The 72,089-nt window shown below is 27.5% G+C and overlaps 2 protein-coding genes and 3 long non-coding RNA genes across 16 annotated transcripts in view; 1 reads left to right on the top strand and 4 right to left on the bottom strand.

Annotated features, from left to right (window-relative positions):
• Positions 1–13,343: 13,343 nt before the first annotated feature.
• On the bottom strand, positions 13,344–14,789 carry LOC105139478 (uncharacterized). Its single transcript, XR_844989.1, has 2 exons — positions 14,623–14,789; positions 13,344–13,632 (listed from the first exon to the last, which is right to left on the bottom strand). It is a non-coding gene; the product is annotated as an uncharacterized LOC105139478 (long non-coding RNA).
• A 17,951-nt stretch (positions 14,790–32,740) lies between these two features.
• On the bottom strand, positions 32,741–37,959 carry LOC105139477 (tubby-like F-box protein 8). 7 transcript variants are annotated; one of them, XM_011045922.1, is made up of 6 exons: positions 37,735–37,959; positions 37,282–37,375; positions 36,097–36,500; positions 35,805–35,892; positions 34,698–34,830; positions 32,741–33,770 (listed from the first exon to the last, which is right to left on the bottom strand). In XM_011045922.1, the coding sequence occupies exons 3-6, from the start codon at positions 36,226–36,228 to the stop codon at positions 33,065–33,067; spliced, it is 1,059 nt and encodes a 352-aa protein (XP_011044224.1). In that variant the 5' UTR covers positions 36,229–36,500; positions 37,282–37,375; positions 37,735–37,959; the 3' UTR covers positions 32,741–33,064. The 7 variants fall into 7 exon arrangements, with proteins under 7 accessions (XP_011044224.1, XP_011044219.1, XP_011044221.1 ...); XM_011045917.1 differs by having other exon boundaries at positions 36,102–36,462; positions 37,735–37,958; XM_011045919.1 differs by having other exon boundaries at positions 36,102–36,454; positions 37,735–37,958.
• Positions 37,960–43,059: 5,100 nt separating this feature from the next.
• LOC105139475 (tubby-like F-box protein 8) lies at positions 43,060–48,175 on the bottom strand. Of its 2 annotated transcripts, XM_011045913.1 has the most exons (6): positions 47,983–48,175; positions 46,290–46,752; positions 46,008–46,095; positions 45,262–45,394; positions 43,705–44,302; positions 43,060–43,203 (listed from the first exon to the last, which is right to left on the bottom strand). In XM_011045913.1, the coding sequence occupies exons 2-6, from the start codon at positions 46,635–46,637 to the stop codon at positions 43,075–43,077; spliced, it is 1,296 nt and encodes a 431-aa protein (XP_011044215.1). In that variant the 5' UTR covers positions 46,638–46,752; positions 47,983–48,175; the 3' UTR covers positions 43,060–43,074. The 2 variants fall into 2 exon arrangements, with proteins under 2 accessions (XP_011044215.1, XP_011044216.1); XM_011045914.1 differs by lacking the exon at positions 43,060–43,203 and having other exon boundaries at positions 43,283–44,302; positions 47,983–48,174.
• Positions 48,176–69,428: 21,253 nt separating this feature from the next.
• LOC105139474 (uncharacterized) overlaps positions 69,429–72,089 on the bottom strand; it is a 4,190-nt gene continuing 1,529 nt past the window's right edge. The window contains exons 2-5 of one of the 5 annotated variants that reach the window (XR_844987.1): positions 72,022–72,089; positions 71,844–71,882; positions 70,407–70,457; positions 69,836–70,055 (exon numbers count right to left, since the gene is read on the bottom strand). The exon at positions 72,022–72,089 is cut by the window's right edge and continues 153 nt beyond it. This is a non-coding gene — a long non-coding RNA (uncharacterized LOC105139474). Of the gene's footprint in view, positions 69,522–69,628; positions 70,056–70,406; positions 70,458–71,843; positions 71,883–72,021 lie in introns of those variants that run through there. The other 4 variants (XR_844984.1, XR_844985.1, XR_844986.1 and 1 more) reach the window with 4 other exon arrangements.
• LOC105139473 (uncharacterized) lies at positions 70,618–71,742 on the top strand. Its single transcript, XR_844983.1, has 2 exons — positions 70,618–71,032; positions 71,713–71,742. It is a non-coding gene; the product is annotated as an uncharacterized LOC105139473 (long non-coding RNA).

Genomic DNA, 72,089 nt, shown 5'->3' with positions numbered 1-72,089 from the left:
TGTAATGGATTTTGGTCTCCATTCAATTATGTTTTTTAAATATTTTAAATTCCTTAGTTTAAATTAATTTTTTTATATGCTGATGTTATAAATAAATTTTTAAAAAATATTATTTTAATATATTTTCAAACAAAAATATTTTAAAAATCATATTTTTAAACATCTTCTTATTTTATTTTACAGTTTTAATCACAGCTTCAAAAATCATTTGAATACCTTGAACTGAATCGTTTTAACTTATTATATGAAAGATTTTATATGTTATGCAGTTGTGATTTAGATACTAATTTATATTATTAAAGTGGTTATTTTATAAAGTATTTTTATTTAAAAATATATTTAAAAAATATTTTTTTATATTTTTAAATTTATTTTTAATATAATACATACAAAAACATAAAAAAATATTTTTAAATTAAAAAAATAAAAAAACACGTGGCTAGCAGCGGAACAAACCTAGCCTTGGAAAGGAGGAGATGAAGGGTGATGTCTGTCACGTTAATTTTTTTTTTTTCAATTCAGTTTTTATAAAAAGAATAATTAAATTAAAATTATTTTTTAAAACAAATCTAAACTGATTTAATTTTTTAAAATAAAAAATATTTCAAATTAATTTTATTTTATTTTTTTAATTTAACTAATTTTTTTAATTTTAATATAGTTTGGCTTGATATTTTTTTGATTTTGCTCGATTTAAGCTTGATTTGATTTATTTTTTTAATTTTAAATTTATAAAATCAAAATCTAATCTGTTAGTTTAAAAAAAAAAATTAATGAGTTTAATTATATTTTTTTATTGTTTAATTTTTTAATATATCTTTTTAATTTAATTATTTTTTTTGTCTTTTTTCCCTTCAGAAAGGGGGGAGCGTACACGTGGAAGATACAGCTGGGTCTTCGTTGGCGCGTAAGAGTGGAGAGCTAGAGAGAGGGCTTGGTCTACGACTGCATCTAGAAGAGAGTGACTGACGTGTATTTCTGAACTTATAGGACGAGATTACCCCTGCCTGTAAAAGCATGTCAATTGGCTTTTATTTCTTATTAAAAAAAAAAAAAACCCTATCGTTAATCCGTTATAAGCAAGTTTCTTATTCGTTGAAAACTGATTTTAAATAGTTTTAAGCTTAATAGATCCATTTACCTATCATATGGTATGCCAGTGAATTAACATAAAAAATGAAAAAAATAAAGGGACATGATATAGGCTGGACCGGCCTAGAATTAACACACACACACACACACACATATATATATATATATGGGATGGATGGATGTGAAAGATGGTTGGAAAAGGGAGACTTCCATTGAAAAGAAAGAATTAATATATATACAGTAGTGGAGGCGTTGTGTGCTGATAGTAGGAGAAAAGATCACACAGTACTGGTTTGTTTTCGGAGTAGAAATCGTGTTTGATAAAATTTTAAAAATAAAATTTTATTTGAAATTAATTTTTTGGGTTTTTTATGTATTAATGTTAAAAAAATTGTAAAAAATATTTTAAAAAATTATTATTATTATAATAATTAAAGAAACTAGATGGTAAGGTATTGAATTAATGCAAGATTAGCTCCTCCAGAACGAGAATCCCTTGTTTCGTACCTACATTTGATTTGTACTTGTATTCAACGTTTCTGGTGTCGTACCTAGTACAAAATTATTTTATTTGTTATTTTTATGTTTTAAAAATATTTTAAAAAAATATTTTTTTATTTATTTTAAATTAATATATTTTTTATATTTTTAAATTATTTTAATATGTTAATATTAAAATAATTTTTAAAAAATAAAAAAATTATTTTGATGTATTTCGGCATAAATTTTTTTAAAAAAACAACTATAAAAATACTCTTAAATAAAATACATATATAAAAATACATTCTATTATTTTAAATGTAAAATAATGAAAAAAAAAGATATAATGGGTGTTTTTTAAGGATATTAGATGTAGTGTTTGTTTTTATATTTTTAAATATTTGGTTTATTTGGGATACGTTGATGTGAAAATAAATTTAAAAAAATAAAAAAAATATATTTTAAAAATTATTATTATTATAATTTCAAATACTATTTTAATATTATAATTTATTTTTTATTTTTATTTACCTATGTTCAAAGAATTTTTTTTCTTTACAACTAGGATGGAGAGAAAAGATATATTTTGTCAGTTTCTTTTTTGTTTGATTTTTTTTAATTTCAGACTTATAAAATTAAAATCAAATCAAATTGGTTAATTTTTTCAAAATTTTAATCAGTTTTGGTTTTTTCACAATTCTATTTTTTCATTTTTTTTTCCAGTTTTCTCCATTTAATTAGTTTTTAAATTTTTTTACTTATTCTTATCAGACAACATTGTTTTTCTTTTTAAAATATTAAAACAATGATAAATCGAATCGACCTGGACTAATCTTGACTAACCTATTTTTTTTAATTTTTTTTTAACTTTTTTATCTTTTAAATTTGATTATAATTCTTTTGATTATTTTTTTATTTGAAATAATTTATAAAATAAGATTTTTATTTAATTCTATAACACTTCAATTTTTTTATTTGTTAGATTTAATCTTCTTTTTATGAACTTGAAAAAATAAATAAATATTAATTATTTATTTTTCAATTTATTTTTAATGGTATAGTCAAATATTAAAAATTATTTTTTAAATTAAAAAATATTTTATTTTTTAGAAATCTATTTTCTAGAAGAATTTACTTTCCACCCTACGGAGTCTAAATTACACGGGGCAAGAGAATCTCCCTTTCCTTAACAACAAGACCAGCCTGCTTCAGGTGTGGATTGCTGCTTTCTACAGGCATTGAACTGGATGAACATGAACGATGACAAGGTGAGCATCGCAGTGTGATTTTCCGAGATAGAGAACGAGTTAATTAATACGACTTAATTCTCTATTCCGTTTTTTTTAGTAACTCTTCTAATTTTGCACGTCAAGGGAAATATACGAGTCTTTCTCAACTGATTAATTTTAGCTTATCAACTTGATCGGTATGATTGAATTGGAAAGTTCATCCATTACACAACAAGAAAGAAACAAAAAAAATTCTTCATTTTATTTCTTAGAACAAGAACAATGAAAAATAAAAATTTAAATAGTTCATATTTTTACCTGCCTTGATGACATTTTTTTTTTATGTGCAGGCATTTTGATTTTGCACGGGTTTCAAAACTTAAATTGTATATTTTTATGGTTCTATTTAGTATTGTGGTAATGTTTATTTTTCAAATTATTTTTTATTTAAAATATATCAAAATAATATTTTTAAAATTATTTTTAATAGGAATATATTAAAATAATTTAAAAATACTAAAAAAATAATTTTTTATAAAAACACTTCCAAATTGCAAAAACAAACTCATCATAAATCCAGTGCAGCTGTAGAATTATTTTAATTTTGCTTATGTGAAAGAAAAATAAATTTTGATTTGCCTTTCTTTTGGAGGTTTCTAATTATTTGAGTAGGTGAACTGTTATTGTCAATAAAGTTCTGAATACATCTTCACCGTACAAAAAAGTTTTTAACCAGCGGAGAAATTTGACTGGTAGATTAAAGTCCTCTCCCTGTATGAACGCACACATAAGGCTGCATTTGTCTTGTAGAATATTTATTCATCGTAGTGATAAGCCAATAAATACATTTCTTTTGAACCACAACTAATAATGCATGCTAAAATGTGTACAAATAGTTTTTTCCTCCGATTTCTGTGCCGTTCTACAAATTGTATTCATCACAGGCCGCATGCCTACGTTGTGGAGTATAGTACTCTAATGACTCATCCTCTTGTTACTAATTATTTTGGATATTTTTTAAAATTGTCATAGTAAATATAAAAAATTAAAAAAATAATATGATTATTTTTTAAAATATAATTTTTTTTAAAAAAAATTGATAATTCATTGGACCGAATGTTATGATGAATGATAATAATGGTGTTGATGATAAAATTATACCTTGTGTTTCTAAATTTGAACTTGTTTTTAGGTTTAATTTTGTTAATTTTAATGATTTAGTACTTAATTATAAACATATCTTTAATATGAAGTTCGAGATTGAATAAACATTTGATAATAAAATAAATTGGTTAATACAATTAAATAATGACATATTACACATGTTATAGAAGGGTCAGGAGGTTGCATTTTATCTTCGTAATACTGACAAAGAAAGTGAAGTTCATGTAGATGCATCCCAATCATAGTTTTAAGACCCGACCCGGTCCAAGGCACGGGTTTTAGGTTTTGACCGGATCGGCCGGGTCAAATTTTATTTTTTAAAAAAAATAAAAATGACGTCGTTTTAACAAAAAAAATAAAAAAAGTCAACGAGTTTGCAGTCGGTTCTTGACCGGGTCAACTAGGTCGCCGGGTCACACCAGGTTTTTCCTTCCCCTATTTTTTCTTCAACTCGGCCCCGTTCCAACCTGGGTCGGCTAGGTCCCGGGTCAACCTGTCAAGCCGAGCCGGGTTTCAAAACTCTGATCCCAGTAGTTAAATGTTTGTTGCACTAGACTTAATATTTTTTAAGAGAGGTTAATTATTGATGATATTATGATAAAGAACAAGGCCACTTAAGTAAATACAAGAGCTAGATCTAGTTATGCTATTGTTGAGCCCAAATCATCTATTAGACAATATAAATATATATAGATAGATGAGTTATATTTATATATTTTTAGGGGTTACTTGAAAATTATACTATTGAATTATTTTTTATTTATTTTACATATATATATATATTTTTGTTTTGTATTTTTAGGGTTAGTTGTGATTATAAAATGTGAGAATTTGTTGAGTTTTGCTAAACTTTGTTGATTGGGGGTTATTATGTGTTTTTGCAAGTTTTTTAAAACGGAACAAAATTTTGAGTATAGTTTCTATACAAGGGAAGATCTGTCCAAGTTTTGTTAAAATTATAAAAATTTCAACTCTTTAAAATTATAAAGTAAATTAAATTTTCAATTAACAAAAATATGATTTTATAAACCTTTTCAGGCTCATATCATAAATTTTTTCTAAAATTGGACAGTAGTTAAAATGGTCCGACTATTTTGGATAATTTTCTACTGTTTTTTAAAATATCTAGTTGTTTTTCAAAATGGTGTACTAATTGATATCATGGTTTTCAACTACATTATGTTGGGTTTCAAGTATTCTGAGTAGCTGATTATATATATGAAAGTTGGGAAATTTAGAAATTTAGGTGAAATCTTATGAAATTATTTGTTAAATTGATGTTATTAAGCTTAATCTTATAAATTTATATTATAAGCATGTTTAAGAAAACTGATGCGCATGTTATATAAGTAAGGAAAAAACATATTAAAATAGTATTTACGAGAGATAATTAAGGTGCGTTTATGACACAAAATTTATAATTTCACCTTAATAAGGTTACAATACTTCCTATATTACATACATATGCATACGAATCTTTCCTAAATATTTTTTGGATAAATATAAAAACTCTTTCAACTTGAAAGGCTAGGTAGCTCGATAACTCTTTATAAAAAAAATTGAGATCCTTTAGAGATTTAGAGATTAATACTTGTAATACATATAGAATCATAAAAATCATAGTAAACATCTGCATCTTTATAAATACTATTATTTATCAAACTATATGAATAAAACCAATATAATTAACCTTTAGTATACAAAATAACTTTATGTTAGTTTTCAATTTAATATATTTTCACTAACCACTGATGAATCCTCTCCCTTTATTATTATTTTTATTCATAAAAGCTCTTAAATGAAAATAAATGCATTTTAAAGTTTGAGTTATTACAATTAAGTCTAGGGATTCATTACTTTATTTAATTGTTTGAAAAAAAAATTATAAATTTTGATTCTACACATATTTCACATTTATGATTTCTCTCCAAAATCATTATTAATAATAACTCGTGGTTTATTAAACTTTGTATAAATTATATTTTACATTATCTAACCTGTTATGCCACATATCACAAAACTCCAAAAAATAAAAAAATAAAAGGTAATTTTATTGTTATTCTCATCAATGATTATAATAGTCATTACATTCATTTTAAAGAGATCATCTCATCAAAGAGACACTATTTTCCTACAAATATACCACTCGCAATGAGTATAAATTTATCAATCTTAAAACCATTTTAAAATTATTTTTGCTTAACAATAAGTCAAACATTACGTTATTTTTAATGTTAGTAACATGCAATATATTATTGGGGGTATTGGGGGTAAGAAGCTTTTTAGATGATCTTTTTAGTATGATCTTTTCAACACCTAGTATTTTAGAGGTTAATTAGTTCGTCACATATGAATTTTCTCCATCCACTTCTTTGTAAGTGGAAAACATCCTTTTATCGACACATATATGTCTTTTAGCACCTATATCAACTCATGATTACTTAGGAGTGTTGATCAAGTTGACTTTATAAACAACAAAAGACATGTTTATTTTTTAAATTTAATTAGATACCATTTAGTAATGCAAATGCACCTATGGTGAAGGCAAGTCATAATTAAAATGTGTTTGGTTATGTTTCAAACATGGGTTGAATTTGGTGGGACCCACCATCACTTGTGGCTGAACCTATGGTCTACAAAAAATTAAAAAAATGCAGCTGCTAACAAGCAGCAGCCTCATTTCCATCATCCACTAACAGGCTCAGAGAAAAAAAGCAGTTGGATAATAAATATCACTCTCCCAGCCACATCGATTCAAACGTTCTCTCTTTTATTGTCAAAAATTGAATTGCACTCGATTCTTCTCACCTAGCAGATCCCTCATCCGTCACACATAAAAATTTAAGACCACAATCGAGGCAAAAAGTTCTCTCCTCTACTATAAAAAATAATTATGTGTCTTCTCTGAAGAAGGAAGATGGTTTTGGAGCTTGTATTGGGAAATGGGGAAAAAGTTTGCTCCTTTAACTGAGGTAGTAAAAGAGATTAATTTAATACTTCTACAGAGCAAAATTTTCATATTTATTCTTTTTTAAAAAATGGACTATAGCATAGGAAAAATAGAACACAGTTATGAATCAATAAGAACTCATACCATGGTTGAAATATGAAAATTCACTAGATTCATTTTTCCATTTCATTGTTGTGTATTTTATCTATTGAATGTCTAGTAACACAGATTTTCTTGTTTACATTTGGCAAAATTCATGAGTATAGTTTTTGGTTTTTATGGGAGAGCTCTGATATTTTATTTTAATTTTACAAGAAACATTTTGGTTTGATCATTGTTAGCTTTTTTCCTCCATTGACTAGGTGGGTCTGAGCTAAAGACTTCTTTAAGGGAGAGGGGTCTTACATGCCACCCGATAATTCTTGTTGAGTTGGTGCGTCTTAGGAAAATGAGCAAACCATTTTATTCTCTAATAGATAGCAAATATAATTCTGCTTTTGCATTTCTGTCTCCCCATTATTCTTCCAATTTTTCCTTAAGGGATTAAAGTGTAGATTCTATTAGTTAGGTATTCAATAGAAATCTACAAAAAGAAGATTTAAAATTAATTTTTTTCCTGAAAATAAAAAATTTCAACATTTTGGGAATGCAATTACCAAACACATTAAATTGCTTTTTGTTTAACCTTAATTTCAACAATAATTTTAACCAAACATATATTTTTTCAAACCAACCTCAAGTAAAAAATACTTTTTATAAAATGATTTTTTTAAAAAACTATAACCACAACAGCAACCTCAATACCAAACTCATCTAAGGTGATTAACCTCGATGACATTAGCTTGAGAAATATTTTTCTTAGGGTTTTCAAATTGATCTTTATTTCTGCCATATTTAGCCAAATACATAATCTTGTTATAGATAAAGGTTGTTATTGAACTTTTTAGCAATTCCTTTCCCTTTCATAATAAGCATTTACTTTTGATTTTTATTGTGAGACTTTACCATTTGTTCCATAAAATTTGCTTTCGGGGCACTAGAAAAGCTGGCTCTTGTTTTGGATAATTTATTATTCTTTTTTATCCTCAACTTTAAAATGAGATTTTCAATTCGTATCTTATTGTGCTTATGATTAATATAGTTTTTAAAGTCTTTCTAAATGGTGATAATTTTTCAATAATTATAGTTACTTAGAATGACTCACTTAGAATCATACTTTTAGTATGTATCATACAAGATGAGTTTAAAATCTTGAATCGGGCTCATTATGATTCTTGAATCAACCACATTAAAATCTAAAAATTTAATAAATATGAATTTCTTCATATTGATATCTTCAACTTTGTACTTTTTGTCTAAACATTCTTGTAATTTTTTTTCTTTTGTATTCTTGATTGAACTATACACGTAAAAGTACTTTTTATAAAATAGTTTTTTTAAAAAACTATAACCACAACAACAACCTCAATACCAAACTCATCTGAGGTGATTAACCTCGATGACATTAGCTTGGGAAATATTTTTCTTAGGGTTTTCAAATTGATCTTTATTTCTGCCATATTTAGCCAAATACATAATCTTGTTATAGATAAAGGTTGTTATTGAACTTTTTAGCAATTCCTTTCCCTTTCATAATAAGCATTTACTTTTGATTTTTATTGTGAGACTTTACCATTTGTTCCATAAAATTTGCTTTCGGGGCACTAGAAAAGCTGGCTCTTGTTTTGGATAATTTATTATTCTTTTTTATCCTCAACTTTAAAATGAGATTTTCAATTCGTATCTTATTGTGCTTATGATTAATATAGTTTTTAAAGTCTTTCTAAATGGTGATAATTTTTCAATAATTATAGTTACTTAGAATGACTCACTTAGAATCATACAAGATGAGTTTAAAATCTTGAACTAGGCTCATTATGATTCTTGAATTAACCACATTGAAATCTAAAAATTTAATAAATATGAATTTCTTCATATTGATATCTTCAACTTTGTACTTTTTGTCTAAACATTCTTATATTTTGTTTTTGTATTCTTGATTGAACTATACACATCATAAAGTGTATTATCTAACTCATTTAAGATGTAGTTCTTATGTGTGAAGTTAGTATGATTTCATGTATCTACAACTACCATGATGATAGAGTCAAATTTATTTTCTGATGATTTTAGTATTTTTTTTCAATCAAGAACTTTGTCAAATACAAGGTGGTTAGATAAAATAATATATTTTGCTACTATCTTTTAAAGTTTAATTCATTAAACTTTTTAGATTTCTCAATATGCATCAAAGAAAGTAATGATGGAATTATCACTACTGAAATAGTACTTGTTGAAGCAAGAGTGGTTGATACAACCAAATCTTAAGTAGAACTAAAAGATATGATACAATCTATACAAAAAAAAGTTAATAATATTTATAAATAAATATTTTGGCTCCACAAAAACAAGTAATAAAAAAACTATAATGAAGCAACTTAATAAATTAAAATATTTAAACTATCCGAGATAATATCAACATATATACCCTTTCTTTAGTTAAGAAGATGAGCTCTATTTTTTTTATTGTGACATATTTAATTATCACTATTTCATATGCAAATTCTACCATATACAACATTAATATTGTATAAATAATATTTTTATTAAATAAATTTCCAGAAAAGATTGAAGCGGTTACAAATAATCTAATTTAAAACTTAATCTTTCAATGCAAAGTTTTTTGGACCATATCTATTCACCACACTGATCTTTTATGCACATGAACAATAAGGTATATGAGAACAATAATCAACTACATAATTGTCAAAATATGAAAAAAAAAATTATAACATAAATTATAACTTTTAAAATAAAGTTATATAACAAACTTCTAAAATTAAAAAAAAAAGAGGAAAAAACCTAACAAATTTAAAGAATATATATTAAAACATATAGAATTAAAATTAAAATTATATGCGATAATATAAAATATTAAAAAAAAATTATAACTTAAATCTTAAAGATGCTAAAAGCTTCTTTCCCAAGTAATTTGTATTGTTGTTGTTGTTATTATTATTATTATTATTATTATTATTATTTTCTACAAGATTAACTAAACAAAGTCTAATATAAAAAATAAAATGAGAAAAAATGTGTAAAAATATATATAAAAAAAACATGTTAGAAACTCTAAATTCACCTTTTTTATAGTGATTTTTCAAGTTAAAATATTGAAAAATTAATTTTTATTATTAATAATTTCTGATTAAATATCATAAATTAAGAATTAAATTAAAAAACACTAAGATTTTTTGGTTAAAAAACTAAGAATTTTTTTAAATTAACTTATGACAAACATATAATTTATTTAAATCACATTAATTAAATAAATCTTCAGTACTTTATTGACGCTTGAGTAATTCACAAGTGCATAAGATAAACACCAAATAAAATTACATACATGAAAAACGCCTATGTGTGTGCGTGGCAACAAATAAACCGTCAGCATCGGACCTGTCGTCTGATGGCAGCCGAAGCTGTGACCCCCTTATATTTTATTGTTGGGGCCATCAAGTTGAGGTCCATAAAATAAAAGGGCCCATACGTGTCTTTCGCTCCCATCATCATGCGGATGACGTGTAGTGAAAAGAACAGAGTAGCCTCTCTCTGCACGTCTCTTGATAAATTTATTCAACAAGATCAGGGATATGTCCTTAGCGTAAGATACAAGGACCAACATTTATTATTGACATCCCAAATAAATTGCTGATATCAGTCTCTTCTAGCACATGTTGGTAATGATCACAGTATGAAACTCGAGGAGCCAGATTTTATCTCCTGTAGCCGCCGTTGTTTCTTAAAGTTTTTTTATTTATAAATATATTAAAATATTATTTTTTAAATATTATTCTCAGATTATTGCGTTAAAAAGATTTAAAAAATTAATTTATTTAAATACCACCTGGAAAAACAATTTAATACCGATGTGACTCTTTCTTTGTCCCCAAGATTGTAAAACTAGAAATATCCCGACACGTTAGATTTAAATGTCCCATCAATGATTCGGAAGGTCGGTATCGTCTCGACATAAAATAAGAGGCGCACATACGAGACGGGTTATTAATTTTTTTTATTTACGTGCGGTGTCCGGGTCAGCTTGCACGCACTACAATTAATCTCCACAGCTCATTGAATATCCTGCCAACCCACTAGACATGTAAGGTACCGCAGGGATGACAGACATACACGCTAGGGCTTGAATCCAGGTGCAGTGGAAGGAGACAAGCCCCTTCCACCGCTAGGCCAAGCCCTAGTTTACACGGGTTATTAATTATTGAGGATAGATGTTGTGGATGTCTGTATTTATGTTTTAAAAATATTTTTTATTTTATTTTAATATATTTTTAATTAAAAATTATTTTAAAAAACAACAATTAATTGACCATCTTAAACGATAACTCGGCAGTCTACATACATTAGAGTTAATTTTTTTAAAAAATAATTTTTAATATTTAGTTATGCTATAAAAAATAAATTAAAAAATAATTTATTAATAATTTATTTTTTTAAGTGTATTAAAATAATAAGGAACAAATTTTACAAATTAAATAGTTGAATGAGAATGAAATTGAAAAAAAATATAATTTCATAAATCATTTTAAATAAAATAAATAATAATCAAAATAATAGAGATCAAATCTGAAAAATTAAAAAAATAAAAGATAAAAAAATTAAAATAATAATAATCAACATTTCGTAAATTATTTCAAATAAAATAAGTAATAATAAAAAAAATAAGAATCAAATTTGATAGATAAAAATTTTTAATAAAAAAATAATAAGGAAAAAGCAAATAGCAATTATAAAAATAAGGATAAAAATTAATATAAAAATTAAATTTTAAGAGATGAAATTGAAAAATAAATATTCAAAACAAAATATATAAATAAATTAAAAGTTTAAAGATCAAATTTGATATAATTAATAAATAATGATATTTCTAAAATTTTTATAACTTTTAGAAAGTGTTTTTTATCCAAATTTTTCAGAAAAACACTTTTCTAAAAACCAAACTAAATTTTTTTTTAACTGAAAAATGTTTTTTGTTGACCAACTTTTCTAACAGCAAACAAACATAAGAAAGTTTGGAAAGTGATTTTCCGGAAATTACTTTTTAAAAAACAATCATAGTAAATAAAAATACTTTTCTGAAAATTAAGGTAAATTTTTTTTATTAAAAAATATTTTTTATTGACTAGAAAATATTTTTTATTGATTAAAAAATATTATTTTATTAATTAATAAATAAATAAATAAATTTAAAAAATAAATTTTCAGTATTTTTAAAAAACAAGATTGATCCTTAAAAAACCCACAAGGATTGCAGCCCACGAGAAGATAAAAGAGGTCCAGTGGTCCACCATACCTAGCCGGAAGGCTCTATCACACTGTGCACTGTCAGAAATGTTCAACGCCATGGATAGATTGATGCTTTGACAAGAAAACACATGGGAAAAAAGAGAGGCTTAGAATTCAGATACAAAAAATACGTTGAATATTTATTAGTTATGGATTTGCTATCTTGAGGAGAAGGCATGAGGCGGCAACGATAATTGACTTGCAGCCTCCGTTCCATCTCTATCTCAGGAATTTGGTTTTCGCCTTCTTCTCATTTGCTTCAATTTTTAAGAGACAATAAAGCCATTAATCTCGCAGGTTACAATAAATTTATCTCTATCTCAACTAAAAAACAAAAATATAAATATAAAATTATATAAAAAAAAATTTTAAAAAAGGAAAATTTACAAAATTTAGTCAAAAGCAGGCACAAAATTTTTAAAATCTAAAAATTTAATGGTTATATACAACACAAGGACTACAATAAAAAAACAATATCTAAGAATTCCTATAAAAATTTAAATATTATCTAATTATTAGATAAAAAATTATAATTCTTATTAATTGTTATTCTGACCTAACATGATCAAATTTCCTCTTGAATATTAATAAGGACATCAGTCCTGGTAGTCCATAGATATATTTACCCGATCATCCTTATTCTTGTAATATGTTTGAGATATATTTTTATTTAATTATAATATATTTCAACACCATATATTATTACAAGCTTGACTACTTCAATAATTTTGTTCAATGTTTTTTAATTTAATTCAGTTCGTTGAAGATTTAAAGAATGAAAAAAAATCAATTCAAACTAAATAAAAAAATCCAACTAACAAAACTCATTATTAAATCAAAATCTGTAAAAAATAACTCAATTAAATAATAATCAATTCAAATTCAAATTATTTGATTTTAACAATCATAATCATAAAATATAGAACCAAACAAAACCAAACTTAGCAATTTAATTATTTTATTCGGTCCAATTGAATTGAATTAAATCGTTTAACCTTTGGTGATAGGAGCTGATCATATATTTGTAACTTCTCGAAGAAGTCAATTGGTGCCTTGACTGGAGGATCAACGACTGCTTGACATAACTGCTAATAAGGATTGCTGCTTAAAAATCCTGATGCCTAAGCAGCAGCGTCCAATCCGAAAGATGAGAACATATCTGAACAACCTCTGAGGATATCCATTTTCAAGGATCTACCACCATGCTTATTCACTCCCTTTTTCAGGGTCTGCTATCATGTTTATTTCACTCTTTTTTTCAGCCAAGAAGATGCTACCAGAAGCACACCAACCGCCCATTACATCCTTGTTGGAGCACTGCAACAAGGATTGGCAAGTAAAAGAGTGAGATGGCTCGCTCATCCCATAATAAAACAGCATCAATGTTGTTGTGTTAGCTAACTAGAAAGGCAGCTTAGTTCAATGCAAGCCCAGCTCACAACGGCAAGGCTGGAATTACTTGGCTTGAGGCAGAAGACAATAAAGTTTATGAAAGTTGCCATCTGCTCAGGCCACACCATTTCAATAACTTGAGAAGTGCCAAATAATAACATTAGAGAAGCAAGACTTTCCAGAAACTTGTTATATCACACTGCTTTGATGGAACTACAAAATGGGCTGTGAGTTTTTGGTACAAGTTAAAGAGTTACCACACTCCTATTTTCTTCATGTGGGCATTTGGCAGCCTCATGGATCCAGTCTCATTTTCTGGGTCTATACTTCAAAGCTTTCTATCTACCATTTTCTATACCTGAAAGGTTTCTGAGAAAGCCTTTAGATTTCTCTACTTAAAGAAGTTTGGTCATAAGCAAGGAAAATTAAACATTTACCGTTTCACATTCTAGCAGTTTACAGATGATCAAACAAGGCGTTTATCTAGAACATATTCAGAAAGCAGGGAGAGTTTTGGTGTTTCAGCATCGTAACTTGCTGCGTGTTTCTGTGTTCAGGAGATTCCCCGTCCTCTTTGTACATTTTCTCCTTATTCTAACACAATTTCCTTCTCTATGCGCTACAAGAACATATATTTGGCAGTTTATAAATATCTTTCTTTCCATATGGCAACAAAGCAAAAGCAATTATAGTTTCAGTTGTATTTTGTTTTGTCGTCTTTCAAAGAGAGTGAAAAATGGCCCCAATTGAACAAGTGGGGATGGCCAAAAGACAACAGGGGGAAGCAGAAATTTTTTAAGGCAACTGAAATGGAAACTTAATATAGCGCTAGTCGATCTGGAACAAAAAGAATGCTGAACAAGAAAAGCAGTAAAACACAAGGAGATTAGCTCTCGTAGCTTCAAAAGCAATCACCTCATAATCAGCCCCTTGGATACAAATGTAATCGGGGTCAAGCAATGAGAGTGCAAGTCCGGTTATCTGCAGTTGTAGCAAAAGCAAAACAATTTAGGATGAAGCATTAAAACCAAGAAGACATGGAGCTTCAGAATAAAAATTGTAAATGCTAGCATATGTGGCCAGAAAACCCCGCTCTTAGAGCATCTGTAATAGAGAAGCTAAATGGATAGTTAAAAATAAAAAATTAATATTTTAATTTTTTTAGTTTGTTTTTCATATTTAAAGGGGAAAGTCAAATAAAATACTAAAATGTTTTTTTTTCTTTTATAAAAGCTATGGAAGATATTATTATGAAAAAATAAATTAATAAAATAGTATTTTGAATAATATAAATATAGCTTTTTTTACTGTGTATATTCCAAGAAAAAAAAACCATTTGAAAAGCCACTTTTATTAGAATGGAATAAGTAAGTGTTTTATTTTTTAAATGATTTTAATGTTATTTTTTTCCACATGACTAGATTTAATTGACTTATTTTTTTGTTGCCCTACATTGTTAGTTTTGACTCTTTTGAGAGATATATAGGAATAACATTAGTTAAAAATTAAAGGCATTTTAGCATTTTGTTTGGCTCTTTATTTAAAGAATGAGAGCAACTCCAATCTACGAGTTAAATGAGAAGACAAATGTACTTTAGCTTTTATTCTCACTTTTTACATTCCAACGAAGTACCTAAATAAATAGCCATTTTATCTATTTGTTTACCTAAGAGTCATTTCTACATGGTCAAAATAATAATTGTTGGCCAACTGCTATTTTTATAGTCGCTGGCCAATAATTCTTTTTTTTTTTCTTTAAATATAGAAGAAATTTTCTTTAAATGCATGAAGAAAAAACTTGTAATTTTAAAATTTTGTATTGTGCTTCACCTTTCACTCAAATTTAGAAAAACAAGAATCAATTATTCTTCGATTAATTATTAACATCGGTTGTATTAATTAGCTGAAATTAAAAGGTATGCTTGTTTAAAATCTTTTTCTATTTTCTCTTTTATATCTCTTGATTTTTTAGATCTTTTGTTGTTAATTTAATGTTTTTGTGCTGAATTTGAATTTACTTTTAAAAAATTAAATTTTTAACAATAACATATAAAACTTAAAATTAAAAATATTCATATAAATAAATTTTAAATTTAATTTTAAATAATATCTTTTAACTTTCATATTACTTCATTAATTTTATATTACTTTTATAAATTACTCATATTAATTATATAATTAATAACATCATAATTATATTATATATATAATATCTAAATTAGTTATATAATTATATTAAAACTAATTTAACATGAAATATATTAAAATATAAATGACTTTTCTAAATAGTTTTTTACCATTGTAATGCACATAATCAAAAAAGCAAATATTTACACTATTCAAAAAGCTAATTTTTCCATTTGGCTCTTCAATATAGCATTTTCCATTGGAAATGCTCTAAAAAACAAGTAAAAAAAAGCTAAAATAGTAATTTTTTATTGTTGGCTCCTCATTTAGCTTCTCTATTGGAGATGCTTACATATCTTGTAAAAGAACCAAAACTAACAAAGCGGGGCCAATAAAAAAATAAACCAATTAAATCTAGCCATGTAAAAAAAAAAACATTAAAACTATTAAAAAAATAAAATATTTATTTATTCTATTCTACTAAAATTGGCTTTTCAAATGATTTTTTTTCATTAAAACATGCATGGTAAAAAAAAACTATATTTATATTATTCAAAATACTATTTTATTAATTTATTTTTTTAAAATAGCATCTCCAATTAGAGATGCTCTTAGTCTTGAAAACCATTACATTTTTGTTTTAAAGAAAAACAATAAACCTCATGAATGAAGTAATTTATGAAATGAATTTGAACAAGGGAGATCCCTTTAAATGGAAAGTGAGAGAAGAGGATCTGTAAGGAGCAGACTTGCACTAGACACTCACTTGAGTTTCTTTTTAGCTTCAGGGTTTTCTCTTCTTTTGTCTAATCTCCAGTGAAACAATCAAATCATGAACATATATATATATTTTTTAATAAAGATACTAAATACGCAAAAAATCAATAAACAAATACTACAACAATGGTTTTTCTTTTTCCTTCCATTGCTGATACAACAGCCAAAACTATCGTTGGATGTCAAAACATGGAGAAGAGCCTGAAAAGACAAGAATTTCAGGGAAGAAATTGATCGGATAAAAACAGACCTCATATTTTGAGCAAGGTGCCCATCTGGAAATTGGCGACCATCGACGTTCAAGATGTAAACATTAATTAGGTCTCATTCTATTGACGGAGAAGACAACCAGAAATCAAGAGGACATTATAAATAATGAGTTGACCAGAAGAACAAATCTGCCTAAATCATTACCGTCGCATTTCACGAGAGAGTTCCTATATAATTTTTCAAGAGAAATGAATTTAAAGTCTTTAAAAGATAAAATTATACTTGATTGGTTGGAAATCTTAAAATCTAGATTGAAATGAAAAATCAAGTTATATAATAATTTTGATATCACTAAGTAATTATTATTTTTTATTTATTTTTATAATTAAAAAAATGCTATTTACAATGTAATAAAAATTGAGTTGAGTTTTTAATAATTTTCATATTTTTATACATAATGTGAAATATAACATAATATATTTAATGAAATAGCATTTATATGAATAAGAAATGTGATTATTTCTTTTATAATTTCAATAAATGTTAAATCTTTAAAATACAGATGATTCTAAAATTATTTAAAGTTAAAATAAATATAATAGTAAGAACAAGAGAAATTTTTTAGGTAAAAAACTATACAAGTATTATTGTCTTGATTTACATAAAATACTGAATAGTTCAAGACATCATATTTACTATTTAACCAAGTAAATCTGATAGTATTACATTAAAGAATGTTCAAAGTCAAAAGTTACATATCTTAATTTAATAATCTTCCAAATCAGTATCTCACAATAAATCTTTAAGTCATTTTCAAACTTGTGAAATAATTTTCATTTTCACGGAGGATTATTGAAAACTTGTTTTATTTTGAATGATTTAAGAATTTATTATTTTTTTTTAATATCAACCCCCTTAAATTTTATCAATGGTCATATTTCGTCCTCATTTCTTTTATTATTATTTTTTAGGATGGTTTTTAAAATTGAATGTTTTTTGTTTGCGTTTTCATCCTCTATTTTTTTCATGTCAGATTTGATCCGCATTCCTTCAATTATTTATTTTTTTGTTTAGGAAAATTTTTTATATTGATATTTTTTTATTTCATACTTCAATATTAAATTTATTTGGAATTGAGTTTTTTAATTGAGCTCGAATCTAGGAATCTAGATTTCATAGGTTACGAGTTTAAGAGTTTTTATTTACTTTCTATAGGACTTTCCACTAACTTTGATAATAACCCAAATTATCTTAGGTTTTTTTATTTTTTTAATTTAGTTTTTTAAAATATTTTTATTTTTGAATTAGATTAAATTAATTGATTAAATATAAACATGGGACGAGCTTAAGAGAGTAACCATGATTTAGGATATTTTTTCAATTGTACTTGGGTTTTTTTATACTAATTTTTTTTATTTCATCCCTCAATATTTATTCGATTAGAAGTTGGGCTTTGTTATTTTCTTTTATTTTTTCTCATTATATAATTTTTTACTAATTATGAGATTGACTCAAGTTATTTCAAGTCTTTTTAATTGTCATTTTTTATTTAGATTTTTAAAAATTAATTGTTTTAATTAGATTTAATTAATTGATTAAATATAAACATAGGATGAGCTTGGAGATTAACCCAAATTTAGGAATTTCGGTTTATCTTACTTAGTTTTTTCCTCTATTTTTAAGCTCATATATATATATATATATATATATATTATCCTTCAATATTTATTTGATTGAAGATTGGGTTTTCATCTTTTGTATTAATTTCTATAGGTTTTTCCACTAATTTTGAGAGAAAACAGGGTTATCTCATATCTTTCTTTTTTTAATTTAGCTTTTTTTTAAAGCATTTTTTTTGGAATTATATTAAAATAATTTATTAAATATAAATATAAGATGCACTTGGGAAATTTAACCTGAGTTTAGGAGATTCGTTCAAGTTTACTTGGTTTCCCCTCTCTTTTTTAAACTCATGTTTTTTTAATTTTATCTCTCAATATTTATTTAATTAGACATTACACTCTGTTATTTTATTTATTTTTTCTATAGAATTTTTCACTAATTTTGATAATGATCTTGGTTTTCTCAGGTTTTTTTTTATTGTTTTTCAAATTTAGAATAATTTTTATTTTTTATTTAGATTAAATTAATTAATTAAATATAAACATTGGACAAGCTTGAGAGATTTACTCAGTTTTAGAAGATCCACCTAAATTAATCTTTTTTTTACCAAGCTCGTGTTTTTTTTTTTGTTTATCCCTTAAGATTTATCCTATTAAAGGCTAGGCTCTGTTATTATTTTTATTTACATTCTATAGGACTTCTCACTAATTTTGAGAATGAATTGGGTTATCTTGACTCTTTTTATCTGTTAATTTAGATTTTTTAAAAAAATTATTTTAGAATTAGATTTAATTAATTAATTAGATATAAACATGAGATGTACTTGGAAAATTAAGCTAGATTTAGAGAATTTAGTCAGGTTTGCTCGGTTTTTTAATAAACTCATGTTTGTTTTTTATCCTCTAACATTTATTTGATTGGAAATTGAGCTTCATTATTTTTTGTATTTGCTTTTTATAGGATTTTTCTCAAATTTTGGGAAAATTTTAGGTTATCTCAAATATTTTTATTTGTTATTTTTTAATTTATCTTTTTTTCAATTGAATTTTGTTTTTTTGTATTAAATTAATTGATTAAATATAAACATGGGATGCATTTAGAAGATTTAACCCGGGTTTAGGAGATTCGCGACGTTCACTTGGTTCTGTTTTTTTTGTGAAGCTCGAGTATCTTTTCGTTTCATCCCTTAACATTTATTTGATTGGAGATTGAGTTTCATTATTATTTTTATTTGATTTCTATAAATTTTATTACTAATTTTAAGAATGACCCGAGTTATCTTAGATTTGTTTATATATTATTTTTTTCTTTCAATTTATTTTTTTTTCAAATGAATTTTGTTTTTGAATTAGATAAAATTAATTGATTCAATATAAATATAAAAAGCTCGCTTCACAGTAGTTTGTATTGTTTATTTTTTGAGTTGTCAATTTGGTGATGCATACAGCTTCTTTTGGTGTTATCATATAGTTTTTCACAATGACGTTATAACTATCTTGATGAGTTCTTTCTGGTGATGGGTGATGTCTACAATGAAACCAAAGTGAGTCTCGAATGGACTTTTTTTTCATCTTCTCTCGAGTATGGTATTGACATTTTATTTTTTTATGGTTGATTATTGCCTCTCTTATTTTTCCTTTATTTACTATCAATGTTTTTTTTTATTTGTATTGTTAATTTAACCAGACTTGTTAAATCTAATTAAGTCAATAATTTAGGTCATTAATCTTTCTTGCTTCTTTAAATACTCTAACATCGTCTAAGTATATTTGGTTTATGTTAGAAAAAAATTGATCCACCTCGTTACATAGCACAAACTGTCTACCTTGTTAACAAAAGCTAATCATGAGGAAACCACAATTCCCCTCCTCACATAGTATTGTGCAATGGAATAATATATATTTTTTTAAAAAATATTTTTTAACATTAGATTTATTATGGATTAAGTTTCATAATTTATTTAGATTTATTTTTTATAAGATTATCCTAATTTCATAACTCAAGTCCTAGATTTTGCTAGTAAATCTGTGTAACTCAAGTTTTCTTGGATCTTTTTTCTAATTGAGTTTTTTTTTTAAATTCATCTTTTAATATTATATTGATTGAGAATTAAACTTTATAATTTATTTTGATTTGCTTTTTATAAGGTTATCTTAGTCTCATGAACCAAATGTAGGGTTTGATGGGTTAACCTAAGTTGACTTGGTTTTTTTTTTATATCTTTTTTAATTGATTTTTTTAATTTTATCCTTCAATATTTGATTTATTGAAAATTGATCTTTTTACATTTTTTTCATTTTCTTTATATTGAGTTATTCTGATATCATGATCCAGGTTTGACAGGTTAATCCAAGTTGATTTGGATATTTTTTTTAATTCCATTCTTCAACAAAAACTAATCTAGGAGGGGAAATCATTCTTCAACAAAAAGGAATGTTCATTGGAATAATATTTTTTTTTAATTTTGTTTTGTCAATTTCATCTAACATTAGATTTACTGGAAATTAAGTTTTATAGTTTATTTTAGTTTGCTTTATATCCCAGCATCATAACCCGAGCCGCGGATTAACCTTTTTTACCTGAAATTTTTTTTTCGAGCCGCGGATTAACCTTTTTTACCTGAATTTTTTTTTTTTATCATTTTTTACAAATTTTATCCTTTAATATATGGGTTAATTGAGAATTAAGTTTCATAACTTATTTCGTCAAGGTCTTATGACTCGAGTCAAGGGTTTAATGGATTGACTCGGATTTTTTTGTCATTTTTATTTGATTTTTTTTCAATTTCACCTTTTAATATTAAATTTTAATTGAAAATTAAAATTTATAATTTATTTGAATTTGCTTTATATTGGATTATTCTGGTTTAATAATAAAGATTTAATAGGTTAACGGTGGTTAACATATGTTTTTTTTTATTTTTAATTTCATTCTTTAATATTAAATTGATGAGGAATTATGGTTAATATATTTTTTTATTTATTTTCTATGAAATTATTATAGTCTCATTACCTAGATCGAGAATTTTACATGTTAATATTAGTTGACATATGCCAATCAAATATATTATTGTTTCAATATTATTATTTTTTAAATATTTTTTTAAATTTTTTAAGTCAAACTATATTTTTTATTTTTATTGTTCAAGTTGTTTTTGAAATTATCAAGTCATCCCGATAATATCATGTTAGTTTAAATAATTTAAAATTTATTTTTTTAAAAAAAATATATCAGCAATGCATTAATTTTTTTTTAATATTTTTAAAAAATTAATTTAACATGCAGAGTAAATGATCCAGTCTTATAGCAATTAGGAAAAACAAAACCCGGTACAAGAAGTGTATTGTGCTGCATGCCTCTAGTGTTGTCATGTAAAAAGTGGCACTTAGTAAGCACCATGCAAGTCCATTGAATTTTCTTCTCCGAGGTAGTACGTAGGACCGCAAAACCTAATTCTAGTTAGGTTTCAATTAATTCAGTGCTCCACCAGACCCTCTCGTATCCGTGTCTGAATTAATTGTAGGCGGAAAAAAAGAGAAAGAGAAACGGAACTTTTGATCGTCATTTTATGTTATGATGATAGGAAAACTATTTTGACAATAGATTTAATAAATAAGGAGTCCCTCTTGTGAATCGGCGAACCAGTTCTGGGGAGTGGGATTTCATGTTCGAACTCTCTGTAGAATTCTGTGAATTTCATATAAGAAAACGAGGACATGGATTCAAAAAAAAAATGACAACAATTAAGCAATGATGTTTCTCGCAAGCATTCACTTGTGGACGATAGCTATGTTCAGGTTAAAAAAATATTTAAATGATGTTAACATGTTTTTTTAAAAAATTATAAACTAAAAAATTATTTTTTAAAAGAAAATAAATAGTATGACCTATTAAATATAAAATAATAAAATTAAAAAAAAACCCACAAAAATCTAGTGAATATAATAAACTTATAATCCAATAATTAAATTCGAGTCAACTTAGACTACTTTACTCATAACTAAACTTAAATTATAAAATTAAGATATCTCAATAACAAAACTTAATGTTATAAAATTAAGATATTTTAATAAAACAACAATAAAAATTATAAAATCAACTTTAAAAACAAAACTTAATGTTAACTTATATTAATTTTTCAAATTTATAATCTAATTTATTAAGTAAAAACACGTGCTTTAAATGTTTTTGTTTATAGAATAAAGTTGTAATTTTACTGTGTTTAAAAACTTGAAAAGATTTAAATATCCCTTAATGTCAGTTTTAAAAAAATTGACGGAGAACACATGTATCCCCATTTAATTCTTCAATAACCAAACATAAATGCAATCAATAGCCAGGCATTTAATCTTTTCGGGAAGGGAAAATAGAACAGTGCAAATGAATAGTGTTTTTAAATGCCCCAATTAGCTCTTGTTAATTCTTGATGAAGCAAAAATCCAAGAAAATTATCCCGATATATAAACTAATAAAAAGGCAAAATAATCGCTGTCCTTGGATCAGTATATATATCTACATAGCAAATTATTAACAAAATGAAAAAGAAAAAAGTTAAAATTTGATACCGATGAAGTAAGACATGTCAAAAACCATGAACACAAAAGCTGCTCATGGGATTATATATAGCGTGGTGGAGTGGAATATCTATGGGTGAGATACAGTTCTCAACGATTAAAAAGATTCCATCACACCCCTTTCCCCCCGTCTTATTTATGCTGAGTGTGCTCACGATATGCTATATAAAATCAACAGCATGCGTGGTATGGGCCTATATTTATTATTTGTGATTCATTTTTCTTTTCGTTAAGCGAGAGAGAGATCCTCAGTTCAGATCGATCTTTAACTCTAGCTATCTGATGTCTGAGTCTGACCCAGTAATGGTCACGGGTGGCCTGAGCCCTGGTCATCATCTATGGAAACCTCAAGCAGAGTTTGATGAGTATACATATGCCTCCTTGAGAAAAGGCTCCCCAGTTGTAAGCAGTGCTGGAAGTGCAGTTATCGGCACTTCAGTTTAGATATGATGGAAAGTAGTGCTCACTTCTCAGAATCTGTCAATCAGTTGAATTTCTTAGCTCTGTGGCTCCTTTTGTGGTTGAGCCGGCCTGAATTTGTCTTGCGTGGCTGGCTCTCTTCTGAACATCAGTCAGGTGAGATCTCAAAGTGTTTGCATGCCTGATGAACGAGGGTCTGGTGTGTTTCTGCAAGGAGGGCTTGCCTTCTCCTTTTCTTTCTCCGGCACAGGACAGTACTGTGTCTTTTTATTAATTTCTTTTAGAATCTTAGTTGCTAGCTAGTTCCAGTAGTTATGAATTGTGGTACAACTAATTATCTTTTGTAAATTGTAAACGATGAATGCGAAATCTCCTCAGCCCATATAACTGTACAAATTTCTGTCACCTCGTGTTTACAGACCTAGTCACAAAAACTATCCTTTTCTATCGTTACTTTCTTTATTTGGTATTTTTCTGCCCATTTGTTCATAAATTTTTAAAAAACTAAACGCCTACTGTAAATCAAGAGACAGTGTAATGATGATTTTCTTATTCTCAGGATGGATACAAGTGTAATATAGTTTTTTCACCATGTCCATTACTCAGTATTGGTTTTGGCTGGGGATAAATATATTTTTTAATTTTTTAAAATCACGTGCAATAAATAAATTACTTTGACATTTAAGAGTTTTTTTTTTTACTTTTTCTAAGCTCAATAAAATTACTAAATTATTCTTATTATAAGCAGATTTTTTTATTAGTTTTGAAGGGGTTTTTTTATATTTTTTTAATTATAATCAAATTAATTAAGAAGCAAATTCATATTTTAATAAATATAAAATATTATTTAAAAATAAAAGCAGGTAGAGCGTGCATTACAAGCAGCAATGCATCCATCGTTTCATTGTGTTTAAGCGACAACCCCTCCTGTGTGTCTTGTTTACCTCCAGTTTAGCATTGATAATTTTTTTTTCTATTATATTTAATTTTTATATTTGATTCTTTAAAGTTTTAAATTTTTTAATTGGGCATGAGTTTATAATTTTATTTTTTTATTAAATTTAATATTTATTCTTTTATTGTTATTTATTTTACTTTAATATATTTTTTAATTAATATATTTTTTATTTGTTTTTTATAGGATCTTTTATTAATTTTAAAAATATTTGAGATTATTTTGGATCATTTATTTTTTATTCTTTGTTAAATTTTGTTTTTGATTTAAATAAAATTAATTAATTAAATATAATCATAAAATATTTAGTATATAATATTTTGTTTGGTTTTCTTTTAAGGTTGTTGATGTGATGATGTGTATTTTTTTCCATGTTGCTGTGCAACACTTTACGATAATGATAAAATTATTTTAGTGAGCTTTTTTTTAATGATGGAGAGTTGTTTACTGCATAGTTACGATGAGTTTACATGGAGCTTTTTTTCTCTTTTCAGATATAATATTGATATTTTATTTTTTATAGTTAATTATTATAAATATAATAAGTTTGGTTAATTTAATAATATAATTTAAAAAATATCAATATTATATATATATATATAATATCGGTATTTTTTTATATATATAATTTCGGTTTTTTTAAAATTATATTATTAAATTAATTAAACTTATTAAATTTAATTAAGTAAATATCTCAAATCTCTTTTTTGTCTACTGTTTTTAAAAATGCTAACATAAACTTAACATATTTTTTTACATAAAAAAAATTCAACATGTCTCTCTCTTTCCTGGCTATCATTTATTTAGTTTTCTTCACTTTCTTTTCTCTTTTTGATTTTTATTTAACTTGCGGGGTTAAAAAATTCATAGAGTGAGACAAAATATGTCATGGTTTTTTTTTTTTATTCTCTGAAACAGAAATTCGTGATGTTTGAAGAATACAGAGTTAATTTTCCAAATCTATTAATATCACGCGGATAAATGTATAATTATCTTTCCCGGAGGTAGCTGGGGGGGCAGTGCTGCAGTGTCTCGGGAAACAGAGATTTTGAAATGACTATATGTACTATGAAGTGGACAAAACAGGGCAGGACCATGAGAGAAGCAAACAAGTTTGAAAATTATGCCTCGCTATAATTGACTTGTAAGATTTTAAATTTATTTTTTCAAAATTATCAATTTAAATATTATAAATAAAAATTAATTATTAATTGTAAAATATTAAAAAAATTGTTGAGATATATATAATCTGATGTAAATAATTATAATAAAAAAAATGAAGAAGAATGAAAAGAATCCCCAGTACACTAAGAACACCACCATCAGCCACAAAATCTTCAAGTTCTACCGAAAAGGGCATGTTTGTCTAGGAGTTTAAATGGTAACTCAACTCTTTTTAAAAAATTAGAGAGGCAATTTTAAGATTTAAATTTGAAAAATTCTATTTTTATACAATAATAAGTATTTTATTCTTATACAAACTCTATGAGTAAAAAGAGTTGTGCTTGATATAAGATGGGATTAAAAATGTTTTGAATGAGAAAAAATTATACCAATCTAATTAAGATAAATTCATGTGAATCTATATGTTTAATAAATAAAATATTCATAATAAATAAAATATTTTTAAAGAAATAATAACAATATAATTGACGTGAGAAAAATAGTATGAAGAGAAAAATGAATCTAGAGAGAAAATTTAATAATATTTTATTTTCATTAAACAGATATATACGTGTGATTTTGCTTAATTAAATTACTGTATTTTTTTTCAATATAATTCTTTTTATTTATAGAGTTTGTATAAGAATAAAAAACGTATTCTTGTATCATATAGTTTATATAAGAATAAATTACTTGGTCTTGTATAAGAATAAATTTTTAAAATTTTAAATTTTAAAATTGTCTTAGCTATATGTATATGTTTTAAGGAATCTCTATGAATTATGTTATTTAAAAAAATAACTGCGCTAAAAAAAAATCTCCCATTTTGAGCCAATTGTCAATCACATAATACATCAGGGGACCCCCACCCCACCCCACAAGAAGGTAAAACGTGTAGTGCTAAAGGCCTGAAAAATAGTTTCCGTAAAACTATTTTTTAAATTTTTCGTGATTATTTATTATTAAAAGTTTAATTAATTAAAAATATTTTATGATTAGTAAAAAATAGTTTCCGTAAAACTATTTGTTTTATAAAAAATTATTTTTAAAAAAAAAATTCAAATTTTTTTGTGTTTATTTACTATTAGAAAAATTAATTAATAAAAAATACTTTTCAGTTAAATAAATATTTGGTCTAGTTTTCAAATTTCAAAAATTAATTAATAAAAAATATTTTTCAGTTAAATAAATATTTGGTTTAGTTTTTAAATTTCAACGGAAAACACTTTTTAAAAGTTGTGAAAAATTTAAAAATATTATTATTTATTAATTATATTAAATTTGATCCTTAGAATTTTGATTGCTATATATATTTTATTTTGAATATTTATTTTTTAATTTCATTTCTTAAAATTTAATTTTTATATTAACTTTACTTTTTATTTTTAAAATTATTATTTGCCTTTTCTTTATCATTTTTTATTGAAATTTTTTATTTATCAAATTTGGTCATCATTCTTTTAATTATTACTTATTTTATTTAAAATAATTTATGAAATATTGATTATTATTATTTTAATTTTATTTTATTTTAATTTATTTTAATTTTTTAGATTTAATCTTTATTATTTTGATTATTATTTATTTTATTTGAGATAATTTATGAAATTATATGTTTTTTCAATTTTATTCTCATTCAACTATTTAATTTGTAACATTTGTTTCTTATTATTTTGATAAACTTTAAAAAAATAAATTATTAATAAATTATTTTTCAGCTTATTTTTTATATCATAATTAAATATTAGAAATTATTTTTCATTACATTATTAAATATCAAAAAATAATTTAATTTTTTAAAATTTATTTTAAAAAAAAAATTATTTCCTAGTAAATAAACAGAAACTAAACTAAGTATCCCGATAGAAGCAAAACACTGATAAAAACAAAGAAACTATTAGTTGAAACACCCATCTAGGATCTGTACTCCATTTTTCCATCTTCCTTTTCCGTTTAACGTTGAAACACCCATCTAGGATCTGTACTCCTTTTTTCCATCTTCCTTTTCCGTTTTTCTTGAATTCGTATGTATACACAAAACCTTTATTACCAGAACGCGGGCCTAGGAAGAGCGTACGGGGGGCCATGGCACCCTAAACTTCAAAAGTTCCAAGCATTTCAAGGATTCTATAGCGTGTCTAACATGGAGATTGTTCTCGGTTTTTATGTTATTGAATTGTTTTAATATATTAATATTAAAAAACAATGGTCGATACTTCCAAAAACAATTACAGAAGGATTCATGAACAGTAAAGTATTCCGATGATTGTCTGTGAAAAGCTGAAGTCGCCTAAAAGCCGGTCACTTTACCTTTCTTTTCCCATTGTACGGAAAGATCTGGAAGTGCCAAACAGGACAGCTCCGCTCATATTAGTTGCTTGTCTAAGCTGAAAAACCGACTGATCTGATCCATTTTGACAGAAGACTTTAAGAGAATCATCAGTTACAGGGCTGCATGTGTGGCTGCGGTGGTGACAGCGAAAAAAGTTCTGGCCAAGTAGAGGTTGAAGGCAAATGAGTAGCTAGTCCTCCAGCCGGCATGCAGAGTAAGGATTAGAAACATCACATGGGGGCTGTACAGAGTGCAGGCATGGATGGGATAATTTAAAATCACATTTATAAGGATAATTATGGCTGATTATGTATACAACTAAACTAAGTCTCTTCTTAGATATTGAAGGGAATTAGGGGGTTAAAATATAGGAAGTTGCTGTCAATCTGTTTAAGTCCTACAAGCATTAAAATTGTATTGTTTTTCATATTTTTTTTAGATTATAAAAAGACTTTTTTAATCTAAATTTTTATTTTTAAAATTATATAACATTTACATAATTAAAAAGAAAATATCAATTTACATTCTAGGTGAATTAAACAATAAAATAAAGAAAATAATTTTACAAACCATAAAAAAATACAAAAAAAGCAGAACATGCATACCATGTTTAATGTTACATTCATTCAATAATAAAAAACACAATCGCATTAATATTTTAATGTCCACAATCATCCGCCAAAGATACGTGACCATGCATAATCAAACCTCTTACATGCTTTTAATTCAAATTATAGGAGTTATGTATATTTTTAAAATAATATTTTTAATATTTATAAATATTAAATCAAACTTAATTTAATAATTTTTTAAACTTTATGAATTTTATCTAATACATATTTTCTTGAAAACAATCAAGATTTAATAATAAAATTAATCATATTAATTTTTTTATTAACATCCTAAACTAATTTAAGATCAATGAAATAAAGAATTAAAAAAACATTTTTAAATATTTAATAAGAAAATCAATCATATTAAAATTCTTATTAATATCCTAAAGTGTTTTACGGCCAATTAAAAAATTAATATCAATCATATTAAAATTCTTATTAATATCGGCCAATTAAAAAATTAATTTTTTAAATTAAAAACTCTATTTATTTTACAAAATTCATTTTAAAAAAAGTATTTTAGTTAAAAAATTAATTAAATACTAATCCATTTAGAAAATCACAAAAAAAAAATCTTACTTAAAAACCTTAGTTTAATCCTAATCCAATTAGAAAAATTAATTTTATAATTATTTTATTTTAAGGTTTTAGTTTTAATATAAAATCAAGATTTTATATATGTAGGGGTAGAATCATATTTTGTTACCCACAAACCCTATTATAACAATGTACTAGTTTAAGAGTCAAAATCATAATTCTACCCCCTCATCTTCTTCCCCTTGCTATCAGTAATGGGTTCGGCCAGCCAACAACGAGCTCTCCTATATGCAAAGCCAGGCGTGCTAGTAATTGGCATCACTGCTGGTGGAGGCGTAGCCACTGCAAACCTAATTTGTTTCAGTATTTTCTGATCATATTTGAAAAATCCAGCCAGTTCTAACATGATGCAATCCAAACTATACTGCGATCAAGAGCGAATAAATTTAAAGATATATTTAATTAATTTATAAAAAGTATTTAAGCCAATATAAATTTTAAAGAGACTAAATTAATTAATTTATAAAAAGTATTTAAGCCATTATAAATTTTAAAGAGACTAAAACTTCAAGAAGTGATAATATACTTTAATCAATTTAATTTGTATACAAAAAAATTTAATTCATTTACAATACAGGCTAAATATTTTACAATGGTAGGCTAATTAATTTCACCATTAGAGACAATTTTGAATTTATTCTTTTTAATGTATGATTTTACTTTAATAAGTATAAACCCAATATAAAATAAGATATCTAGAAATCTTTAATAAAATTCTAACTTATAAGTATAAAATCATACATCAAGAAAAATACATGTAAAAAATTAAGTTAAATTTGCAGGTTTTATAGGAAATAAAGCTTAAATATCTTTAATTAACTAATTAAATGTCTATTTGACCTTGTAATAGACCTAATTAATACACGTAATAGATTCTTTGGTGTAGTTTGAATTGCATCATCTCCTCTCTTAACTTTTTTAAGAAAGCTAAGATTAAAATTGGAATTGAATTTGATACAACAATAACATGTATTGAGGCACTAAAATTATAAGTAACTAAATCCTCACCCAACACCTATACCTATAAAGAGACATAAATGAAAAATATAAAAGATGTCACAAAACTTAATTAATTTTTTGATAAGTCAAAGTAGTTTAACTAAAATTATAAGTAACTAAATCCTCACCTAACATCTATACCTATAAAGAGATATAAATGAAAAATATAGAAGATGTCACAAAATTTAATTAATTTTTTGATAAGTCAAAGTATGAAAAACCAAAAAGTATGAATGAAACCTCATACATGCAATAATACTTGTTGAATCAAAGTTTGCTCCCCTAAAAAAAACTAAATACAAGCTAAATAATTATATTTATAATAGATAAAAATATCATAAGAAATACTAGAAAAATAATAAAATAGTTTTAAATAAAATAGAAAAAAAATCATAAATCAACTAGAAAACTAATACAATCTTTGCACGATAGCTTCTAGACCTTATTGATATCCAATTGACCTGAAAGTTTAACTTAATATATAACAAGATATCTATAAATTTTTGATAAAGTTTTAGTCTAATCCAATGGTCAAATAAAATATTATACTTGTTAAAGTAAAATTTTACATTAAAAAAATAAGCTTAAAACTGCTTGCTGAAATTAATTAGCCCACCATTACAAAATAATTGGGCTCGTATTGTAAATATATCAAATTCCTCTTGCATATACTTTAGATTGATTAAGATTTGATCATTACTTATTGAAATTGTAGCATCTTTAAAATTTATCTTGATTCAAATACTTTAAATAAGCTTATTGAATGAATCTTTAAGCTTCTTTGCACTTGATCTTGTAGTTGTTGGAACTTGCAATAGATCATTTGTTGTAATTTGGATTGCATTATAATTGTAACAAAAACCAAGAATTTTTTTTATATAAAAAATGATAATTTACTTTTGAGAAAAATAATTTTTACATATAAAATTAATTCACAATTAACGCCAATAAAATTCAAACCATGCAATCAACTCTAATAACATTGTTAGGTTTTTTAAAACACATAAATATAGTGGAAACAATAAATTAAATTTTTTTTAGAAGTTTCAAGGATCTCATTGGACAATCTAGGGTGTAACCATCCTTTTCGATACTAGATTATTGCATACCAAAAATCATCTCATATTTTAACTATAATACACATAAACCAAAATTGAAAAACATCATAAAAATTTTTTTAGAAAACTTCTATATCTCTGAGTGCATCTCATCTTTTAACTATAATACACATAAACCAAAATTGAAAAACATTATAAAAAAAAAATTAGAAAACTTCTATATCTCTGAGTGTGAACTTTATTTTTTATGCTTGCAAGTGTTTCTCTATTATATACTTTATAACTTATATAGTTTTTTTTTATACAAAATATAAGATATACCATTTTATTTATGTGGAAAGTTGATAACCCTATAAATAATAAAATATCATTTTGCTTCTTAAATAATATTATATATATTATTTCATAATAATTTTTAAAAATTTATTCTTTTAAGTCTCTGATTAATTTTCTAGTTCTAAAATTATAATTTCTTATATTAATTACATTTTAGTTTTTAATTTCTAAAACTTATTCATAAACAAGTCACATTTGATTAATTATTTCAGTTTAATTTTTAACCAAAAGTTCTTAATATGTATGATCCATTAGATTCCTAATAAGTTGACCTAAATATAAATTATAATTCTAAATAAATAAAATAATTTAATTTATTATCAACTCACCAATTGATTGATATACATTTGAAAATTGAATACATTATCTAACAAAGTGTTATGATCCTTTAAATATTAGAAAAGTCATAAATAATTTGACTTAATCTTTTAGTAAATAGTTTCTAGTGCAATTATTATCATTTCATCATGTTTATACTCAATACCATAAACATTAATCATTTGAATAAAATTTTAAACTTTTTTCAAATATAATTTCACATTATATAAAAATAGTGCAATTATTATCATTTCATCATGTTTGTACTCAATACCATAATCATTAATCATTTGAATAAAATTTTAAATTTTTTTCAAATATAATTTCATATTATATAAAAAATTTACAATCAATACTATTTAAAAACATATAAAATATTTTTTTTAATTCACTTTCAGTGAAGAATCATCTCTTGATTACTCAAATATTTTTATATAAGATTAAAATATAACATTCTATATATAAATTATGATAACTTAATAATCTCAAATTTAAAAATCATTTACATAATCTTTTTATATATACATGTAATATCTCTATACAAAATCCTTATACATGTCAATTGAGTATACTAGCCTTTCAACAAGCACCTACATATTAATTTAAAATATCTTTTATACCTAAAGTTATACGAACTATATATATAAATAAACATAACATATATAAATCTTAATAACTTCATTTTAATAGAACAAACAAAAATATTTAGAAAAAAAAAAACTTAAATACAATCAAAATCTTATAATTAAAACAATTTTATAATTTTATTTATAAAATATTTGTATGTCAAGAATATTAAATTTATTAATAAAAAATTAAATTAATAAAAATTTATTTTTTTATATTCATTAGATCCATTAATAAAAAAAATTAAATAATAAATATCCTTTATGAACAAAGTCAAAGCATCAAAGTAACACACATTATCGTTTCATCCCACAAACATGCCGCTGGGGGTCAAATTACTTCATGGAGAACACGTACGAACATATTCTTGTCATATGAAAGGCAACGGATTTAACAACACCACAAAAGTGTACGATGGAATCCTTCAAACAAACTAAGCCAATGGAAACAGAGTGGGGGCAAAGTGGGAAAGGAAAGACCAGTCAAATGTGAGGAGATGTTCTGCACCTTCCAGTCAACTGTAAGTTGTACAGTGACTGACTGCACACAACCGCCCCATCCTAGAAAGCCATAGAAAGATAACATCTAGGAAACTACATGTTCTATATCTCTTGCCATTTTCTTTTCTATTCACATGCCAATTTAGTGTCAAAGCTGCTCAAGCAGATAGCAAAAGCCTGGAATGCAGACAAAGGATACCGGTAATCCATGGTGAACGTATCTTTGCCAACCTTACCGAATTGAAGAATCACCTTGTCATGATCAGATTGAGCAGGCTGCGAAGGTGTTGGTGCACCAGCAGCAGGCTGCGTGGCAGCAACAAGCTGAAAGTTCTTGACAGAGGCAACTGACACTCTCCCACGGAAATTAAGGCACCAGCACTGCAACTGTTCATGCCATCTTGGTGACTTGTTCCGGAGGACCAGTGGTCTCTCCTTTGCCTCCTCATCTTCTTCTCGAGGCCCAACAATGTTGGAGAACCGGGAACTACTAAACTCAGTTGAATTTTCAACTGATTTCGAGAAGGAAATGCTCCGAAATGAGTCTTCAAGGGAGCATGGTAGGAGCTCAGGCTGGCCTGGGACAGAACCACCAGGCTCAAGGGATGATACAGGGATTGAGTGCATGGTGCAGTGCATCCTTCTTGGGCCCCGGGTGCCAAGCACATTCAGCTCATATGTAACATGAGCAATGTTATAGCTGCCTGTAGGAACCTTTGGAGAGACTTTCTTTGAGTAGAACCTACGGCTTCGACCAGGTGGAGAAAGCTGAGCATTATTATATGGGGGCTGCGTGTCATAAATTATAAATTTGGTTCCCAGAAAATTTGACCTGAAACAAGAACAATAAGCATTTCAACACAATTCTGACACATAAGTACACCAATTCATTGAACTTTGTGCATTTAATGTTTCCTTTTGTGCGTTAGTCATTGCAGAATTTTATTTTTTTAATTAACATAGATATTCAAGCCAGCTCGACTAATCTCACGGCCCTAAAATTAAATACCATTGCAAAACTTCTTATAATGATACCTAAAGGTAGGAAGTCTTAAAAGCACCAACTCACTCGCTTAACAAACCCTTGCAATAAATGGTTCATACCAATTGGACACCTTGACCTCACTAGAAAGGTCTACATCAATTCTTCACTCTTATCTTTAAGATCCTTGATCAAGTAAAATTTATATGAAGCATGAAACAATCAATAGTCACATTTCTGATGCATCTGCAGAGTAAACAATTATCACCCCCTCACATGGAGAAACAGAAAAGAAAAATTTAACCAAATCTTCAGCCTAGCTTCAGGTATCACAAAAGAAAAAAATGACATGGCTAAGCTGATATTTAAACTATAGTAGCATACTCATACACATGCATGCTAGCATGTGGCACCCATACACACTTAATCCTATACAATAGAGAAGAATATATTCCTAATAAAAACAAAAAAGAAATATACAGTTCAAGTTTACAGAAAAACTATGCAATGAGATTATTGACTATATAGCTAGGTAATAAGTACACCTTGGTCTACTAGACAATGGAGGTTGCTATATTATATTAGCTCTTAAGGGGACTGCCATGCATGGATTAGGCCAGTTTTGAACCCAAATGGAATGTTAATTAAACATATATTGTCTTCAAGTCATAACTAAAGGAAATTACCACAATCCAATGCAAGACTAGTATGACAATTGTAGCATAAATTTGGGGCATTAGCAGCTAATCAAATATCATACAGAAAATGAACTCTCACCTTAGTTTTCCAATATATGTGCTGCTTGATTTTGATATGTTGTCTGCATCCATGGAAATTACATATTCTGTGCAAGTAGTTCTCCGAGAACGTTTTGCAGAAAGAAGAAATTTTCCATTTTCAACAAGCAAAGCTGCAAAGCATTAAATTAATAAACAGCATATTAATATAGAATACTATAGTAGATTGAGGAAACTTTGTATCAAACAGTTTAGTTGCTGAATGAGAGTATTATAGTGATTTTTGTTATCTTTGGGGAGTAATAACTCAGATTGATAAAATAGAACTCGAGCAACAATTCAAAGAAAATCAAGAGGATACCTTAGAACAGCAGATTCAGTAGAAAGTTTCCAAAAATTTGCTTGATAGATATTTTACAGAAGAACTTCGTATGCATAGCCATTAAAAAGAATTTGCTACCCATTTACACAACTGACTTTTGGAAAGAAGAAATTTCCTTTTAACTAAAATCATAATGCAAGTCACTAGCACAAAATAATTAAAAAAAACGTGAATCATTGAATAACTGTCTTTCCAGGCAGTAGGACAAACTTGATAGAAAGAAAACAAAACAGATAAAATAGAGTAATGCTACTTTAAAATAAACATTCAAGAAAACAAAAGCTGCAATTGTGTGTGTGAGAGAGAACACATCAGATGCATATCAATCAGGCATCTGGATCATGAAAACAACTTGCAGCAACCAAACTGGTCTCTTTGCAACATAGAAAATGAACTGCAACTAATCAGAAAAAAAAAATATATATTGTCTAGCTGGTTAAATAACTGACAGAAGCAACTTCTAGTTGTGGCACAGTAATAAGAAGGCACCATTAATGCAACTATAGAAACATGATTAAATGTCAATAACAAGGGCAAGTGGCGCAGCTATGCATCACTGTAGAAACCACAGCATCATGACACAATCAAATGCATGCAGGTAAAAAACATTCATTACTTCCATCCATGAAGAACACAAGAAAATAGAGAGAAGGAGATTAGGCTTGGTAAGTTACCTGCATACATCAATATAAGACCACTATTTACAAAACAGGTCACATAAAAGTCATGACAATCAAATGCCAAAATGTCAAGAGGAAAGCTCACCAGGGCTAAGGCAAAGGAAAAGATGGTAAGTTAATTTTGATTTGTCCCTCTTTATGAGACACTGGATGGTTCCATCCCTGGGCCCTGGCTATAAATGGATAACGAAAAAGTTGTCAATTATCACTCTGTGTCATAGCAAACCCCATACAAAATAACTTTGTGCATCCACATGTTAATTCTCAGATAGAACCTTGCATAGACAGAACTTGGTTGAAAGGACAACAACCTTATACAAGTATGAAAATGACCTTGTATAAAGATATTATAGAAGCAAGACAAAGTATGTACGAACCTCACCTGCTTCAGGGAAACAGGGAAGGTGATCTTCCCAGAGAACTCTGGACTTCTTACAATTTCTATACACATTTCCCTCCAAGCCCTGCACACAGAAGCACAAGAAACAACATGCTTGCGACCAGGCCATGTGCTCTCACTTGCCTCCAATCTCTTGATCACATCTCGCAGTAATTCTGGTGGAAGACCAGCCCAAGGACTATCCTGAATGACCACAGGCTGGTCAAGCAACTCACATGCTGAGCCATGAGATTTCCCTCTGAAATGACCTGGCAGCCTGACCTCAAAACTCCGTCTCGACAAGCTCCCAAATCCATCCCTCATGTCACGAACTATACTACGGAATGACATTTTCTCTAATACACTGGCAGCCCCAAGTTAATGAACACTTGAAACTGGATGCTGCATAAAGCAATTTTACGCTTAAGCGGATGAAAGATTACTAAACAAGAATTCTACACAACAGAATCAAACAAAATAGTTTTAAATTTCAGCTATAACTACTATGCTTACAAACCAAGAAAGAAGAGAGATAAGGGAAAAGGCACAAAGCAAGTAAAGAAGATTCCTATAAAAGAAAAGAGTCACATGGACCCAAAGCACCTAAAACACCAGACTTTTTATCAGAAACGTCTTTTGGCGGGTTTTAAACTAATCTTTAAATCAAAGTTGCAATCAATTCAAATCCAACTTTCTTTTAGCACACTCTCGCTCAAATTAAGATTCTCAACAAAAAGGAAATATTTATAGAACTATACCCGTTTTTTAATTACAAATTATGCAATAGGGAAAAGAGAAAAGAAGAAGCAAACTCATTTGTCACTTAACTCAAATCTAACTTCCTGTATTGTATAAATTTACCCAAATAAACAAGCAAACCATATCTCTAAACAGAAAAGACTTGGAATGGGTCTCACACATTTTGGATAAAAACTCAAAAGTTCATCTCTCATGAAGAAATTTAAGAACAAGTCTTAAAAACTTAAAAAACATAATATTATATGAAGATGCTAGAGCTTTTCTGTTCATCAAACGAACGTCATAAACTACACCGTGGAGTTCTGCCTTGTCTACTTTTATCAACAAATTTACTTTTTAGCCCCTAAATTTTGTTAAGATTTGGGGGTACCATTACATTTCAGGTTCGGAAGAAAATCTAGAGAGCAAAAAAAAAAAAACTAACCTTTCCCCAAAACTGATCAAATATCCCTCCTTCAACTCTCAAACATCACCGATCATCAAATCAAGAACAAAAATCACAACTTTCTACACAAACTCTGCAACAAAAACAACACTTCATCCTCACCAAAGCACCAATATCCAAAATGTTTAGCAGCCCACAAAGGGAAAAGCTTTGGAAGTTCAAGGAATCAAACAAAAAACAAAAGTTTGACTATCCCAGGTCAGAAAAATGAAATCCTGCGCAACCTAAAAATAACACGACGAATGTGTCTCGGAAATTCGAATCAAAGACTTAAAATTCAGACATCTTTCCGGTAATTATCTCGAGAAACAAGCAGAGAATCACCGAATCTAAGAAATATATATATGCATACATACATATAAAGAGGAAAAAAGGGAACAGAGAAGTGGAAGGTGGAAGGTGGAAGCACAAAAATAAAGCATGATAGCTCACCATTCTTCTCTACAGTCAGATCCTTGGCTTCAACGCACGATTTCTCTCTTTAGAAAAGTCTACGATGGCAGGCACAGACAGACTTTTTTTATTAAATCCAATTTACGAAATTAATGCTAGCATAGAGGCATAAGTAAGAGAATTAGCTTCCCTTTATTTTACTATTATTTTATGAACAGTACGAGATGGTTTAAATTTAATTTAATATTATAGATAAGTATAGCATGCCACCTTTGAAGTAGAAGTAGACTTGTAATAAATTGAACTGAAGTGGAACCTGTCTCTTCTCTGTATGATAACTTGCCTATCTTATCCTTAGACAAATTATCATTTTGGTCCTCGATCCACGATGCCCATTACTTTTCGTTTCATTTATTCAACTGCCGCTATCCGACTTCCTAACGGCGTTATGTGTCTCTTCCGATAAGTATCGGGGCTGATCTAGCTACCATATGGGCCTATGGGCTACCTGGTTACACACTGTTGGAAAGTGGGCTAATGACTATGGTCCTGAACACTCAGTTGCTACAATCCACTATCTCAGGCAGATAAGGCCCACTGGCTCGGTGAATTAACTGATTTTTGTTCATGTTAACCCAATGGAAACTTGGGCTTGCAATTTTTTTGGTCCACCTTGAATTCAAGAACTTAAATATCATTAGACTATAAGTTTATTAGTGATTGAAATTGGAGCTATGTGTTAATTACGTTTTTTTTTAATTAAAATGACCTATTATTTATTTAATATTTAAATAATAAATTTTCACATGGTGTATATCCTAAAGGGCTATATATTAAAGGCTGTACATGGCATTTAATTTTTTTTTTTTAAGAAGAGTAATAATTCAATATCTATTGAAACAAGATTATCTTCTAATATAATTTTTATTTTTTATATAAATATATTTTTTAACAAGAAAAAATATAGCTTTCTAAGCTATATTGTTTATTCAATAAAAACTGAAAGCAAATAGAATAAATATAAAAAAACAATTAAACAATTTGAAATAAGGATAAAAAGGCATCTCTTTAATTAAAATCACTTCATCATATTAATGTGTTCCCACTTTTATATTTTTTTACCAGAAAAGTTGTTTTTTAAATAACAACTTGTCATAACCATAAAGAAGAAATTTAATAAAAAATAAGACTTTAATAATTTTAACACAAATGTATTTGTAAGAAAGACAATGAATAAAATAATACAGTACAAATACATTTTTTTTGCCGGAAACTTCTTTTCTGATTCATAAATGTTTTTGGTGTTTTTACAAAAAAAAAATATTTTAATGTTTTTGGTGTTTTGACAAAAAAAAAAAAAATTTAATAAAAAGAATAGTTCATTGAATAGAAAGTGACGACAATTTGAAAAAAAATATATTAGTAATAACTATAAAGACATGAACTTCTTTTTCATAGGATATCCATTACAATTAAACCAGCATAGCTAGTTTATATCTAATAATTAACGAGATGGCTGTTAACATTAAAAGAAAAATGCTAAGATCATATCTGAAAGTAAATGTCATATTAAATGATAGGTAAAGAAACAATATCTTAAATACATAATTTGAACATATTATGAACTATTAAGATAACATATAGTATAAAGTATTCTTTAAAAATATTATGAATTGTTTGCATGAAACATTTTAGGAATTGTTAGGTTGTTGTTGCATAAATATTGTTAAATATCTTCATGCTAAATAACACTATTTTAATTGTTCTTACAAGTATATTTTCATGAAGTATTTGTTTATTATTGAACTATTTGCATGATATTCCATCCTTATTATATTTTGTCATAAATTAGCCAAACAATATTGTAAATGTGGAAATATTTGGTTTTCATTAGTGAAAGATAATTTGTGTTGTTAAAAATAAATTTATTTAAGATTGATAGTTTATTCAAATTAATTAAAGAATTGATGTAATATATCTTATGGGATATAACGTGATTATTTTTATCTAGTTTGTTTGGATAAATAAAAAGTTCATATAGGTTTTATTAAAAAAAAATACAAGTTATGTGAAGATAACTGTTAGGAATATGTTTTTGTAAACCATAAATAACAGTATGTTAATAGCATAATAAACTAGGAATCATGAAAGTAATGTCTTTATTTTTATCATATCGATATGTATATAAAGAAGGACATTCAAAAATGAGAGAAACACAGAAGAGAGTGCAACACTTGCAATAGAGCAAGAGTGTCTAAATACTAAAGAGTTACATAGAGTTTCGTAGTATATACTCTTGACACATGAGTGGAGCGTGAAGAAAGTTTTTTATGAGAATTGTTCGCTAAAGAGTTAGAGAGCCTATATACTTTTAAGGGAAGTTCATGTTTTAACTATTAATAATTAGATATTCCAGTTGGGATGACAACAATTTGAAGATCTTCAAGTATTATGGCAAACTGTTATGGTAGAAGACAAACCAAAGTGTTTCTCTTAATAAATAAGGTAGTGAAGTTTCAAAGGATTTGTAAGGCTATTTGTTTTTATGGTTGGAACCGTGTTTCATTATTTTTTAAAAAATTTTTTTTGTTTGAAATTAATTTTTTGATGTTTTTTGGATATTTTGATGTGCTGATATCAAAAATAGTTTTTTAAAAATAAAAAAAATATTATTTTCATGCATTTTCGAGAGAAAAAATATTTTAAAAAACAACTGCTACCACATTCTCAAACACTATTATTGTCATAAATATTCCTCTTATAATCTTCTAAACTAATGAGAGTTGTCTACCCTTGATTTGGCTACCCTAAAAGGTTTTTTTATCTTATAGAGAAGTTCTTCAAAAAGTTTTCCCTTTATAATGAAATGACTTATTCATTTAGGTTTTTTCATACTTATATTTATTTGGTTATTGATAAGTGGTTTCAAAGTGTTAGCATATTGCTTTTAAATATATAGGGAATAGAAACATAATATTCAAGTGGTATTAGAGCAGGTTTACTCATTTTAGAGCGAGTTTTATTTTCCTTGTGAAACATGTCAACATTGACTTTGATATCATAATTCAACAGTGAGAACTATATTTACTGAAATGTGAGGACTAAAACTTTCCTCAATTCACTAGTCAAGAAAGTTTGGCACATAGTTGAGCGTGGTTGGACCATGCATGGAAATCTTTTTAAAGATTGAAGTAGAGATGAATTCATTTGTTGTAATTGGAATAACAAAGACTTGGGGTGATATTTTCATAGCAGATCTCTTGATGAACTTAAAAGAATCTTCATGTGTGAGACAAACAAAGAAGCTTAAGATATTTTTAAAGTTACTTATTATGAGGAAACCAAGACAATGAAAAATTACAAATTACAAATGTTAATCTCAAGATTTGAGAAGATAAGAATGTTGGAAGATGAATCTTTAAATGAGTTTTATGCAAAACTTAATGATATTCTAAATTCTAGGTTTAATCTATGAGAAAAGTTAGAAGATTGGCAAATTATAAAGAAAATTCTAAGAACACTGCTTAAAAGATTTCAGCATATCAATTATAAAAGAAAGCAAAGATGTATACAATATTAAATATTGAATATCCTAATTTGCAATAATTAGGATATTTCGTTTAGCTTATAGAGGTATATTAAATATTGAATATCCTAGTTTGTAATAATTAGGATATTTCTTTTAGCTTATGAACCTCCATGTTGAATATTTCACATATATAGTTGTATAACAATATCTTATGCATAATAGTTTTTTGAACATATTTTGAATTGTTAGAATGCAACATACTATATAAAATATTCTTTAATAATGTTATGAATTGTTTACATAAAACATGTTAGAAACTATTAAGCTACTATTGTAGAAATATTATTAATTGTTTTCATGCTACATAATATTGTTATAATATTGTTTTAATTTTACTTGCAAGTATATTTTAATGAAATATCTATTTATGATTAAACTATTTGAACTACATGCATGTTAATTTATCCTTATTATGTTTTGTCATAAATCAGCTAAAGGGGAGAAATATTTGGTTTTGATTAGTGAAAGATTATTTGTGTTGTTAAAGATGAATTTATTTAAGATTGATAGTATATCCAAATTAATTAAAGAATTAGTTTAGTTTATCTTATGATATATAGAGTGATTATTTCTATAATAATCTAGTTTGTTTGGATAAATTAAAAGTTCAAACAAGTTTTATCAAAATAAAATAAATACAATTTATTCAAAGATAATTATCAAAAAAGTATTTTTATGAATCACAAATAGCAGTTTGTTAATAATATAACAGACTAGAAAATCTGAAGATAATGTTTTTATCCTTATCATATAGATATGTATATAAAAAAAGACCATAAAAAATAAAAGGAGCAAAGTAACACTTTTAGCAGAGTTAGAGTGTTCAACTAGTTAAGAGGTTATACAAAGTTTCATAGCATGTACTTTTAACACATAAGTGGAGTGTGAAGAAATTTTTAAATGAGAATTATTCACTAAAGAGTTAAAAATTTTACAAACTTCTAAGATGAGTTCATGTGTTAACTGTTAGCAACTAGCTATTACAGTTAGGATGACAATAATTTAAAAATTATCAAGTATTCTAATAAGTTACTGCGGTAAAAAACAAAATATAGTGTTTGTATTAACAAGTAAGATAATCTAGATACAAAGAATTTGTAGTTATAAATACTCTTTTTTATAATCTTTTAGACTAATAAAAATTATCTATTTTAGGTTTAGTTTCCCTAAAGAATTTTTATTTTTTAAAGTGTTTTTTTCAAATGATTTTTTCTTCGTGATTGAATAGTTTGTTCATTTAAGTTTTTCATATTTATATTTATTTGTTTATTAATAAGTGATTGTAAAATATTAGAAGAATGTTTTTTAACATGCAGGAACATTCAATCTTTTTACACCAAGGAATAATAAAACCTGTGCATGCTAGAATTATAACTCAATCACTTATACTAGTTTATATATTTGTTTAGTAAGCTTGACAATCTTTTTGTTATAATTACAAGTTGATATATTATATATTTATAAACTAAACATATTTTTTGTTGTCTAATTTTATTTGTAAATTTTGAACATCAATACCAAGAACAACGCAATCTATAAAATTGAACTTTGCTACAGTCAACACAATCCATTAACTATGCTATTTTTTAATTATTTTTTTAACTATGATAGTTATCCACCCAAAAAACAAGGGAACCCGGCACGTATGACTTTCAATAAAAAATTCGTTCGTGTACCCAAAAACCATCGACTTATGATTCGGCAAGGAAAGACAGGCCAGTACCAAATCCATCATTTAGCAGCCTTTAGCAGTACGTTGTGTAGCCAGGCCTTAGAAAAGCAGCTGCTGGTCAGAGCCTGTACGCTATGTCGCCATCTGGTTCCACGCCATGCCATATTAGCCTGACCGCTCGTTTCACTGGGCAAGGAGGAGAACACAGTCGCTGTGTCAGGTGCCAACCGTTGAAGAACTTTAATTCCTGGGAATTAATTAATTCAATTAAAAATGCTAGCGTGTAAGATTAGAGAAACCAAGATCCCCTTTCGGATCATCCCAGGTTACAGGTCCTTGGCAGTCAGAATTGCTTGATGATTAGACATGTCTAAACATGGTTTTGTAATATTACAAGAACGAAGTTTAACAATATATAAAAACATGATGGAATCATTCGAAGCAAACTAATCCAACTGAAACATGAGGAAAGGGTGACAAAGGAAAGACCCCTCCAATGAGGATGTGGTTTTTTGCAATTTACAGTCCACTATGACTTGTACAGTGACTGCATACAGCTACGACCACCCCATCCTAGAGAGCCCTAAAAGAAATACCTTGCCAATTAAATGTTTCTATAGTCGATACCAATCTCTTTTTTTCTTTATTCACAAGCCAATTTAGTGTCAAAGCTGCTCAAACAGATGGCGAAAGCCTGGAACGCAGACAAAGGATACCGGTAATCCATGGTGAACATATCCTTACTGACCTTACCAAACTGAAGAATGATCTTGTCATGATCAGACTGAACAGGCTGTGATGGAGTCGGTGCACCAGCAGCAGGTTGCGTTGCAGCAATAAGCTGGAAATTCTTGACAGATGCTACTGTCACTCTCCCACGGAAATTGAGGCACCAGCACTGCAACTGCTCATGCCATCTTGGTGCCTTGTTCCGAAGAATAAGTGGCCTCTCCTTTCCCTCTTCATCTTCTCGAGGCCCAACAATGTCAGAGAACCGGGAACTGCTAAACTCGGTTGAATGGTCAATTGATTTTGAGAAGGAAATGCTCCTAAACGAGTCTTCAAGGGAGCGTTGGTGGAGCTCAGCCTGGCCTGGGACAGACCCACCTGGCTCAAGGGATGATGCAGGGATAGAGTGCATGGTGCAGTGCATCCTTCGTGGACCCCTGGTGCCAAGCACATTCAACTCATATGTAACCTGAGCAATGTTATAGCTGCCTGTAGGGACCTTTGGAGAAACTTTCTTTGAGTAGAACCTGCGGCTTCGACCAGGTGGTGCAAGCTGAGCATTGTTGTATGGCGGCTGTGTGTCATAAATTATGAACTTTGTACCCAGAAAATTTGACCTGAAACAATAACAATGAGCATCTCAACACAACATCTGATGCAACAACAATTTACAGAACCAACAATCTAATCCAAGTTCATTTGATATCTGCAATCATGTGTTCACAATGTTCCAATTGTGCAAAGTCATTGCAGAACTTGCTATAAAGATATCCATAGAATGGAAGCCTTAAAAAAACCACCTTAAATGCTTAAAAAGTCCTTGCATATGATTCACGTGAAGCAATTAACATCAACCACAGGAAACAAACTACCATGGCCTCCCAGGCATGGTTCAAATTCATAAGTCCAATCTTTAAAATCATCAACAAGTAAAGTTACATTAGCATTCATAAGTCCAATCTTTAAAATCATCAAGTAAAGTTACATTAGTATTATGATACACGAAAAACCATCCTTAGCAGTTACATCCTCCTGGCACATCAGAAGAGAGAACAACTATCATCCCTTCCCATAGAGAAACTCTAACCACACTAAATAAAAACTCTATACCTGATTTGTAACCTAGTTTAAGGAACTTCAACATGAACAGAATGATGCTAATTTTACTCTTGAACTAAAAGCATGTAAATATTACTTCTACACAGCTAGTATTTGGTGCCAAAGACCAACTTCTACACAAATGTAATATATTTATAATACAAATAATAGGGAAAATAAAGTTCAGATTAAAAAAAAAACATGGATTATATGGCTTGGCAACAAGTACACCTTGTCTGGTAGATAATAGAGGGTGGTTGTTAATGTTATACTATATCGGCTCTTTAAGGGATTGCTATACAGGAATGAAGGGTGCTGGGGAGTTGGGATCCATAGAAAATTTTAACTATAACTATATTCAATCTTCACGTCCGAAAAGGGAATTACCCTGTTTTCAGGCAAGACAGTGCAGACAACAGCTGGTCAAGCTTAGGACTTCAGCAAGTCAGCAAATATTGGCCTTGAAATTAACTCTTACCTCAGTTTTCCAATATAAGTGCTGCTTGATCTTGATATGTTATCTGCATCCATGGAGATAACATACTCCGTGCATGTAGTTCTCCGAGTACGTTTTGCAGACAGAAGAAATTTCCCGTTTTCAACAAGCAAAGCTGCATGGGCATGCCATTAATCAACAGAATATTCGTATAGAAGATAGCAAATTAGGAAAACTGTGTCAAACAGCTTCAGCAGCTAAATAGAATATTACAGGGATTTTTATCATATTTAGGAGCAGATAACTTGGATTGAATACAAAAATAACTGGACCAGGCATTGGATTCAAGAAAGCTCATGAGGACACATTTAATAGTGAGGAAAGTCAGCTGACAATACAAAACACCACTACTTCACATAAGAGATTCAATTAACCACGATTTACAATGTGCTTGGATATATACATGAGTGTCCGTGCGTGCACACACACAAGTGTGTAAGCAAGTCAGAGAGAGGACATCAAGAGCACATCAACAAGAAATTTGGAATACTGATACAACTTGCATCAACCATGCTGGTTTCTTCACAACAGAGAAGATGAACCACTAAAAATCAGAACTTTGCTTCTAGCTGGTCAGTTTGACAAATGGCATGAAATATCATATTTGTTCTGTTAGGAAGAATAAGCAGTGGGGCTATGCATTGTTGTAAAAGGTTTAGCAAGAGCAAATTATCCAGTTACATCAGCATAAGATCATGATTTACAAAATAAAGCAGAGATAAGCTCACCAGGGCTAAGGCAAAGGAAAAGATGGTAAGTTAAGTTTGATTTGTCCCTCTTTATGAAGCACTGGATAGTTCCATCCCTGGGCCCTGGCTGTAAATGGATAGAAAAAAAGATTTTTATCGATTATCATTTTGAAACACACAAAATCCTTTATTTAGATCCATTTGTTTATGCTCGGGTAAACATCTTGCAGATATGAAAGCCAGTTAAATGCACTGAACATTATAAAAATTTCTTTAAATATTGATATTACACAGGCAAGAATAAAAACGCAAAGATCTTACCTGCTTTAGGGAAACTGGGAAAGTGATCTTGCCAGAGAACTCTGGATTTCTGACAATTTCTTTGCACATTTCTCTCCAAGCCCTGCAGACAGCAGCACAAGCAACAACATGCTTGCGGGCAGGCCATGTGCTCTCACTAGCCTCCAACCTCTTGATCACATCCCGCAATAACTCAGGAGGAAGACCAGCCCAGCGACTATTCTGGATGACCACTGGCTGGTCTTGCAGCTCACAAACTGAGCTATGAGATTTTCCTCTGTGATGACCTGGCAGCCTGACCTCGAAGCTCCGCCTCGACAAGCTCCCAAACCCATCCCTCATGTCACGGACTATACTACGGAATGACATTTCCTCTAATACACTTGCAGAATAAGTTAATACACGCTTCAATTCAATGTGATCGCATGAATTATATTTACAGTCAAGTGTATGGATGATCACAAACCAGAACACGAGTGCACAACTGCAAATCAACAAAAAATGATTTAAATTCCAGCTATAGCTAAAATGCTTACTATAAAAAAAGAATAGAGATAGATGACAGACAAGGGAAAAGCACCAAGCAAGTTAAGAAGATTCCTTTAAAGAAAAGACTACATGGAACAAAAGCACATAAACTGTCAGTTATGTTTTAAACTAACCCTTAAAATCCAAATTGCAATCAGTTCAAATCTATCTTCCTAAATAGTACACTCTGGTTCAAATTAAGAATCTCAAAAAAAAGAAGCAAACCCATTTGCCACTTAATTCAAATTCTAACTTCATGAATCATGAGAACTTATTCAAATAAAGAATCTAATAAAAAAAAGTGCGAACCATATCCCCACCGCCGTAATTTATTTTTTTTTTAAGAAAAAAAGACTTTAAGTTAGGGTTCATAGATAGCAGAACCACCAGAACATTTTGGATGAGTTCTTCCAAAGTATATTTACAACAAGAACCAACCCTCAACCCTGAGCTTCTAAAGCTTATCTGCTGAAAAAAAAAATCTTTAAGAAATAATCACTAGAGTTTATCAAGTGACGTAGTCAGCAACACGAAGAGGGATGGTGCCGTAACTTCTGCTAGTACCGAGCTTCTTCCTTGTTGTCTTAATTTTTTTTGTGAAAATAAGAAATGAATATCATCGGACTAGAATTCTAACATGTCTGAACTCTCAACTAGGCATTTCAGGTTCGAGTAAAAAAAGAAACAAACTTTTATACCACAAAAACTGATCAAATATCCATTCTTCCACTTCTAATCTTCACCGATCAGCAAAGATCAGAACTATTTCATACAACTCTGCAGCAGAAACAACACTTTATCCTCACCCGTTCACCAAATTTACAAATGTTTACATTATATAAAAAAAAGTCCAAATGTTTAACAAAACATGAAAAGAAATAGCTAAAAAAGTTCAAAAATCACGATAAAAAAAACCAACTTTATTATCCCAGGTCAGAGAAATAAAATCTTTCACCAATTATAAAAATAGAAAGAAGAAATCGGGTCCTTATTTCTTGTCAAAGACTCGAAATATGGACTTTTTCTTGGTAACTTTCTGGAGCAACAAACAGAAAAATCTCCGAATCTAAGATACAGATCTTGAAAAAGAAACCAAAATGAGAGAGTAGCAAAGACAGAGAAGTAGAAGTACAAGCTGTAGAGCATAATAGCTCACCACTCTTCCTCTACTGTGACAGATCCTTACCTTTACAACACCATCGCTCTCCCTCTATCTGTTTTCTCTCTCTTGTTTCTCTCTCTAGAGACGGCTCCAGCAGCAGGAACAGGCGGACTTGAAATTTGATTAAATCAAGTTCATAAGAACAAGCACGGAATAGGGAGTTAGCTTCCTCTTTAAGATGTCCCTTTTTTTGAATGCAGAGGAGCACTTGTAATTAGTTTAACTATTTTTTTTTTATTTGTTTAATAATGCGGTGCCTTTCTTTCTTTTGTCAAATTATGTTTTGGTCCTCGAAACAGTTGAACTTAATTTTCGACCATTAACGCGTACCTTCGTCCCTCTACTTGTTTCAAAGCGTTGGTTAGATTCATGTGTTGATGAGATGATGTTAGTGAATTTGGATGGTGTTATTATTTTCTGTACATATATTTAGAAATTAATTTTTTGGTATGATCTATGAAGCTAAAACGTGGATCTCACTTACTTTGTCCAGCCCTCTCTCAGGAGGCACGATGTTTTTAAAAAAAAGTTGAATAACTAAAAAATTATTAGTTTAGAGAATAAAGATGAAGGGAAGAAATTGGTGAGAAATTTATCTACTCCTCCTCCCTTTTGTTTTGTTGTTGTCATGAAATTTACCTTTGCTGTTAGTAACTTTAATGACTGCATTTTCTTTCTCTTGGATTCATATTGATTTACTGTACCGTATTTCAAATCAAAAAATTTAAAATTTAAAAGAAATGTTACTAAATTGGGTATATTTCATGAGTATAAAAATAACTTTAATTATAAGTAAAAACCTTAAGACAACGAACTTTAAAAAAAAAGTACAGAAACAAAGACACATTCAACTGATTTTAGGTCACCCCGCGATTTAAGTAATGAATTTTACTAGATTTAATAACTTTATTATTTTTATAAAAAAAATCTATTTAATTATATAATAAAATAAATATTTGTAAAATTATGTTCTAACTATAAAAATAATGTTTATCTAAGATTTTGATAACCTTGTAAAACATAAATCATTCAATCTATTTATCAACCAATCCAATACTATAATAAAAAAATTCAATTAAAAAAATTAAAAGATAAAAAAACAAAAAACATATTGAATTTTATGAGTGAACTCATCAAATCTATGAATTGGATAATCTAGCTCAACACTTCAAAATCACGAGTTGGGTCATGAACTATATTGGAATTAATAACTTTCTTTTATTTAAAACTATTATTTATTTAACTATATAATTAAAAATAAGCGATCATAAAATTATCCATCAACTCAATAATAGAACTTTTTTTAGATAAGCCCATATAAAGGGTTTGTTTGTTTGCGACTATGTTTTAATTAAAACGCAGTTTGCAGCTGTTTGGTTAAGGAAAAACATAATATATTATTTATGGGTCCCACTTATTTTTGCGTTGGAAACACAGTTAAAGAAAAGAAAGGATTCTTTACTCTTCTTCCTTGCTTTTCTTGTACTGTTCATGTTAATTGTATTGTTCATTAAATAATGAACAATGCATTTCTCATGCACTACGTGAATTTCTTCTTCTGCTTTTTTCAGTGTGTTAATTTTTTTAACATTTTTTTAAAAAAACTAGTTTATAGTGAATTTTATACTTCATAATATTTTATCTAATTTTATCACACTTTAAAAAAATTATGAAAACTGTAGTTCTTGTCGGATGTATTTCGTACGTAATGGAATTGTAGATGGTTTCATGGAATAATAAAAAATATTTTATACAAAGTATAATTTATTTCATGATGCAATAACAATAGTTAAATCCATAATATTTAAATTAAAAATCATCAATATTAATATATATTTTTTAAAATTATTTTATAACCTCAATTTTAAAAGCATTCTTAACTAAACACATTAAACTACTTTTTTTTTAACCACAATTTTAACCAAATATCTATTTTTTCAAACCAACCTCAACTAAAAGTATTTTTTATAAATTTTTTTTTTTCAAATCATAACCACAACAGCTATCTCAATACCAACACACACAAAATGAAACAAAACAAATTATAAAATTCAATTATTATTCAACCCAGTATCAAAAAATAAAATAGAAAATTATTATTCAACCCAATATCAAAAAATAAAATAGAAAAATAAAAATTAAATTTATCAAACCTATGAACAGATTTGTAAACTTTCTAAAATTTAATAACATGGTTTTTTCTGAAAGTATTTTTTAAAAACTATATAATAAAAAATAAATGATCATAAAATTGAGTTTAATTAAAAGAAAAAACAAAGGGTACTCTATCAAACCCGTGAATCAGAGTAACCGGGGTTACTCCACCAATCTAACAAATCAAGTCATTGACTCCATAAAACTTGATAACTTAGTTTTTTAAAAAATACCATTTTTTATCTAACTATTTCTCTTTAAAAAAATAGATTATACCATGATGCTAGGGTATTTTTTCAATATCATCCTAATATTAAAATATTTTTCTAATACCACTATAACTATAGAAAAAATAAATTATCAACTCTAAATTCCAATAAGCATATAATATAAGGACTCGATAAAAAAAACTCAATAACCAAAGAAATAAAAAGGATCAAGAAAAAATAAATAGATAGATAAATATTGTAGATTACTATTGTAATTCAGAGGGTTTATAGATGTGGGGGGACAATTTTCCCCCGCATCTTTTAGCTTTTGTTATTGGTTATGTGACCCCTATTTTGCTGCAGATCAAATAAAAAAATTAAACATAAAAATGATATTTAGGCAATATAATTGCATTTTTTAAAAAAAAAAAACCAAAAGTTGAATGAGAAAAACTAATGTCGAATGATGAAAATATAAAAAAAATAAGCTAAGAAAAATGATACAAACTCATATTAACCCATCAAGCCTTTGACCTGAGTCAATTGACCAGAAGCAACGAATTTGAAAAAACTTGGAAGCTCAATCTTCAACTAATTAAATATTAAAAAAAATAAAAATAAAAAACCAAACATAAAAGGTAATTATAAGACAAAAAAAGCTTTAGCCCGTTAAATCCACGAGTCAGATTATGAAATCAAGATAGCCTAACAAAAAGAAAAATAAAGAATATCATTAAACCTATTTTTAAAAAAAAATATTGAATCATGATATGCAAAAAAAAAAAATCAATTTTAAATGTCAACCCTTGTCCTAAGCCATTTAATTAGAAGTACCAAATATAAAAAAAAACCATGAAGACCAATTATCAATAAACCAAATAATAAATAAAGAAATTTTTAAAAAGTTAATCACACAAAAGGATAAAAACTAGTAATTAAAAGCAAAAAAAAAAAAGGTTTAAGCTCACCCAAGTTAACCCACCAAACACATAGATCAAGTCATAAGATCGATATAATCTTACGAAAAGAAAAAAAAAAAGAAAACCATGAATCCTAATTTTTTTGAAAAAAATAAATATCAAGTAATGAGATTAAAAAAAGTTCAAACAAAATGAAGTGATCCTGTGTTATCTATAAAACTCGTGAATCGGGCATTTTGATTACAAGCACCAAACTTGAAAAAATCACAAAGCCTAAATTTTAATAAATCATAGGGTGAAATTGAAAAAAAAATCACAAAAAAAGATTCCAAAGAAAAATAGATACTAAAAGAATGAGTATTAATGTGAAAACCCAATAAATTATAATCAGAAAAAATAAAATATCAAATAGATTGAATAAAAAGATTTTAAGTATTGTAAATGGACATAATTGAATAAAAGGTATGATGTTGTGGTGTAATTAAGTAAAAAGAGAATTTAAGTGACAAAAATAAAAATAAAAAGTAATGAGAGTCAATGTATAAATAAATAAAACCTAGACTATAAATGCTCTAATTTCTCTCTCTTTTAGCCTAGAGTGTGCAGCCAAAAGAGAGGAAGAAATTGTGTGATTTGTCTACACAATTTTTTGTTAATTTCACCAATTTGAAAATTTTGAAACATCTCACTTCTCGAGTTTCTAATTAAATTACATAGGAATTAATCCAACATGAATCAATTTATTTCACAAGTTTAAAAACAACTTTAATTATAGGTAAAAACTTCAAGACAACAAACTTTAAAAAAAGATATGGAGACAAAGCCACATTCAATCAATTCTAAATCATCCCGTGATCTAAGTCATGAACTTTACTAGATTTAATAACTTTATTATTTTTATAAAAAAATTTATTTAACTGTATGAGAAAATAATAGATGTTTGTAAGATCATGCACTAACCCTAAAAATAATATTTATCTAAGATTTTGATAACCTTGTAATACATAAATCATCCAATCTATTTATCAATCAATCCAATACTATAATAAAAAAATTCAATTAAAAAAATTAAAGGATAAAAAACAAAAACAAAAAACATATTGAATTTGATGGGTGAACTCGTTAAACTTATAAATTAGATAATTCAGGTCAACACGTTAAAATCACGAGTTGGGTCATGAACTTTATTAGGATTAATAACTTTTTTTTATTTGAAACTATTATTTATTTAACTATATTATTAAAAAATAAACAATCACAAAATCATCAACTCGATAATAGAATCTTTTTTATACCATGATAAGTTTATGTAAAGGATTCGTTTGTTTACGCAGTTTGCAGCCTTTTGGTTAAGAAAAAGATAATATATTGTTTATGGATCCTTTTTTTTTCCGTGTTGGAAACATAGTTAAAGAAAAGAAAGGATTCCTTGCTTTCCTTGCACTGTTCATGTAATTGCACTGTTTAATAAACGGTGCAATTAACATGAACAGTATATAGTTATACATTGTTCATCATGTGAACAGCGCAAGAGAATTGCACTGTTCACTTAAATAGTGAACAGTACAATTCTCTTGCACTGCATGAACTTTTTTTTTGTTTTAAAGTGTGTTAATTTTATTTTTTTAATGTGTTATTTTTTTTAACATTTTTTAAAACTAGTTTATAGTGAATTTTGTACCTGATAATATTTTATCTAATTTTATTATACACTAAAAAAATTATAAAAACTATAGTTCTTGTCGGGTGTATTTCATATATAATAGAATTGTAAATAGTTTCATGAAATAATAAAAAATATTTTATATAAAGTATGATTTATTTCATGATATAATAGTAATAGTTAAATCCATAATATTTAAATTAAAAATCATCAATATTAATATATATTTTTAAAAATTATTTTATAACCTCAATTTTAAAAGCATTCTTAAACAAATACATTAAACTACTTTTTCTTCAACCTCAATTTCAACCATAGTTTTAACAAAACACATATGTTTTCAAACCAGCTTCAACTAAAAATATTTTTTATAAAATAATTTTTTTTAAATCACAGCCATAACAGTTACCGCAATACCAAACACACACAAAGTGAAATGAAACAAATTATAAAATTTAATTATTAATCAATCCAATATCAAAAAATAAAATTTAAATTTATCAAACCTGTGAACAGATTCGTAAACTTTCTAAAATTTAATAACATTGTTTTTTTTAAAAGTATTTTTTAAAAACTATATGATAAAAAATAAATGATCATGAAATTAAGTTTAATTAAAAGAAAAAACAAAGGGTACTCTATCAAACCCGTGAATCAGGGTAACCGGGGTTACCCCACCAATCTAACAAATCAAGTCATTGTCTCCACACAACTTGATAACTTAGTTTTTTTTTAAATACTATTTTTTATCTAACTATTTCTCTCTAAAAAATAGATCATACCATGATGCTGGGGTATTTTTTCGATATCATTCCAATATTAAAATATTTTGTTGATACCACTATAACTATAAAAAAAACAAATTAAAATAAATTATCAACTCTAAATTCCAATAAGCATATAATATAAGAACTCAATAAAAAAAACTCAATAACCAAAGAAATAAAAAGGATAAAGAAAAAATAAATAAATAGATAAATATTGTAGATTACTATTATAATCCATAGTGTTTATAAGTGTGGGGGAACAATTTCCCCCCCACATCTTTTAGCTTTTGTTATTGGATATATGACCTGCATTCTGCTGCAGATCAAATAAAAAATTGAACATAAAAATGATATTCAAGCAACACAATTGCATTTTTTAAAACGGAGAAAAAACAAACATCGAATGAGAAAAACTAATGTCGAATGATGAAAATAAAAAGGAAAATGAGCTAAGAAAAATGATACAAACCCATGTTAACCCATTAAGCCTTTGACCTAAGTCAAGAAGCAACAAATTTGAAAAAACTTCGAAGCTCAATCTTTAACTAATTACATATTAAAAAATAAAATTAAAAAAACCAAACATAAAAAATAAAAACAAAAGGCCATTATAAGACAAAAAAAGCTTCAGCCCGTATAGGTCAACTTGCTAAACCTGTAAGTCAGATTATGAGATCAAGATAGCCTAACAAAAAGAAAAATAAAGAATATCGTTAAACCTATTTTTTTTAAAAAAAAATGTTGAATCATGAGATGTAAAAAAAAAAATCAATTTTAAATGTTAACCCTTGTCCTGAGCCATTTAATTGGAAGCACCAAATATAAAAAAACCATAAAGACCAATTATCAATAAACCAAATAATGAAAAAAGAAATTTTTAAAAAGTCAAACTCGCAAAAGGATAAAAACTAGTAATTAAAAGCAAAAAAAAAAAAGGTTTAAGCCCATCCAAGTTAACCCGCCAAACACATAGATCAAGTCATGAAATTGATATAATCCTAGGAAAAGAAAAACAAAGAAAACCATGAATCTCAATTTTTTTTAAAAAAAAATAAACGTCAAGTAATGAGATTAAAAAAAGTTCAAGCAAAATAAAGTGAACCTGTGTTAACTTATAAAACTTGTGACCCGGGCATTTTGATTACAATCACCAAATTTGAAAAAATCACAAAGCCTAAATTTTAATAAATCATAGGGTGAAATTAAAAAAAAATCACAAAAAAAGATTCCGAATAAAAAGAGATACTAAAAGAGTGAGTATTGATGTGAAAACCCAATAAATTATAATCTGAATAAAATAAAATATCGAATAGATTAAATAAAAAGATTTCAAGTATTGTAAATGGACACAATTGAATAAAAAATATGATGTTATGGTGTAATTAATCAAAAAGAGGATTTAAGTGACAAAAATAGAAATAAAAAGTAATGAGAGCAAATGTGTAAATAAACAAAACCTAGACCATAAATACTCCAATTTTTCTCTCTATTAGCCTAGAATGTGCAGCCAAAAGAGGGGGAGAAATTGTGTGATTTGTCTACATAAATTTTTGTTAATTTCACCAATTAAAGTGATTAATTAGAGTGATTAGTTTAGTTAAACAAGAGGATGATTTTAAGGTGGTGAGTGTTTTGGAAGAAGAAATTCAAACTAGGGTTTGAAGAGGAAGGAAAAGAAAACTTGATTTTTTCTTGTATTCTTTTCTTAAATCCTTATGAAAGTGAGGTAAATAGTATGCTTCAAATAATTTATTCCTCTAATTTTATGTTTGATGAAGGATTATATAGAATTGAAATTATGTGAAATTGCGAGATTATAAGAATTATGCAAATTATGATTTAACCATGTTAGAATGCATGCATTAAGATTGTGTAAGTGTTTAATTTTAAATAGAAAACAAAAATTATTTCCTCTCTTTTTTTATTGAACTTTGGCCAAAGGAGGAAATAATTAGAGAGTTTGAGGTTTTGATATAATTGCCCTGGAAAATGTGGGAAGAAATAGGTTTATAAGTGTTGTTATTATGAAAGTAGTGAGAATTTTTCAAAGAAAAAAATAAAATAAGATCTCTTTAACTTCCTTAGGTTGATTTCGGTTAAAAGAAGAAAATTAGAGGAAAAAAAATTGAGTTTTGATAATATTATTGAGGGATCTTGTCCTATTGATGATAATTGATGTTGATAAGTTAAATTTAATAATAACTTTTGTAAATAAATAAATGAATATTTCAGTTAAGCTTAATTAAGGGTGTTGAGTGTGTCCAACAAATATGTAATTGATATTAGAAATTTTACCAGTACCAATAAATAAAAATAACGTAGTAATTTATGTTGATACAAAAAAGATCGCGAACCTAACTAACAACAAGGACTTCTTCACGCACACAGACACCAGATAGGTGTCCGACACCTTGAAATAATTAATTAGTTTATTTTTTTATTGTAGAATAAATTTTATAGATTGTAAATTATAGTGCTGTTTACTGGAAAAAACACCTTGATGAATGGGCAAGCCTTGAAAATTATTTCCTAGTTATTGAAAATTATTTTCTAGTTATTGAAAATAATACCCTGTTGAATGGGTAAGCCTTGAGAATTATTTTCTAATTACTGGAATTTATGCCTGGTTGAACGGTCATGTTAAAAAAATTAATTTATAAATTAATGGGACAATCACCCAATGTAAAATAAATTAATTGTAAATTTTTGAAGTTAAATATGCTAGTTTGTGGGGGATACTTTTGATATTTTTATTTTAGTAGATTTATCTCTATATCTATAAGAGAATTTATGAAATTATTATTTTTTTAAATAAGATAATTTATTCGATGATATAAAAAGTCACTTTAATGTATGTGAATAGTTAGTCCTTAATTAATTACTTATTGAAAGGTGTAATTTTCTAATCATGTTTTATATGATTATGTTTTTAAGTACATTGCACCCTTGATATGTAAAGTAGATGCTAGAATAAATAATTTTATTATATGATTAATGTAATTGAAAGAACTAATATTTTGTTGTAATGTATTCTCATATCTAAAAATTGTAATGTTTAACTTGTTATCTTATGTAGGATATAATTTATAATGTTATTATTATTAAGTTGAATTATGGTTAATTGTATATATATTTTACGCACAAATACTTTTGTTTTTAAAGGTAAGGAGACGATGCATGTTATGAATTTATTAGCCTTTATCACATAATTTTGTAGAAAATAGATTTGAGATATTGAAATATGCTTGAGTTTTAAAAATCCAAATGATGAGACGAATATTGTGATTGATGTTACAGGTTGAGAAATAATTGAGTTGATAATTTGGTATCTAAAAAATACAAAGAAAACTCTATTAAAATTTCAGGAAAATAACATGTATATATATTGAGTTTACAAGTTGAAAACATTACAATTTTTTTTTTTAAAATAAGAGGATGGATAGATTTGGATTGAAAAGCTAAATTGAAAACAAAAATAAATTTCACAAAAGAATTAAAAGAAAAATCCACTAATGAAATGATGATCAAATTAAAAAAACAAAATAAATGTTTTGATCAGATGATAAAATAAAAAACAATTGAAAGTTTGTTAAGAAGGCAAGAAAAAAAATAAAGAAAAGAAAGAATCTGGATCAAAGTTGAAAAGAAAAAATTAAATTAAAAGTTGAAATTAAAAACAAGTCAAAAACTTATAAAAAACCAATAATAAAAATTACAAATAAAAAAATTAGGATTAATATTTAAATATTCCCAACTAAGAGGATTACTATATTGAGATTTTAAATGTCAAATGCAAATTTTAAAGAAGAAAATAAAAAAATAAGAGAAAAAAATAAAAATGTCAGCAATAATTTAGATGGAATTTAGTCACGTGTGTCGTCTTACTGAGAAGGTGATTTCAAGACAATTCAAACATGGCTGTGGAAGGGAGATGTCACGTGTTGATGTGTGAAACAATTTTTTTTAATAATATCTATAAATATTAAATTATATAATTTCTTCTAAACTAACTTGATAATTACCAAAAAAAAAGAGTATAAATATAAAAATATCCTTAAATACAAGTCATAAAAAATCCAATTCTATTATGTGAGTAATTTAACTATTCATTAAAAATAAAGAAGACAAGAAAAACTTTGAATATAAGCTTTAATTTTTTTTTTGAATCCAAGCATATAATATGCTCTTTTTACTATGCATCATAAAATGAAAATATACCATTACCCTTTTAAATTTTGAAATATCAAATGGGTTATTGTGAAAATCATTAAATAACTCGATACAATGATTTTTGGGTTTTTAAAGGCAAAATAGATATTTCACCGAAAGCCTAGAAATGCCACTTATTTCCTCAGTTTTTCCACTATAGTCTCTTGTTTTTCAATCTCACAGTCACCTAGTAAATTAGTCTAATTTAGTCTATAATTTGGTCTAATTAGGACTAAATTAAAAGGAAAAAAAAAAGAGGATGAAAAAAAAGAATGTGAATAGTGCATTCATAGTGTCTCGTGAGAGGATTCATAATTTATTTTGTATAATGAATTCCCCACACTTTTATATTTACTTATAATAAATATAACGTGAGATCTCTTTTTTCACTTCTTATGCCTACATGATGCAGTTAAATTATTAAAATAATTAAGCTAAAAAAAAGAGATTTGAAGGACATAGTTTCATTAAAAAATGAGTTTAGATTTTTTATGGTTTCTACCGTGTGAGATTGGATTTTTCATGTAATATTTATTTACACTTAGTTATTGTTTCATTAAAAAATATTGACAGCAGTATTTGTTATATTTAATTAACCTGTATCATTTACAAGTTATTTTTTTTTATGTTGCTTGCTTTTTATATAATATACTTAAAAATTTGTAAAAACTTAAGCAAGGTTCTCATATTTTGGTTAGAAATGTTAATGATAACCGATTCAATGCAAATAGAAGCAGCAACATAAATCAGACAACTAAAGGTATAGTTGATAAAATGTTTAACGCAGGGACTTATCTGTCTTCGGTGGATAAACACAGGGATCGATCAAGGGGCTTTCCGTTTAGTTGAATGCAATATGTGGCTGACCACCGGCGTCCGTTCATTTTACCGTGGGCTCACCCGGGTTTTCTGCTTTTCTTTTCACCCCGGAGCAGTACAGGGGAGCATGCAGCGTACATTAGCATGGGAATTCGATATTATTTTATGGGAATTCAATAAAAATAACCACTGATCCTACGTGTATCAATCGGCACCCTCACAAAAAACTCTGTTTTATATATATATATAAACACATATTCATTTGGTAATTAGGACGTTCCAGCTAAATATATGAAAAGTGATTGATCATGAATTCTGTGGTTCAATATTCAAATCCCAATACTCACCAAGTCAGAATTGAACCACGAATATCCTATAGCTAAAGAATCTATTCATAGCATCGATGCACAAAGAAATATTTCTGGGCAGAGGCATACCGTTTTTTTTATCTCTTCAAGGTTGAATTATGCCCGGCCTGGATCTTGATGGCATTGTTGGCGCTTGGTGGGAGTTGTTTTATGTTTACGTGTGTTTGTGATTCTTATTGTAAAGTTTATTTTTATAAAATATATGAAAATAATTTTTTTGTAGTTGTTTTTCTCTAAATTTAAATGTTTTTTTATTTTTAAATAATTTTAATGTGTTAATATAAAAATAAATTTTAAAAAATAAAAAATATATTTATAAAAAAACACACCATAAAATATAATCTCTGGTACACTACCAAACATTCAGGCTTTAAATTATGCTTTTGTTTTGTTATTTATTTATTTTTGATAGAAAATAAAATGGTTCATGCGAGGGAAATTATGGCATGGAGCACGCAGTCATGATGGAGGCCCAGTGGATGATATTGAATGACTGTAATACCCATGACTACAAAAGAGTCCTTGCTAGCCAGTAGTCACCAGGCCTCTACAAAAGAGTTCATGCCGGGAACTGCTTTTGAGGTTGGGAACTTGGGACTTGGGAGACCGCAACCCAACGGAAGACACGCAGTGGTCTAGGTTTCTCTTTTCTTTTTAAACAAATCTAATTAACAGTCAACACATAGCAAAAGACTATTGGAACTGAATTATTTATGATGATTTTGTTCTATATTATCTTATTTTTACTTGCATAAAAATGTGAAAACTATATGTTAATTGAGTTATAGTTAATTACTTAAAAATGTGATATTCTCAAGAACACCAGAAAAAAATTAGATATACATGTTTAGAAAACTTGGATTCTAAGTATTGTTAAAAAAAATTATTATTTTTTATTTTTAAATTATTTTAATATATTAATATAGAAAAAATTCTATAAAAAAATATTCTAAAATCAGCCAATTCCAACCGTTACCAACCCTTTCAAGGCAAACAAACCATTGACATTTGCAGACACCTTTTCTGACTTGGTGAGTGATGGGATTTTAGACATGGCGGATCCAAGGAAAGCTAGATTCCTCTCTCTCTCTCTCTCTCTCTCTCTCGTGAATACATTTAATCCTTTTGATAAAATCATGGCAATTACATATTTTTCCTCTTATTGTTAAAAACTTTTCTTTTTATTACAAAATTATAAGCATATTATGGTGAAATTTTATATTATTCCTAGATTAAATATCAACTTCTTTCTTATATTAGGTGGAAATATTAAGGGGCTCATTATGAGTTTTTTTCTTTTTTTAATTTTATATCTATTTTTTCCCCTTAAAACGAGTCTGTGGACTGTATTCACTTTTGAAAAAACATAAAATTTGAAACGACAGTTTCTCGGTTTATCAGTATATAAATCTTTGAATGGAAAAAGTGAAGAACTGTGCATACCTGTAATTTTTAATTTTAAGGTCGGGCAATAGTTTAAACAATGTCATTTATTTCATCAATAACAAAGAATCTAAGTTGAGAAAAAAGCTTCCTTGGCTGGTACTTAATTAAGATGTTGTCTGTTGAAACAGCACAAATAACATTTTATAAAAATTTAATTTTTAAATTATTTTGATATATTTATATTAAAAAATAACTGCTATCAAATAAAATTACAAAATTACAAATATTAATGTGACTGCGAGCCCTTTAAATCGCCGGCCAGATGATATGCTGTAGAGGCGGTAGGCTTATACAAGTTATTATAATAAGATCTCTTGATTTCTACATGCAATTGCAGCAATTTTTTATCTGCAAACACATCATGAGTTAGTATATGTCAAGAGAAAGAAGAAATTAAACCCGATTTATTAATCTTGCACGCCACTATCTCTGGCCAATAGGAAAACCAGAAGAGTCGGTAGCGCACCAATCTCTTTCATGAAATGACATTTTATTTCTGCATCACGCTGAAGCTCTTACGCTTTCTGGCGACGACGAGTAAAATATCAGATGGAAGGGCAACAGAAGAAGAGATATGCACTTTCCCCTTTCCATTGCCCTTGACTGAAGAAGGTAATCTAATGAAGCCTAAATTATTATTATTATAATAGTAATAGCAACAATAATAACAATGAAAATAGAGAATTTATGAATTGGATAGTGGTAATTATCAGTACTGATAACGATACATATTATAACCCCGAGTGCTTTGCATATGATTTCTGGGAAAATTCCGTGAACCTTCTGGAAGATCCGTATCAGAAAAGTCATAGACAGTCGGTTAGGTCGAGTTGAGACGTAAAAAGACTGACACCTGGCAGCAGTTAACAGGTAAGGCACCGCGGGGGTGACAGGCGTGCATGGTGAGGTTCGAACCCAGGTGCGGAGGAAGGGGACAAGCCCCTCCCACCGCTAGGCTAGAACCTCACTTGCGATAACGATACATATTATAACCACGAGTGCTTTGCATATGATTTCTGGGAAAATTCCGTGAACCTTCTGGAAGATCCGTATCAGAAAAGTCATAGACAGTCGGTTAGGTCGAGTTGAGACGTAAAAAGACTGACACCTGGCAGCAGTTAATTCGAGAAAAAAGAAGTAAAAGAAATGGCGGGTAAATTGGTAGGTGGCTTGGTAGAGACGACGGGGAAAAATGCTGTGTTCATTGGAGAACGGTGAGCGACAAGAAGTTTAACCAACTAAATTCTGTTTATCTCTTGGTAGAAATCTTTAGCTAACTTCTACCAGTGATAAGGACGCAAGTAGACATTAACTAATCACCCATTGCCACCTCATATTGAAAAGGGGTTCCGACATTATCTAAAATTTAAAAACAATTGCCACTGAAATGTCAAACTGTTTATTAATTTTATTTAAATGATCATCGGAAAAAGCTATGTAATAAGTGGATTCGTGAGCATTATCCGAGTGTGTTATTAAAATTTTATTTATTTGTTATATATATAATCAGTGATGTTTATTAAAATTTTAATACTTGTAATTATACTTGTAAAATATTATTTACTGTAATAATGTTTTGTATTTCGTATTTTTATTTTTCTTTTCAATCTCATTATTTAGTTTTCCTTTTATATTTTTTTCATTTGATAATAGGTTGTTTTAACGACTATACTTTATATTTTTATTAGATTATGTATTAAATTTTTTTTATTTTAATCTTTAATATTAAATCTGTTGGAAGTAAAATTTTATAATTTTTTTACTTATTTTTTATTAATTTATTTTGATTTTATGATAAAAAATCGTATATTTAACAGTTTAATCTAGGTTGACTTGAATTTGTTTTGTTATTTTTTGTAATTGATATCATTTTTTTTAATATTGATTTTGTTAAAAATTGAATTTTATAATTTTTTCTTGATTTACTTTTTATTATGGGTTTGAAATATTAATATTAGTTGACCATATTTAATTTTTTGGATCCTTTTTTAAATGAATATTTTTTCAATTATATTTTGTAATTTTTTATTTTATTTTTTATGAGATTATCTTAACTCTATGACTCGGGTCGTGAATTTGATAGGTTTTTCTAATTTAATTTCTTTTTTAGGTTATTTTTAATATAATTTATTTTTTTAATTTCATTATCTGACAACTTAGTTTTTTTATATATTTTTTTTAAAATTTTATTATTTAATATTATTATAATTATTTTATTTTATGTAAAGTTATCTGAGTTTTATGATTTTAATTTTTTTTTAATTTTAATTTTTAATATTGAATATATAGCAAGTGCCTTGCCAGTGAAAATGCTAACATTGTAAAAATTCTAAATTTCCAACAAACTTGCATGGAATGAATTCAATAATCTCCTTAACAAGATAGTTTGATAAGGACTTTTAATTATTCAGGATGATTTTGTGAGTGCTTCGAGTCGTTATACGATGCCTTGACATGAAGTGTTTTTTGTGAGTGGTGGGGATCCAAATCTATTTCATATTCAATAAAATATCTAAATTTTGACTTCTGTAATTTTAAGATTTGGATTATCGAAACCGGGCACCAGTGCTTGGTAGCTGTCGAGTTGCCAAAAGTCTATGGCTCCTGAATTCCTAAAGGATAGTGTTTTTGACATTCAGGTCGCTTTGGGGTCTACATTGCATCAAATTGCACTGAAATAGTTAAATTCTATTTAGTATAGTAATAGTTGTTATTTAAAAAAAAATATTTTTAATATCAACATATTACAATAATTTAAAAATAAAAAAAATTATATTTTTAAAAAATAAAATAATTTTTTATTATAATTATTTTAAAAATATTTTTTAAAATATAAAAATAAATAAATTATTTTAACATACATGAGCAATCTTTTTTCTTCCTTTTCTTTTATTTGTTAGGAAACGAGCAAAGAATAGTAGTAATTAGATAAAATCAATTAATGATCTCTGAAAATATAAAAAATTGATTTAAAATTCAAAAGCATTTATAAGTTCATATTTGTTTTTTAGATATTTTTAAGGTAAAAATATACCAAATCATAACCCGCTTATTATATAAAATTACTTGATATAAAAAATAATTGTTTTTGTGGTTAAAATAATCATCAATGTTAATTTTCTCTTTGTACACCTGGATTTAGCAATTCTTTTTTTTTTCAAACTAAAAATATAATTGAAAATAATACAATTAAAATTTGATATAAAAATAATTTTTTTAAAAATTATAGAATTACTAATAACCTAATACTTTCAAAATACAAAAAACAAAAAACACTTTCATAACCAACTTCAAACACGATCTGTATTCTATCCTCTATTCTATTAGTCATTTTTATGCACTTTCATAACCAACTTCAAACACGATCTCTATTCTATTCGTCATTTTTATTTTATTCTTCTGTTATTCAATTCAAATCCCTCTCCTTGAAAAATTAAAAAATGTGAAGAGCTAATTTTAGCCTAAAAAAACTAAATTGATCAACATCAAAGTTTAAAAATTAAATAAAAAATAAAAAATACTGCTCTAATCCACTGTAGTTTGATAGAGAGGGAACACTAAAAAAACTGATTTATTTTAGTATATTATATAATAATTAGATCAAACCTGTTGAAGCAACCTCTCTCCTCGTTTATAATATGCCATTATTCTCCTTGAATTTCGTCACAAAACCTCAGCGGGCAGTATGGGGAACTAGTAAGTCATGCCTCTTTTCTCTTGAAGCTGGAAATCAGTGTGCAGGTTTGTTACATGTCTAATTGTCAATTACGTCTTTCACGTTCATAAATTAATATTCAAAATATTATTTCTTTTATGGATATGACTAATCGAAGTGCTTATGTCATATTTCCAAATATTTACTGGCCAACTCAAATCTAAAATCTCAGTCCTGATTTTCATAAAAATTAAATAACAAAATAAATAAAAACCTTAAACATTTGTAGGCAAGCTTATGTTTAAACACAGTAGATTTGTCATCTCCGAATTGTCTCCTGGTCTTGTCTCTCATTTTCACAACCATGATGTAATGACATCATTGCCATTTTGCCTCTGGAACAGCCAAGAGGAAATTGCTCGTGGACGATTTCATGCCTGACCTGTTTGAAGAAGAACTGATTCACAAGATGCCACCAAAATTTAATTTAGGTGAACGGCTGACAACGAAGTAACACCTAACTAAATAAATAAATTAACGCGATTTATAACAAGAAGAAAAAAAAATCAGAATTTCCCAAGCTTTAAAATGATTGTCATAAGTGGTAGAGAAAATTCTGATTTAATAAATTCTGAATTATAATAATTCTTAATACTTTTATTCTCTTTTAATCTTATAAAAAATATAAAATTGTTTAAAGAGAAACTAAAAAGCGAAATTTAAACCAAATAAAATTTTGAAACCTAATAAAAAATACAAAAATAACTAGAGAATTAAAGAAAAATATGAAACATCATGATCCCAACCTTAATTAATAGAGAATTAAAGAAAAATATGAAACATCAAGTTTAATTTGAACATGATCCCAACCTTAATTAGTATCAGTGAGCTGACCTCGTAAGAAACCGATCTAGTAGAATGCACTAAAACCCGATTCAATTATCATATTAAAAGTTTTGATACACATCCTTATCATACTCCTATACTTAAAAAAAAATCATCTCTGAGTACACGATCAATAATTAAACTTTTTCATTAAAAAGAAATAGGTACTTTAAATATAACTTTTTTACTAATTTATACATGAGATAGCTTTAAATAACTTAAATCTAATTTTAACAAAGATAGATTCTTGTAGAATTTTCAAACCTCGACAATTTAACTATTGATGCTTAAGAAATCACACGAATCCTTACCTATTGCCTAAACTTCAAATTTGTTTTTACTTTTAATATATTCATTATTGTAAAAATCACAATTCTTCACTTTTATCCATTCAATTTCTTAAGTTTTCCCTTTATTTGCAGCAAAGCCTAAAAAACAAATAAGAAATAACATTATATTTTTTTTTTTGACATCTTGCTTCAACTTGAATCTCGGGTACTAAATTGACACTTCTAAATTTGGCTACGTCCACGGGCAAGTATAGAAGAATTTTACTAAGTAATGTGGGAATACAACTTCTCTCTAATAATAGGAGAACAACAAAAATCTCTCTATTATTAGGAGAAAACACCTCACTTACTATCTCACAAATACCTCACAATTTTGTGGGATTACTCTCTTCTCACCCTCTCTTCTTTCTCTCTTATGGTGTGTATATAATGCTTGGATGCATTGCCTATTTATAGGCAAGCATCCATGCAAAAGACAAGGGGTTAGGCAAATAGCACCAATTTGGTGCATACAATTTTTGACTAAGATGACTACACCTTCTCCCACCATTTTTAACTAAGGTGATTAGCTTCACATCAATTTCTTAAGTTTTCCCTTTATTTGCAGCAAAGCCTAAAAAACAAATAAGAAATAACATTATATTTTTTTTTTTGACATCTTGCTTCAACTTGAATCTCGGGTACTAAATTGACACTTCTAAATCCAGTGAACTCCTAAGAATTTGTATACATGTTCTCATTTGCTACTCCCAGTGCCTCAATATTTGTATGGAGAGGAACCCTAAAATAATCTTCAACCGTGTCTTTACATGATCTTTCAAAAATCACCATATCTTTTATGTTCTTGTTTGCAAGATTTATATCCGTGATAGAAGTAGCATAATGTTTTTCTATCTTATCTATCTTAATATCAAAAGAATGAAACTATTTTTTCAAAGGAAAATAGCTTATATGTAATGGGTTGAATCACTTGTTTTTTAAATATAATGAGAAAATTATTTAATTGAGTCAAATTTATCCGTGTAAAATGATTGTAAATGGGTGAATTTCTAATTTATATTTTTATTAACTTTTTTATCCAAATTAACCGAATCAATTATGTACAGTATTTAATAATATATATAAAAATAATAATGCTAATGAAGGAAGAGAGAGGTCTTTTGAGAGAGAGAGATGAGGGTTGAAGATGAAGGTTTTGAAGAAGAAAAGATGTTTAATCTTATATGATTTTCTTTTTCTATTTATCACATACTTTGTACAAGATTAACATATTTATAGAGCTCAAGACTATTTTTGATATAATGTTATGTTTATGCTTGATTTTGTTAATCTAGATAGAAAAGGTTAAAATAATGATAAATTAAAAATTTAATTATTTTATAAGGATAAAATTGACTCCATTAAAGATACAAGGATGGATTAAAAACTCACTCTATTATATAAGGATATATTGTGTCATTTTTCTTTATTTTTTTAAAATCCCTTAATTCTTTTCTTTAATTGGGAAGCATGATATACATTTCTTTTACTCATCTGATGCCCGCATCAATTGTAATCAAAGAAGGAGCTAGAAATTTACTTTGGAGTAGATGAATATATTAAAAACGAAAGAATTATTTAAATATACCAAAAAAATAAAATTTAAAGTTAAATACTAGAAATATTAACTAGAAATATGACTTTTTCTAAAGAGCTGCTCATCGTGAGAAAAAAATTGATAACTTTAAAATGAATAATGCATTTCCTTTTCTTATATAAGAACTATGCTCTTGATTTCTCGAAATAAAAAGTAATAATTTGTTTTATTAAATTTCAACTTCAAACAATCACTATATAAATGTGTCCATGATTAGATGTTGATTTATAATAGCAATCAATATGTGTATGTGTCGGGGGCTCCGAGAAATCTAATCTCATATTTTGATTGACTTTGATTGAGAGTGAAAAATAAAGATTGCCCTCGAACTACTATAATGTAACATAAAGTTATTTTGCATTAGGCAAATTTCATATAAGAATTTTCTCGTTTGTAACAACTATTTGTCTATTTTAGTAAAAGCAATGTATTCAATTTCTATAGTAGATAATTTAGCATATTTTTTGTAACTTTAATTGCCATGAAATTGCTTTTTTGAAAAGGTCATTAAGCATTCTGATAAGAACTTTCTATAATCAATATTACCAACCATATCTACATCGGTGTATCTATCTATCACTTACTTATTATTTCTAAAATATAAACTACAACTAGAAGTACATTTAAAATACCTAAATATCCATTTCACCATTGACCCATGTTTTTTTTTATCTGGATTAGAGAGGAATGAATTGACCACACTAATAATATAAGTTGTAACGATCCCATGTAAACAATGATATACATTAAGTTACAAACTGCAAATATATAATGAATCTTTTTTTATTTTATTTTTTTCTTCATCAAACTGCAAATATATAATGAATCTTTTTTTTTTTTTTTTCATAACTTGAAGGATATTGTTTTCCTTTCAACTATAACATGAAAATCCTTAATGATCATTAATAAAACTAATAAAGTATAAAATAATTCCAAGAGACTTACCGGTCATAGAACTAATATTAATATAAACTAAATCTAGAGCATATGATTTTCTGTATGAAAATAATCTTTGAAATACATCTATGTTGTTTAATAGCTAAATAAATAATAAGTGTAGGTATTAGAGTTATACCTTTTAAAGGAAGGTAGTAAGTAGGTGTTTTTTGTTTTTGCAATTCTACATAATATTTTTTTCTTTGATTTTTATTCTATTGTTTTTCTATGAATTTCTAATTTTATTGTCATTTAATTAAATAAATAATTAATTTTACAAAAAAAAGTTTCCAAATTCAATAGTATTCATTACCCATGTTGTTGATCAAAACTTCATATTTACCCTCAAGGCTAACCAAGTTTCAATTGACTAGTTTTACATAATATAACATGATAGAAAAATGCTGACTTTTTGGCTGGTGGTCTGGGTTTAATATGCAAGAGGAACATTTTTTTTTAATTGATAATGTTTTATAAAGCAACACGTGGTAGGCTATACCAATTTTGGTTTAATCCATTTGAATTAATGGGTTTTGATCGTTGATTTCAGGTTTGATTGAATCAATCATGCACAAACAGTCTTGACCAGTAACCTATACCAGATTAGACTTCGTTTAAGTGGTTTTTAAGCGACCACTTCTTCAATCTTATATTCTTAACAAACTATATAAATAATTAACATTATTGCTGCAATTTTTCTTTCTTTTTCATTCAATAAGCAGTTCTCCCCCGGCGAGTTAATGATTTTAGGTTTGACATATTGTATGAATATTCCTTTTATTTTAGTATTTTTTAAATATCTTTAAATCGTTAATTGTATATTTTTTAGCATCATCAATATGAAAAAAGAACTATGGTTAAAAGTAAAATAAATACACATTCCCAACTAGGAAATCTCTTTACAGAGACAACAACGGAAAATAGAACAGAGGAAACACACAGGACAAGAACGCGAGCAATTGAGTTTCCTTTCTATCTTTGAAGTGAACAGGTTCGCAACATGGAAGAAACAATGAAACATACAATTTTAATCACAGCGCATCGCGATATGTATCTCCAACCAGTCGTGAACGAAAACAGATCATTGCACTCATACAAAGAAGGAGAATTTCCCAATCTAAAACACAGGAAAACATGACTTTAAGAGCTAAGAAATATTCATATAAAAAATAAGCAGCCATTCATACGTTCAAGGAAAAACTCTAAGGCGATAAAATACCCTTTTTAAGCATATAGAAGAAAGAAATGATGCAATCTCCAACCAAACAAATGACAACGCATAGGACCTTGTGAAGAAAGAGCCATTATAGAGCTAGAATTCATTGCATGCATCCTGTTGATATGGTTTAAAAGATAAAAGTCAAAACAACCCAAAGCTGGAGTCAAAAAGGAAGGAGAAAAACAAAAGGGAAAAGGGTCAAGCGAGGGAAAAAGAAAAGGAAACCCAGGCCATCCCCAACATTGGAATAAAATGTACATGCTCATGAACAGGATATATAATAAAAGCAGCAACTACAGAAACCTATCCAAGCTTTCACTGATAACCACCACACACACACACAAAACAACAAAAGCAAAGTAGAAAAGCACACAGTATGCTGGTCTACTGTGATCTGATTTTTTGCAGACCTTGTATTTATCTCCCTCGCCAGCCTCTGGCGTTTAATGAAATATTTTATCTCTCAAAAAAAAGAAACAAAAAGAAAAACACACTATGATCCAAATTGTATGAAAAAAAGCAAATAAAATAGCATGGAGGTCGTGGACTGAATGCGCGAAAAAGGCCCAAAGTGACATCCTCGCCAATCAATTCAAAGGGTATGTTGGAGATGCCTCTAATATCTTAGTCGAAGCTCCATGTCTTTTGGGAGTGTACTTGTGTTAATATACAAACAGCTTTTTTTATTTTTATGTTAGTTGTTTGTTTTTATTTGTCCTTGTGCTAGCATGCTTCCACCTAGCTATGTTTTTCCACCATCAGCAAACCAATCTTCTCTTGCAATTCCACGACCACCACCAGAAATTGCATATCCACTAACTTAAACGTGTAAAATATAATGGCTGATAAATATCAGGATCGCTTGAACATGAATGAACTTGATGAGGAGCTTAGGAGCAGCAGCTTCTTCACGTAGGAAACCTAAGTGAAAAGAGATCGAGAAGTTCAAAACTATTTTTTGAAACCAAACTTCAATGGCTTAATGAAGCGGTTAAAAACCTTATGACATCCAAACTTTAAAGCTTTAATTTAAATGCAATTCTTGGGAGTAGAGCATTATAAAACTCAAACCAAATAATTTCAAAACATTAACAATTGCAAAACAGTGGAGCCACGATTTTTTATTAACACCGTAGCTGGGAAACTCAGATAAAAAAACCTATTTCATGCATGGAACATTAATGAGATCATGAAATAATTGCTTTGCATGGCATGCTACAATTGATAGGTAAAGAAGAATTAAACACATCCATGTGCCATACAGAAACTAACCTTCCTAGGCTTGATTACGACAACATCCTCTAACGAACAAATAACACCTTGCTAATAAGATAATTTGCCAGTTTTAATCAAATAATTATTTTGCTAAAGGGATGAGATGAGTTTCGATTACATGTTTCATACAGAGAAAATTAGAGTTAAATGACAATCAAAAACCATTTTCAATTAATTTCCATATATATATTACAACGTATTGAATCAATAAAAAACAAAGTTTTACTTGTTCAAAACTATTGGATTTTCTATGAGAAGGTTTATATCGCAACAAATAAATAGACAACGCCAACTATTCAATAATTGATATCATAAAATAGAAATAGAGTCGAAAGATTTCTGACCAACCAAAATAAAATCAGGCATAAACAATCAAACCACAACTTAAATCATATGAAGAAGGTAATATATAGAGATGGGACAAAAGACCGATGACAAGCAGAAAGCAACAGGCAACAACAATTGCTCGCCGCAAAGAATAGATCATGTTTTCATACCTACCAAGTGCTCAGTTCGTAAGTATCGCAGATAAAATAAAAATAAAACAGAACATTAACATTATAGAACATGGATCCTAAAGCTGCACACATATCACAATATAATCATTGAAAGGCTTATAATACATTAATCAACTATTGTTTGTGAACAAATAAATCTATTTCATTGTCTAAGTTAACAATTTTAGCTAGGGATTATCTTGCTACATTTCCTAATCATCTAACAACAATGGTTTAAGAAACAAAGAAGTTAAATGATCATGTCATTTATAACAACTATATAAATTCCATTTCGAAACAAAGAAAGTAAAGAAAACATATTTCAAAAATTAAAAGCACATCACCACTGCCACCCCTAACATCACTTGTCATTTGCAGCTAGCATGGCCTAATTTAATGGAAAACAACATCAATTAATGAAGTGGCATAGAAAAATCGATAAAAGGAGAAAGAAAATTAATACAATCCCTTCTCAGCGTCTAATATTTTCCTCAATGGCCAATATAAAAACTCAAGTTTCAACCCAATGATTTTTTTAAAAAAAAAAACACTCTAAGAGACGCTAACGGTTTTAGGAACCCTAACCCTATAACTCATAGTATCGGTGTGCTTTTCAGCGTCATTGAATCCATAAATCAACTTATTTTCCTAATAACTAATAATAATCACAAGAACATGAAATATGAACCTAGAAAGAACATCTAAAATAGAAGCTATCATATTTAGATATATTATAGAATGTATATATACGAAATATTATAAGCACTATTCTATAATAATGCCTATAATATTTTCTATACATACACATTCTATAATAAGATAGAACAAGTCTTTCCCAAAAAAAAATACAACCCAAAAACAGAAATGACGCATAAGACAAAGCATAAACAACATAAAAGCAAAGAATTAGCAATAGGAGTTCAAAAGAAAAAGATACCTCATTAAGATGCCGATTGATAGTGCATCGATAAAAAGCCTATAAAAAAAAGCAAGAGATGCTAAATGACAGGGAACAAAAACAAAAACCTCAAGAAAAAAAAAGGATGGGAAATGTAACCAGAATAATTTTCACAACCTAAGCACATTTCAAAGCAAGACAAAAGAACCTCACATACAATAAATAGCGGCAGAGAATCAACAAAGAAAGTGCAATGTAAGATCAAGTTCGGCTCTGAAAAAAATT

This window comes from Populus euphratica, unplaced genomic scaffold (assembly GCF_000495115.2).
Source record: "Populus euphratica unplaced genomic scaffold, PopEup_1.0 scaffold202.1, whole genome shotgun sequence".
In the NCBI taxonomy this organism is placed as follows: domain Eukaryota; kingdom Viridiplantae; phylum Streptophyta; class Magnoliopsida; order Malpighiales; family Salicaceae; genus Populus; species Populus euphratica.
The sequence above is the reverse complement of the archived record's forward strand: the minus strand, read 5'-3'. Positions and strand labels throughout refer to the sequence as shown.

Excerpts from the sequence above, each read along its gene's own strand:
- LOC105139477 (XM_011045917.1), bottom strand. The coding sequence starts at position 36,449 with ATGTCATTCCGTAGTATAGTTCGTGACATGAGGGATGGATTTGGGAGC. Across the intron at positions 34,831-35,804 it reads TTTCCTTTGCCTTAGCCCTG|CTTTGCTTGTTGAAAATGGA; the intron begins GTGAGCTTTCCT and ends AATGCTTTGCAG. Across the intron at positions 33,771-34,697 it reads ACATATATTGGAAAACTAAG|GTCAAATTTTCTGGGAACCA; the intron begins GTGAGAGTTCAT and ends TTCTTGTTTCAG.
- LOC105139475 (XM_011045913.1), bottom strand. The coding sequence starts at position 46,637 with ATGTCATTCCGTAGTATAGTCCGTGACATGAGGGATGGGTTTGGGAGC. Across the intron at positions 45,395-46,007 it reads TTTCCTTTGCCTTAGCCCTG|CTTTGCTTGTTGAAAACGGG; the intron begins GTGAGCTTATCT and ends ATGCCCATGCAG. Across the intron at positions 44,303-45,261 it reads ACTTATATTGGAAAACTGAG|GTCAAATTTTCTGGGTACAA; the intron begins GTAAGAGTTAAT and ends TTATTGTTTCAG.